Raw genomic sequence first — 72,089 nt, forward strand, 5'->3', positions numbered from 1 at the left:
AGGGAGGGGCCAGGCACCCTAAATTCCCTGAATACTGCGGTTACAGTTAAGAAAACCAAGCATGCATTACTCAGGAGTAAGCTCGGTACAGCAACCGTGACATACTTTGAATGGCTGCATCGCGCCCATCAGAAGGTTTCCTCAGAAGCGACACCCATTGCCACCAACCAAGCTTACTCCCAGGTAAAGGATCATGACCAGCCAGCCTAGATGTGTGGGAGGGGTTCCTTTCCATTCCCCCCCACCCAAGAATGCGGGCACACACATCAATGACATCACACAGTATCGGGCTGCGTGTTTGCATGAGCACGTACTGCTGGCCTCTGCAATTGATTTGCTGCTACTGTTCCTTTCCCATTTCACCACAATAAGCCATAGCAACGCGTGGCCGGGCGTCGCTAGTAACAACAACAACAACAACAACAACAACAACAACAACAACAACATTAGTAGTAGTAGTAGTAGTAATAATAATAATAATACTGATGGTACATTGGTGAATAAACAGCTGTTGGTTGTATTGTAGAAGGCTTTCACTGCTGGAATCACTGGAGTGTTGTGGCTGTATGGCCATGTTCCCGTAGCATTTTCTCCTGACATTTCACCTGGACAGATCCTCTGAAGATGCCAACCACAGATGTAGGTGAAATGTCAGGAGAAAATGCTACTGGAACACAGCCATACATCCCAGAAACCCCACAACATTCCATACAGCTGTATGTATCTTCACCTTTGGTTTCAAACTGGAGTGCTGTTTTGGAGAGCATCCACATTTTGTCTTCTAATTGTCCAGTTTCCAGATTTTTCCTGTTCTTAGCATGCTTTTGCTTGAACCAGTGTGGTACAAGTGGCATGGGATCGGCTGTTGCTTATAGAATGGAAGGCTGTGAATTGTGAATGTGTTGCAGGCAGGTTTGTTATTTCTGGAAACATCCTACCTCACAGGAAGAGAGGTGAATGATGCTGCATTTGGTTTCCTTGTAGAGAGAAAAGCAGGATATAAAAATCTCAATAAATAAAGCTGTGTTGCTGTGATCTTTTTGGAAATAATTAAGACACTGGATGGGAAAGTTCACATTTTTGACATTTGTGCCTATATCAGAACCATTTTCCTTTGGTCCGCTCCTTACAGCCACCTTCTTTCACTGTACCACCAGGAGGCTTTTTGAGAGCTTAAAAAAAACTGAGAATTGGTATAATTCTATGACAACTGTTCTTTTGTAAACCCCCGAAACCCCATTAGTGATACAGCAAGGAAAAATGCAGTAAAAATTGTGGCTGTTGGAGGAGAGTGTGTGTTCTCCATTGCCGATGAGAACAGGTTGACAACCGCAGAGGCAATTAATGCAAATTAGGGTATCTTTACTGGGTGAATACAGCCCCGATTAGGTATCAGTGTGCCAGTTAACCTTGCTAACTACATTAATGCAGAGGTGTAACTAGGGGAAATGGAACCTGGTGCGAAATCTGAGTTTTGCCCCCCCCCCCCACCCGTGTGGATGGGCTCCCCAAGACCAAAGGCCGCCCTCCCTCACTATGACCAAAGAACAATTTTTGCACTGTGTCATCTCAAAGTCACAATCACATTATAGAACATGCCGCAACTCACAAATCTCAACACATGCCCCAACTCACAAATCTGGGTTCCCTAGTTGAAACAACATTGAAAGTGATGCTGTTTGGGGGTGGGGGGTGGGGTGGAGGAATCCACCCTGAAACAGCATCACTTTTAATGTTGGTTGTTGTGTGTTTTCCAAGCTGCGTGATGCTGTTTCCCAAGCTGAAACAGCATCACTTTAAAGGGAGAATCTGGGCTCCCTAGTTTAAACAACATTGAAAATGATGCTGTTTCAGGGTAGATTCCCACCCCACAAACAGCATCATTTTCAATGTTGGTTGTTGTGTATTTTCCAAGCTGCGTGACCGTGGTCTGGTAGATCTTGTTCCTAATGTTTCACCTGCATCTGTGGCTGGCATCTTCAGAGGTGTATCACAGAGAGAAGTCTGTTATACACTGTGTCCAGACTTCTCTTATTACAGACTCCTCTCTGTGATACGCCTCTGAAGATGCCAGCCACAGATGCAGGCGAAACATTAGGAACAAGTTTTACCAGACCACCAACACATGGCCAGAACACCCACAACAACCAGTTGAATCCATCTGTGAAAGCCTTCGACAATACTTTCAATTTTTTTAAAATCTAGGGAGCCCAGATTCTCCCTTTAAATCCACTCAGAAGGGACCAGAATCTGGGGAAAAATTGAGTGTGCCTGTCAGGGGAGCAATGTTTAAGCAGTACCAAAATTTCAGGCTACTTTCAGGAGACTATCCTGATGATACCACCCAGGTTTAGTGAAGTTTGGTTCAGGGGGTCCAAAGTTATGGACCCCCAAAAGGGGTGCTCCCATTCCCCATTGTTTCCAATGGGAGCTAATAGTAGATGGGGCTTCCCTTTGGGGGTCCATAACTTTGGACCCCATAAACCAAACTTCACCAAACCTGGCTGGTATCAGCAAGAGACTATCCTGATGATACCACCCAGGTTTGGTGAAGGTTGGTTCAGGGGGTCCAAAGTTATGGACCCTAAAAGGGAAGCCCCATCTACTATTAGCTCCCATTGGAAACAATGGGGAATGGAGGCACCCCTTTTGGGGGTCCACCACTTTGGACCCCCTGAACCAAACTTCACCAAACCTGGATGATATCATCAGGAGTGTCACCTGATGATAACCTTAAATTTTGGTGCCGCTAGTCTAAAAACTGCCCCCCTGCAGGCCAACAAAGTAAAAACACTAAAATATTTTAAATGCATTTTTGAGGTTTTGGCGCCCCCTTCAGGCGTGCGCCCGGTGCATCACGCACCCCCTAGACCCCTGGTGGCTATGCCACTGCATTAATGAGACAGGTAAGTGTGGAATTCCATTCCTTCATGTTATTTCGCAGGTCCCAAAGGGGAAATGATGTTACTTAAGCAAGGCTAGGCTTTTTAAAATAGGCGTTGATTATCCCATAGTTACTACTGCACCATATGGTTTTTTTGGACAAGGATTTTCACAGCACAAACATGATAGAAGGAGGATGAGCATGATAGAAGGATTATCCTGGACCAATTTAAGTGGAATCAGCTGATATGTAAAGAGATCAAGACAAATATCCAGGGTTGTTCAGTGTATGAGTCATTCAGCCCCAGCAAAGAATGTTGTGCAGCATAACCCCAATCTATTTACAGTATGCATTATTTTATTTATTTTTCAATGGAATCAGACAGGACTTCTCAAGTGTTCCCACAATGAACTCTTCACTTGCAAGGCACAGCTTGCATCTGTGAAATAAAAGCTAGCCTGGATGAAAAGGAATTGACATCTCATTTCAGTGGAGTTTTGCTAATCCAAAATAAAGTTTACACCCCACCCTTCAGCCCCAATATGAAAATCCAAACCATTGATAAAGATGCCCTTCTTTCCTGCTTTTTATTAACGTTCATTCTATAAAACATAGTCGGTGCCTTCAGAAATTTCTTCTGAACAGGTTTCTTTTTGCATGTGCTTCTTTCCATTATGGCTCAAATACAATAAAAATCTCAGACATTAACATGCTGCTTTAGAATGAAATGTACAACTGAACTATACAGAACATGCTGAGCCTGTTATAGAATAGCTACAGCATGCAATGGTGAACCCATGGCAGAGGACCAGGAAATGCCAGTCAGCACCTCCTAGACACCAAAGTGAGAAGGACAGGAAAGAGAGGGAGAGGCTTCAAGGGTGAAGCTTGAACTGGGGTGGGGTCAGAAATGCAAGGACTCCTTCAGTGTAAGCCTTTGGAGGAAAGGACTGTGACATTCTTACTATTAGCATGGAGAACAATTGTAATACCCAATTAGTACTTTACATTAGATATATGGAGAATTTTATTTTCTCACAATGGAGAGTGAACATGGACTCCTGAAAGACTATAAGCAAGGGACAGGCAAGGAGCCACCTTGATATAGCAGAGGACTATAGCCTCACTACCTACCTCTCCTTCCATCTTTGCTGTCCCTCTCTGCTGTTTTTGTACCTTCCTCTAATAACATGCTTCTTTGTCTTTAACAGTCCCAAATAGCCATTTTCCCCCTCCTGGCAGCCTTTACTGGGCTTCATTCTTAACACCATTTCACTCTTTCCCTGTCCCCGCTCTGCTCCTGCGCAGTTTCCAAAGCCCCGTCCCTTCGAGGCACCCTCAGAGCATTCTTCTTTCATCATGACTTCTAGGCTTTCTGCTTCCTAGCCTGTGACTGGAGAAGAGATTGGGCAGCTAATCACGTCTATCTCTTCCAATCCTGCAGTAGAAAGAGGGCTTTTTCATTAGCTTCTCTTCGCTCCCTTGAATTGCCTGGGAGCTACACTTGAGGCACAGGCTAATCTTTTCTTGCTACAAACTTCCAGCATTTCATTCACAAGATAATCCTAATGGTCATCCTGTTAAGAGTAAGCAAACATGCAGGGATAACAGGCGCTATCAAGCACAGAACTTTGAAGAAGCATCTTCTTCCCCACATGGACTTGGAATATGTTTTCCTTCTAGTGTTGTAGGTTTTTTCATACTTAAATCCCCTCAAAAACATTTTTCTGGTCTTTCATCATTAACTATTTTCTACCTTTTAGGCTGCAAACAGACCCGAAATTATATTCTTGCTTCAGGGCAGGGGAGCGCTTGGATTTGTGCCTCACAAAAAGGCCTGGAAGTGAAATCCAAAATGCATGGGCTTTACTAAAATGGTTGTACTGGAAGCTTGTTTCATACAAAGAATCTTTTGTTTGCAATGCTCATCTTGAGGATCTGTGCAGAGTACACATTTCAAACTTCTTCTTAACACAGAGTTTTACTCAGAAGGACTGGACAAGTCCCCGCCTCTGCCCACATTATTATTCCTCCTCCCCTTCTTTCTCTTGTCTGTTACAGTCTGTTTCTCGCGGTCTTGCTGAAGTGTTTGGGTTTTATTTACTTATTGCATTTTTACTCCGCCTGTCTCCAAGGCTGTTTGCAAGCAAATTACAACACTCACTATTTTGAAATGTGGATAATAAAAAATAATAATCTACAGCTGATTAAAAAACAGAATACTCCTACACATACCTTGACATCAAATGCCTGTGTGAACAGAAAAGACTGACAACATTTTCAAGAGGTTTGAAGGTTCAAGATGAAGATGGGCCTTTACTAGGAAGCCATTCTACAACCCCAGGAAGGGTCAAGTCGGAGAAAACCAATTTGCTTGCTGTGGGTGACTGTATTTAATACAGCAAGAGCACATTCAACGTGGCATCTCCATGAAATTGCAGAAGCTTCATGGCTTAGTCGTGGGAAGAGGATTTATATATTAATACTGGCAGTATGAATTTTGTCCACAAGCATACAGGCAGCGAGCACAGGTGCCAGGATATCGTTGTCATATATTCTTTCCCAGTACTCTATGTCCCTGTGTCCCTTATATATTGATTTTCTTTATTTATAACCCACATTTCTCCCCAATAGAGACCCAAAGAGGCCTACAACATTCTCCATTTTATCCTCACAAAAACACGGTGAAGTAGTTTGGTTGAGAGTATGTGACTAGTGCAAGACCACCTAGCAAGCTTCCACGGTAGAATGGGGATTCAAACTCAGGCCTCCCAGATTCTAGTCTGGCACTCTAACATCTAGAATTTGCTAATAGGAGGTAAGCAGTTATTTTCCAGTTAAATCTTACTCCTCTTCATGGCTTCTTCATACACAGCTTTTTACAATAATGAGTCTTAGAGGTTATAGAGGCATGAATGGCAATGGCCTTCTTACCAAAGACAACCATTTTGCTCATGCATTGTCACCACTCAAGTATTCTGGTTCTTTGATGAACCACTGACAGCCAGAATGGTGTAGTGGACTAGGATCTAAATTTAGATCCCCACTCGGTCTTAAAGCTTACTGTATGACCTTTGACCAGTCATTTTCTCTCAGGTTAATTTACCTCACAGGGTTATTGTGAGGACAAAACCAGGAAAGCAGAATAGCATATATAGTCCTGAGCTGCTTGGAGAAAGAGTGGAAAGAAATGTGACAGAATCCAGCAGTACTACCATACTGAAAATCCACACACCTAGAGATAGTTGCACTCAATCAATACCAGGAAGTCTACTTTATGTAATTAAGACCTACCAATCAATATTAAATGTGCCTTGTTTGAATTAACATTCCATTTGGCTAGATCTCATTCAGTTGAGAACTAAGGCCAAATATAGATTTAGAACTGCTGGGACAGGAATAGACAAAAAAAGGTCACCTATATATAGATAATACTGTACCTTCAGATGCTGAATGGTCTTACCTACTAAATGCATGCATCCATTGAACAGAAAAAAAATCTAGCTGAAGGATTTCACAAGAAAGATCGCATGACCTACCTACTTCCTTTGTTTTTCAGACAAGGATGAACAGTTATTGCAAGTCAGCTCCATGCATTTAACTTGATTTAATACCATGGACTTCAATATCAAGAGCCCAAATAAAGAACCAAGTGGTATTTAATTGAACTCCAACTTAATTTACTTGTGTATGTGTCTGTACAACAAAAGGCAGAGCAAAGGCTCTTGTCTTAGGTGAAGATTCCAATGATGCATACAAGGCCGTTTTTACATACAAATTCTAAACACTACAAGGTGAAATGTTTACAGTATTTTTATTAGTCATTCTATACGTTTGCCACCATGTGGTAAGATCTACAGTACCCCGGGAAGTCATCCAGAATGTGATATATAGACAGCGTGGTATAGTGGTTAAGAGTGGTAGACTGTAATCTGGAGAATCAGGTTTGATTCCCCACTCTTCCCCATGAGTGGCGGACTCTTATCTGGTGACTAGATTTGTTTCCCCATTCCTACATGTGAAGTCTACTGGATGACCTTGGAGTAGTCACAGTTCTTGCAGAACTCTCTCAGCCCTACCTACCTCACAAGGTGTTTGTGGTGGGGAGCGGAAGGGAAGGAGTTTATAAGCTGATTTGAGACTTCTTACATGAGAGAAAGGTGGGGTATAAATCCAACTCTTCTTCTTGATGACTTTTCCATTTCATAATGCTCACTTTAAAGCTACCTGGTGTAACATTGTACAGCATGTTACTAGAAACAAAATTAAAACTAGAAGGTCCTTGAGGACATTTCTAATCACTATAACAAACAACACACAAAACTCTTTTTCATTATCTTATTTAGAACAGATATGCATCTCAAGATGGAAGTGATACTAAATGGTGCCTCTCCCAACATTTCGTTGATATAAGATGAAGCCGTAGGGAAAGCCTGGTACACAAGTTGCTGGCTGATAGGCTATGCGAACCTGGAAGAGAACATGGATCAAAGTTGGCTTCATGTGGCATGTAATGACCCAAGGGTGAATTATAATCATTTGATACTGGCATAAAGATTATCCTCAGCGTTCCTAACAAATTCTGTTTGCCACCACTGTTCAAATCTCTATCCTGTCTCCCAATGGAAAGGCTTCCAATGAACTGAACCTTCTCCTCTGCTTTTCACTTTGTGCCCTGGAGTCAGACAGGGCCTTGGATCCAACACATGACTGAACTTCACAGGTCACAGGCCTAGCACACAAGCACATTGCTTTGAAAACACCCTGCAGACAACATTTTAAAGAAAAAGAAAAGAAAATACCCCTTACACCTTTTTTCTTTCCAAAAGTCTCAGACTTCAGGCTATTTAGACTGTGCTATCTTTCATGCCAAAGGGCATTTTTTAAAAACTTGTTAGTAGGTCACCATCTATAGTTCACTGGAAAAAGGAATGTGCCTACACAGTATCTCGGAGCACATTTATCTGTGCAAAGAGAGTATCTCATAAACATGGTGTGCTGTATTTCATAGGGAAGTACCCAGTCCAAGAGGATTGTCCATCAGGTGATGAGAGACGAGCTTTTGTACAAAGACCTTTCCTATACATGGCCACCTTTAGATAGGTAAGCAATCAGTGCGACAATCACTCCAACATATACTCCTGTGCCAATAGTGATGGAGAGGGCAGCAAGGAACAGAGCTCGTCGGGAAGCTGAACTGGCCAAGTGGAAGTCCCCTTTGGAGACTGCTTTGCTGGTCTGGAAAGAAAACAAAACAGTGTTTAAGCTGAGATCTGTTTTCAAGCCCTGCTTTCTGTGCTCCCACCTTCAAAGCTAAGAGGCGTGGCCTTTTCACTGTTGCCACTACACCTTTGGAACACCCTCACCCTTAATGTTCACCTGCGGTCTACTTTGCTCTCCTTTAAGTGCCAGGACAAAACATTTCCCTTAACCCAGGTTTTAAATGAGGAATTCTATCTTTTTAGATCTGATCCTAGCTTGAGGACTGTTTTATTATTTCACCTTGTTCCATGTTATGAGTTGTTAGGTTTTAGGCTGCTTTTACTGGCATGATTTTTGTGAGTTTAGTTGTTTTATGTCTGTCTGTCTGTCTGTCTGTCTGTCTGTCTGTCTGTCTGTCTGTCCTGCCAATCTTCCAAAGGACTCAGGGCGGTTCACATATAAAAGCATATAAAACAATACAATACATAATGTAAAAATGTTACCATTATAAACTTTAAAACAGATTACAAAAGAATTGTTTTATTGATATTTATTGTATTGGTATTTGTTCTTATTACCTTTACTATGCTTTGTTCTGTTTTATTATTGTGAACCACCTGAAGCAGGTATGGAGAGAAAGCATACACATTTTCCAAATACTTAGATCAATATTTAGGTAAGCAGTTGATATCACAAAACATTCCTAACCAATGCCAGCTTTTCTTTTTTAAGTGAAGAAGACATACTCTTATCTAAAAATTGGTGGTGGAAATGAATCTGATAATTCATGAATTAGATCATCAGTCCTTCTGTAATAGATAGAGATTTTGACAAAACTGCTGTAAATTTCCCCATATTCCTTGGGATAGGATTGGGACATAAATGTAGTAAATAAGCAAACAGACAAGGCAGAAGAGGCTTATCAAATGCTATTTAAAACGATATTAGATAAGACAGTTAATTGGAATGAACTGCTAGGAGCTCTAAGAATAAGATGCCAGGACAGGAGATGACTGTCACTGTGATACTCTGAGTTTTCAATTGTATCTAGCTACTCATTGTCAGCTACAGAATGTCAGATCTTAGTTTGAGCCAACATTGCAGTTATCGTGCTTTATACTTATCTGTTCATTCAGGGACTATATTTGGTTGCTTCACCAGGATATTTCTTTGGAGATGAGCTGACCCAAATTCACTGGAATACTCATTATGAGAATGTATATCCTGTCATTATGTTACTAATAATATGTGTTCTTGTCCTCTTTATCCCTTTCTTCGCAACTTAGCTTCCCTTCAGGTATATCTATACAGGATTTCTCCAGAATGAATCTATGTTAATTAAGCACATACTGTCTGAGCAAGCTATGTCGCACATTATACTTGTTGTTCTGGGAAATTTTTCTTGAGCTGAAGTAGTGACCTGAGGGTAAAACCCATTCCTTTGCAGGAGCAGAATTAGTCATCTGGCTTGATCTCACAATTCTGCAGAATTACGCCCCTCCTTCATTCCTAAAGTGCTGTCAGGGGCTATCCTGGAGCTTTCTCAATGGAGGAGGAGGACTCCTTATAAGAGGGAGACTCTTCTAATCGTGCAAAGAAGGAGAATGCCACTCCTTGGAAAATGCCACTTGAGTTTTGGCAGGATCAAGGACCTAACTCTCTCTGTCTCTTTATAATTTTCCCACTGAGATTCAGCCATTGCTAGTTCAACAACTCTCCAGAGTGGTTGTATTAACATGCTGTCCTGGGCAGCACCTTGAAGGTACACTGAGGGAAGACTTCAGTTCATCCTTGGCTGTTTACGAAAGGCCACATACCTTCATTCCCAGGTAGAAAACAGGACTGATGCTATTCACTCACTACCACACACAACAACTTAATAATATTGAAGTATGAATTACTTTGGATCTGTCCATAGTGAATCTTACTAACTATCTTATCTATTTCTCCCTAGTGACATTAAGGCAAAACCCAGAAAGACCTAGGTATTCTGGATGGCCTTTGATATAGCCTGAGTCATTTTCTACAGCGCTGATTCCTGCTGCTCACCTGATGTCAATTTTATACTAGGATTTTTTGGTTATGTAGATTTTATGGCTTCTAATCTTGTTTTATAGTTGCTTATTTATTTATTTAGATAATTTTCTCTCCAACAGGGGCCTACATGAATGTAGCAGATTATTCTCTCCTCGTCCTATACAACAACCTGTGAAGCAGGTTAGGCTGAAAGAAGACAGTAATTGGCCCAAGATCATGTAGTAAGCTTCCATTTGCCTTACCCCCATGCCCCGACTGGTGAGGTGGTCCAAAGATATGCTCCATCACACAATCAATCCACACTGTGCCATGGAGAGAAACACATCTCTCTGAAGGTGCCAACCATAGATGCAGGCAAAACATTAGGAGCAAAAACTACCAGGCCACACTGCACAGAAAATCCACAACAGACAGTTGATTCCAGCCGTGAAGGCCTTCGACAATACTTTCATGGTGGAGTTGGGATTTCAATCTTAATCTCTCATTTCCTAGTCTGATAATCTGATCACTATACCATGTTGGCTCCTAATCTGTTTTATATTTTGGAATTTACTGTTATATGTGCTAATGTTGTATTGTATTCTAAGATTGTAAGCTGCCATTATGTGTTTTTGGAAATGGAAAGATTGAGGCATGTGTTACCTAAATACATTATATTCTTCAAAAGGACCACAGCTGCGTGTGAGTATTACTGGCAAATGTAGGTTTAAAGGTAAAGTTTCCCCTTCAGTTGTATTCAACCCTGGGGTACCACTGTGAGCAGTGATTTTATAGGCAAGCCATTTTTGTGGGGTAGTTTGCCATTGCTTTCCCTGGCCATTCTTTACCCCCTAGCTATGAGCTAGGACAGTACTCATTTACTGACCAAGAATGGATGGATGGCTGAGTTGACCATGAGCCAGCTGCCAGTATATCTGACCCACAAGGGGCTCGAACTCCTGACCGTGTGCGTGGCAGTGCAAGCACTTAACCACTACGCCACGTGGCTCCTAAATGTAGGTTTAATGTTTTTCAAATCTTTTTCTGACCATTCCAATATTGCAGTTCACTTGGACATTCATTGTTGCCAGGGTTGAGTACGTTATTTATTGTTGCCAGGGTTGAGTACATTATTGTTTATTGTTTATTGTTCTTTTCTTTAAAAATTCCTATCTTAAAAGGGAGTTTAGTAAATATCAGAATTCTGCCTCTCAGCCAGGATTTCTAGGCTTCCTAAACTGACCTTTATTTGTATATTTATTGAAAGCTGTTGGAAGCCTAACCTGAAAAGTCATAGACCATGGAGTTTTTGCATCCTGTTCATTCTTAATTAAAACCTGGGAGCTGACTTCTGCTGGGTAAGTTTGATTACAATGTAACTTGACAGAAATCAGTAGAAATCCACTGGTGTGATCACGCAGTAATAGAATGAATACTGCCTTCACATTTCCAATCTTTTAAACTTATTTCATTTCCCTTTACAGAAACTATTTATAGTACTAGGAAAATGCAGTTGATATAATCTATCTGGACTTCAGCAAAGCATCTGATAAAGTACCACACAGGAAATTACTATTTAATTTGAATAAAGATGGTAAGGAACTAGTTAAAAGGACTCAAAGAAAAGGCTATGCAAAAAAAGACAAATGTCAGATTGGAGAGTGCTAATGAGAGGACTTTCTGAGTAACTGGTCTTGGGATTAATTTTGTTAGTTGGGGACCCAGGGAAGAAAAGCAGATATTGCTGTTGAAATTTGTGAATGATACCAAGTGATGAAGTCTTGAAAATGCAGGCAAGAACTGGGCAGTTATGCAGGATGAAATCGAGGAGCAACGTTGAACAAGTACATTTGGACCGTATATCAAATGTTTTTGCTGTCAGCTTCAAGACAAGGAATAAGAGAGAGGAAAGAAGATCCCAAGGGCTTTTTTGCATGGTCAAAATATTCTGGGGTAAGCACGGAAAATATCCCTGTGCAGCTGAGAATTCTGCACGGTTCCCGAAGCTGCACAGGATCTGCCCTGGTATTGCACCGCTATTTTCCCTTTGCCTCATGACTTTCAAAAACTGCCAAAGAGGTAGTACTTTTAAAAATGCTCCTGTGTGTCCCCGCTGACCTTGCTGCTGTGCAAACACCACTGGAGCAGATAGTCTATTTCAGAACTTGAGTCCTTGGAAACAGCCAGGAGCCATGCGAAAGGAGAAACCGTGACAAATCAGCTGCAGTATGTAAGATCCTGGTTCTACCCTGAGATATTTTGACTGTGCAAATATAGCCAAGGTGGTGTGAAATGTGATTTACGGGCACTTTTATATGCTATGTTCATGAAAAGGATGCCTGTGAGAAGTGGTGGGATTGAAATAATTTAACAACAGGTTGTTTACAAGCACCATTTTAACAACCGGTTCTACCGAAGTGGTGTGAACCTGCTGAATCCCACCACTGCCTGTGAGTCATCCATGGCCTTTGTGCACTTGTAGTTTGTGGCATGGCAATGCAGTAGGGTTTCCCTGTGTTTCCTTGTTTACATGTGAGGAAGTACCTCTCTGGTTCCCGTAGCTGCCATTTTGCCTGTCTCCTGCTTTTCCAGCTTCCGGCGAGGATGAAGGTAAGGGGAGGGGGGTTTCCCCGGGTTCAACCCCCCCATTACATGTCTGAAGCTCCGTCCCCGTTTGTGGGGTTTTTGTAATTTTTAGTGTTTTTTCAGTTTTTGACCTGCAGGAGGGGCAGTTTTTAGGCTAGCAGCACCTAAATGTCAGGGATTTTTGGGGAGACTCTCCTGATGATACCACCCAGGTTTGGTGAGGTTTGGTTAAGGGGATCCAAAGTTATGGACTCCCAAAGGGGGTGCCCCATCCCCTATTGTTTCCAATGGGAGCTAATAGAAGATGTTTTAACTGGGGACCCCAGATTCTCCTTTTACGGTGGATTTAAAAGGAGAATCTGGGCTCCCTAGTTTAAACACATTGAAAGTGATGCTGTTTGGGGGTGGATTCCAGCATCACAGCGACCGCCCATGGGGGGTGGGGGGTGTGCAAAACTCAGATGTTGCATCGGGCTCCATTTCCCTAGCTACGCCTCTTCTCGGAGGGGAGGGCAGAAAGGACTGCTGGCTGCCGGCTGAGAGCATAGCCGGTGGGGGGTGGGTGGGCAGGGGAGTCTGGTGTCCCTGACCTTGGAGAGCTGCTTTTATAAGCACTGATCCGGAAGTTGAAACTGGTCCAAAATGCGGCGGCTCGTTTGCTTGTTTGCCATTAGAGATCATATCTTGCCTGCGTTGCGCTGCCTGTATTGGCTCCCAGTTGAGTTCCGAGTCATCTTCAAGGTGTTAGTGGTAACCTTTAAGGCCTTATGCGGCTTGGGACCCTCCTACCTACGGGACCGTCTGACCCCATATGTCCCAGTTCGGCCTCTGCGGTCGGTAGAGGCCAATCTCCTGGTGGTTCCAGGTGCCTCAATGATGCGGCTAGCCTCCACTAGGGTCAGGGCCTTTATGGCCCTGGCCCCTGCCTGGTGGAACACTCTTCCTCCAACTGTCTGGGCCCTGTGGGACCTTGGTGAGTTCTGCAGGGCCTGTAAGACTGAGTTTTATCACCAGGCTTTTGGGGAGGCTAGCCGCTGATGGTGCCCCCCTCCTTTAACCTATGTGGTCCCTATTACATCTATGGGGTCTTCCATTCCCCTCTCAGGAGAGGTTTTTAAAACTGTTGGACGCTGTATATTGTACACTGTATTTTAAACAGGTTCGGTTATTTTAATGTTATAGAGCCATGTTTATATTTATATTTGAGATTATGATTGTCCAATTACAACTGTGCTCTTCCTGTTATGTTATGTCATTTTATGTTGTACACCACCCAGAGCCCTCCGGGGGTGGGCAGTATATAAAATTTAACAACAACAACAACAACAACAACAACAACAACAACAACAACAACAACAACAACAACAACTTCAGGAAAAGTGAGCAGATACTAACGAAAACATGAGATGTATATCTTTAGTATACTGTAGCAGATGGAATTAGCATGCCACAGTGAATGAGAAAGATGCACTTGCCAAAATTTCCTCCTTTGTACAGCTATTAAAGTACAGGAACTCTGCATTCCTTGGTCATCCTAAATATGGCAGCTCAAGTGTTTCTATTTGTTGGACCATGACCTATGTTGAACTGAGGCCCCACATGACTCTCCTCTACCAGTATGTATTCACAAACAAAGGTATGGACTCATATCACATCTGAAATCTTCTTAAAGTCATGGGACAAGTATATTCTGCTTCTAATTATTCTGCATCCTCCAAAAGAACATGGACAGTGCATCTGCGTTCTTCTAAGATAGAATACAGGGAGCCTTTCCCCACTTACGATTTCCTGCGTGCCACTCCCAGCATGAGCGATTTCCGGCGCAGGGTTGTAGTCAGAAGGTGTCATTTCTTCCAGCGTCAGAAATGACGCGCACTGAAGGGACGTTGGAGCGCAGAGTCGGGGTGGCTGCGTTGTCGCCACCCGGACTCGTGGGGAGCACCGCTGAACCACGCGCTATTGGGGGGCAGTAGCGCGCAGCAAACGGTAAGTGGGGAAAGGGCCAGGGTCAATCCTACCATTAGACAGAATGAGAGAAGCCATCTCCAATGGCAGATTTTGGGCAGCAAACTGTCAATAATTTCATTTGTTATATGCAGTGGTGGGATTCAGCAGGTTCGCACCACTTTGGCAGAACTGGTTGTTAAAATTGAGCTTGTAAACAACAAGTTAAATTATTTGAATCCCACCACTGGAACCGGTTGTTAAACTATTTAAATCCCACCACTGGTTATATGTTTAGAAACTATGAGGCATGGGACATCAGTAACCTCCTACACTACGTCTTGTTAGCAGGGATACCAGTGTTGGAGGTCCTTCATTGTAACATACTTATCATAATGCTTAATCCTGTTGTGTAGGTCCTATAGGCCACATCTGCAAATAATTCCAAAAACCAAAAAGAGAACTGTACACTGAAGAGGACACTGACAAATGAATATGCTTACCCCTTGAGAAAAATAGAAGGCAGCGATTCCCAGAGGCCAGAAACAGCAAAGCATTGAGAAAATGGCCAAGCCCAGGTGGTCTCGAGGTGGGAGCATCAGAAAATGATCTTCACTCTCACTGTCACTTGAGGAGTCACTCTGGAAAGCAAATTAATTTTGTGATGGTGAACAATAGCTCTCCCAGCAGAACGGTAATCAGCTCACACTTCCCATACTTGGTGTTGCTACAAGAACAACATACTTATTCAGAGAAACAGCACACATGACGCTGATGATCTCTGTGAGGAGGAAACCATCCCCCACTGAGCAATATAATGCAAGCCTCAGCAGGAGTTGCCCGTATCATCAGAGACCTATAGAGATCTACACTACTTATCTGCTTGGGAACATCAGCTAGTCTGAATCATTCAGTGGGGATTGGATGAGGCACCACATCTGTCACCTTTCTCTCATTCACATCTAAAATATTTGATATGTCAGGCAATTGATGTTTCATTTTATTTTATGATTTTACATTTTATGTTTTTATTACTATTGATTGTTTCCTGATTGCTTACTAGACCTATATGACAATCATTAAGTGCTGTACCTTATGATTCTTGACAAATGTATTTTCTTTTATGTACACTGAGAGCATATGCACCGGAGACAAATTCCTTGTGTGTCCAATCACACTTGGCCAATAAAGATTCTATTCTATTCTATTCTATTCTATTCTATTCTATTCTATTCTATTCTATTCTATTCATACCTAAGTCTGCTGATTGAAAAAGGGCATCAATCCAGACACCATTTAGTTAAAAGTGATCTGGCCCTTATTTTATATACCGGGACTTCAAGGAATCTATTTGGGAGGAGGGCACACTGTATTTCAGTTATTAGCACACTGTTCGTACTCTTCCATACATCTCTAGTGCTAATCTGCTGTGTCTTAACATAATTAACTAACTCAGATTCAATTTAGAAAAAAGTCGACTGAGGGGAGACATGATAAAGGTTTATAAAGTTATGCATGGGAGGCAGAACTTTTTCTCCCACTCCCAAAATACTAGAATTCAATGGCATTCAATACAGTTAATGGGCAACTGATTCAGGAAGGGCAAAAAGAAGTACTGAATGATTAAGATGTGGAATTCACTGCCAGAGGACATAGTGATTACCACAAGCATAGATGGCTTTAAAAGTGGAACAGGCTGGTTAATGAGGATAAATCTAACAGTGGCTACTAAAGGGAACTTCCACATTCCACAATGTTGGCCCTTCAGAGTAACTGGTGGGCCAGTATGTGAGACGGGCTGGCCTGATCCAGCAAAACTCTTCTTACAGTATGTCTATGATGTTAGTCATATCTAAAAAGCAAAACTGGAAAAAAATGCAAATGGCAGATGTAAATCTAAACAAATAATCAGAACAGTAAATGAATTCTAGAGATATATTGATATATGGACGAGTTAATAAGCTTAGAGGAAGCCTTAAGGAAGCGGGTGTCCAAATTATATTAGCTCAATAAATATTTAAGCTGCTGTCTTCAAATCACTGATTCCGGAGGGAACTCATGATTTTTCTGATGGGCTTTTGTGTAGTGAGAACTCTGGGAATTTGAGTCAGAAGATTATCATGTAGGAAAAATGACAAGTGTTTGATTTGGACTATAATTACTATCATGACTTTATTTATTAGGAAGGAAGTCCCAGACATACAGCCTTCTCTTATTAAATAACGCAGTTTGAAATTGCAAAACACAACAACAGTTGTAAATCTCCCAATCATTTTTGTCAGCACTGGGCCATCAGAGTAAAACAATTGGCATCCTACTCAATTTTTTCTCCTCCAAGTACTTCTGTTACATTGTCTGCTTATAATATTTGTAGAACATCTATTTCTAGTGTGGCATTTAAGCAGAATTGTTTCACCCTCCTACACTTCCTCTCATTAAGTATCTTACAGTATTTTCCTCTCTCTCTCATTTGACCTCTGTCTTTCCAACTATACTTTCATATACCCTTTCATACTTCTTGACAGAATCATGGAAGGGGAGGGCGGGGGGAGAGAGAGAAGATTTTCAGAGCTTCTAACACCATATCCTCTAATACTTTTGGATGTGAGGTGAGAATCCAGATATTCTGGATGCTTATTTTTCTCTCAAGCTAAATTCTCAGCTTACTAATTGGAGATCTGGGATTTTCCTAGAAAATTATTTTCCTGTGTTTTGGTGAAATGGGACTATTTTTCATCTTCAGCACTGTACCTTGTCTGCATTAAGGTCTGAATTGATAAACTACTGGATAAACTGGGTTACAGAATGATCCTGGATATTAGTTTAAAACAAGCGAGTAAAAACTCCTATTTATTTTGTATGCCTACCTACAGATAGCTCAGGACATTTTATTCCTAAAACATCATACTGAGAGTTATTCCAAAAGTATCAGACCTCACAGTATCTCTCAGGCTAGGGAAGTTATATACATCATTTACCTCAGAGGGTAGAACAAGTTTTTTTCATAAATCTACACCCCAAATATAAGCATGCTTACTCAGATATAAGTCCCAAGCGTGCATTAGGATTGTAGCCTATGAAACATACTTCATATTCCTGGAATTCTTCTTCCTCCACTTCATAGGACACTGTCTGGATTTTGATGTCATTCTCCATAAGGGATCGTCCTTGTGTTTCCTGCCCATCAGAAGGTTCAATGGAGGGCTCTTTGTTTTCCATGAAGGTTGTCTCACAACTCTCAACTTTGTTGTCCTTGACTTTGACACTGGTCTCATCTTTCACCAGGATAAAATTTGGACCATACAATGCTTCAACAGCCAGCTGTAGAGAACTGGCATCTAGCAGCTGGTGAGTCCTTGCATTGCCAGAGTTTTGGAAGATATAAGAATACAGTTTGCCTGGACAACGATGGCTAGCATAGTCCTGGTGGCTGTGCTGGTGGAAAGTATAACTGCCATGGAGGTGTCCATTGTTCTTGGCTAACAGAGGGTTCTGGAGCTCATTCAGACTTTCCATTCTACTAAAAACTCTATGCAAGATGCCTCCAAGATAGATGACTGTTAGAAGTCCTGAAGAACAGAAAAGAGAAAGAGTGAGGGTGGATACTCAGCCGATTAAATAGTTTCAAAACTTGATTAAGTGGCAGTGACAACATTATGTTAGCCAATCCAGGAACTGAATCCATCATATATGTTCCAAAACATATCAGACCATTAGAACATAAGAACATAATAAGGCTGACACCGGATCCGGGCCAGAGTCCATCTAGTCCAGCGCTCTGCGCACTTCGCGATGGCCCACCAGGAATTGCCGCCGGAAGCTCACGTACGCAGGATATTGGCAATGGCCTTCATATGCTGCAGCAAGGAGGCACCTGGTCTGCTAAGGCATTAACAGTGATCAAGGAGGATCAAGATTGGTAGCCATAGATTGACTTCTCCTCCATAAATCTGTCCAAGCCCTTTTTAAAGCTATCCAGGTTAGTGGCCATCACCACCTCCTGTGGCAGCATATTCCAAACACCAATCACACGTTGCGTGAAGAAGTGTTTCCTTTTATTAGTCATTCTTCCCCCCAGCATTTTCAATGAACCCTGGTTCTATATTGTGAAGAGAAAAAATGTCTCTGTCAGCATTTTCACCATGCATAATTTATATGAACTTCAATCGCATATCCCCCCACTCAGGCGTCTCCTCTCCAAACTAAGGAGTCCCAAACGCTGCGGCCTCTCCTCGCAGGAAAGGTGCTCCAATCCTTCAATCATCACCGTTGCCCTTCTCTGCACTTTTTCTATCTCTTCGATATCCCTTTTTTGAGATGTGGCGACCAGAACTGAACACAATTACTCCAAAGTCGCGGTCTACCGCACCACGTATTTATATAAGAGGCATGACAAATCTTTGCAGTTTTATCAATTCCTTTCCTAGTGATCATCTGGCATAGAGGTTGCCTTTTTTTCACCGCTGCCATGCATTGATTTGACATTCCCATGGAACTATCAACTAAGACGCATACCAAATCCCTTTCCTGGTCTGTGACTGATAGCACCTTGACCCATAATAATGAAGTTTGGATTTTTTTACGCCCCTACGTGCATCTAGCTACATTGAACTGCATTTTGCCATTTCTTAGCCCACTCACCTAATTTATCAAGGTCCGCTTGGAGCTCGCCGCCAATCAGCACAATGAGTTCTTACCACCCTACGCGAATTGGTATCATCTGCTGCAAACTTGGCCACCACACTACCCGCCCCTACTTCCAGGTCAGTTATGAATAAGTTAAAGAGCACTGTGGTCACAAAACGGATCCTTGGGGGACACCACTCCCTACATCTCTCCATTGTGAGAACCATTTATACCCACCCTTTTGTTTCCTGTTTCTCCAACCAGTTTTTAATCCATGGGAGGACTTCCCCTCTTATTCCTTCATTGCTGAGTTTTCTCAAGCTTGCAGTCTCTGGTGAGGAACTTTGTCAAAATCCAAGTAGACAATGTCCACTGGTTACCCACACTTATCCACATGTCATAATTTTACACCCTCAAAAGAACAGTAAGTTTGTGTAGACAAGGACTTGCCTCTACAAAAGCCATGCTGACTCTTCCTCAGCAGGTCTTGCTTTTCTACACATGTTTATCGATTTTATCATTAATGATGGATTCTACTAATTTACCAGGAACAGATGTCAAACTGACTGGCCTGTAATTTCCCGGGTCCCCAGAACCCTTTCTTAAAGGTGGTGGCGTGGTGTTGACCATCTTCCAGTCTTCAGGGATGGAACCTGATTTCAGGGATAAGTTGCATATTAATGTGAGAACATCAGCAATTTCATGCTTGAGCTCTTTAAAAGGCACTCTTACGATGAATGCAATCTGGGTGAGGTTGGTGGCATTTGGTTTAGCATCAATGGCTGCCAGAACGCTGTCATACGTCTGCCACTAACCCGGCTGGTTCGCAGGAGTCACCTCCTCACAAACTTGGTTCAGGTGCGGGAATTTTTTCACCTCACGGATGCAAAGAATTAATTCAGCTTCTCTTACCCGTCTCCCTGTCGCAGCTTTTTGGCACGCCTTTGTTCCTTCATGTCGTCTAACGGACCTACCGCCCTATGCTGGCTTCCTGCTTTTGATGTGCTTGAAGAACTTTGTTTGTTGCTGATCTTGATGTAGCCATAAGTTCCTCATAATCCTTTTTTGCCTCTTACTTACGGCTAACTTTGCTTCTCTTTTGCCTTACCATTTTGTGTTCTCTCTGGTATTCTTCATCGGATTAAGTTGGACTTCCATTTTCTCAAAGACATCTTTTTTTCCCTAATGTTAACCTCCCGCGGTAACCATGGGTGGCTTTCTTTGCTGGATTAGGCGCTGCCTTTCCTAACCTGCCGGAACACATTCCAGCTGAAGACTGTGTTGTTTTAATAACCTCCAAGCATCTTGCACCTTGGACATTTTTACGACTCTCTTGATTTTCCTTTTCAGCTTCCTGCGCACTATCCCCCTGTCTTTGTTTCCCTTTCAGAAGGCAAATGTAGCTACATTAGTTGTCACTTGTTAGCATCCACGCGGTACTGCGGTCAAATGGCGGCGTGATTTATGCTGTTTCTCGGCTCAACAACGCTGACTTCCCGCTGGAGGTCCTGGGTCCCACGCGGGGTGGGAATCTAGGATCACATCTCCCCTGGTTGGTTCTACAACCATTACAGTGCTACAGTGCTGGGAACAAGACTGAGATCCTTTTCACATAAGTGCTGGCTGGTTGATATAACAAGAGGTCTGCAGAACTCTAAGGATTGATGTATTGTCGAAGGCTTTCACGGCCGGAATCACTTGGGTGCTGTGTGGTTTCCGGGCTGTATGGCCGTGTTCTAGCAGCATTCTCTCCTGACGTTTCGCCTGCATCTGTGGCTGGCATCTTCAGAGGATCATCTGAAGATGCCACAGATGCAGGCGAAACGTCAGGAGAGAATGCTGCTAGAACACGGCCATACAGCCCGGAAACCACACAGCACCCAACTCTAAGGATTGGTTTGGTCTCATGCCATCTGAGTAGGGTGAAGGTCTCCTGAGGGGAAATTGAGGGCTGGATCCAATTTTATGCCAAAAGAGCAACACAATAAATAAATCTATACGGTATAACTCCCTGTCTCTTGTGAAGGTCTATAGCTGGAAATAAGACACTTAAATGAGGATTATGACATGCTTAGTGAGAAGCACTTTGCATGTCTCAAGGAAGCATTAGGAATAGAAAAGGCAGAAAGCTGAGCTTCCTCTTATTCCTCCTCTATATGTAATGTTGGAAAATGAATTCCCACAGTGAGACTATGTAAGCTGTTCATGCATCCCCAGCTTCTGCATTTCTGCCATATATATTCCTTTTCAAATATCACAACAGAGGTGCAGTAAGAGGGAGTGTAGTTCAATTCTGTGTTAGTTCTCACACTTATTCAGAACATCAAAAGCCTCACCAGGGTTTCAACAAGCCGTAAGTGTTTTTTTGTACGAATCCTTGCAGATATGTTATGGGCAGCCCAATCCAGCTGGTGGGGGAATGGGCTGTGGGAATAGCGCTGGGCTCCCCGGAAGCATCTGCCCCTGAGTAATGTTGGTGTCCACTTGAACACCTGCACAGGATAAGGGTGAGCTGGGGCATTCCTGGCATGGAGCCAACTGTAGTCGGCTTCTACTGGTGTTCCAGTCTAGGAATGCCACTGCTGGAGCCCACAAACTTAAGCTGCACTTTTGTGCAGCATAAGACTGTTTGGACTGTGGGGTAATTTGAGCGGAAGGATTACCCTCCTTTGTGCCACCCAAACCCCTGTGGAAGCACCCTGGCACTGTCTTCACTGTGGTGTCCCTGGCTGCCTCTGCAGTCCCCCCATTTGGATTGCACTGTTAGTCCTGTAAAAAAAAAAACCTCTTGCGTGCCAGGCATGAAACTGCTGCTAGGAAAATATAGATGTACAATGTACTGTAATGAAACCTTTGTTAAAATGCTAAAGATTTCAGCTGAATGCCATATTGTACCTTAGTAACTTAGGGTTGGGAAAGGCTTTTTGTAAAAAAGAGCCCTTCACTAGAAATGGAAACATAGCACATGTCACTGTAGACATATCCTATTTTGATGGGAAGTAACAACATTTGGCTGAACTAATGGGAACGAGAGCATGTACTTCCCTGCGATGGCCAAAATATGGTCTGAAAACTGCCTCTCTTTGAGTCTTCGTGTCAGCCTTATTGTGGCAGGTAGTGAGATCAGGCCAGGAACATTATGATGAGATGAGAAGGTCAAAGCCATCATGTTGGCTAGAATGTGTTGAGCACTGCCCTTTCTCCTTGGCAGTCTGCGAAAGAGGGAACAGAATCTGATGTAAATGCTTAGCACATTCTTTATGCTGGGTCATAACTTCCTACAGTAAGTAGCAGATGGTGCTGGCACAGATCTGAAGTTGGCATCCTCTCTCAAGAACCTTCCTAGCATCATAAACAAGCAAGACACATATTGAATCACAGCCTTTTCATTTGCGACTGGTTCCAGTAATATTGTATATTTTGCATACTAAAGAAGAGTTATACAATTCTTCCGTAGCTAGACTGAAACTTGCACAGAGAAAGTGGGAATTATGAGAATGTGGCAAAAAATGGTGAAAAAGGCTGACTGATGTGGAAATATAATTTTCAGAGGCCTCATACATATGAATTCCATTTTTATAGCAGGGGTGCATTTCATATCAAATCTCTGTCTGTATTATAGGAAACCAGCAGCCCATATTGTTTGCTCCTGCCATAGACTACAATCTGGTTTCCCTGACATCACATAGCTGTCACGTGATATTAGGAATATAACATAAGGCCATAAGAAAAACTGCTGGATCTGACCAGTGGTCCAACTAGTTCAGTGTCCTTTGCCAGCTGGTTGCCCTGGAGGACTAGCAAAGAGGTTCTGCCATTACCTCTTAGCAATGGAAGTTTGATGGTGAATGGTGCAAAGAAATAGTATGAGTTTGAACAAATCATCAATTTTCTAGAATATTCCAATGGTCCAATGGCTGGAATAAAACTGAGGAGAGCAAGGTTCAGATCCCTCGTGATTGCATGATTTTGAGTTAGTCATTCTCTCTCAGTCAATCCTACCTCACAGGTCTCTTTTTGAGGTGAAATAGAGCAGAGGGAAGCCATGTGTGTCCATATATATATATACACAGACACAGCATTCAATGTGCAGGGATATCACACTGCTACACCATGGTATCCATTTTCAGAAGGAAGGGGAGACATACAAGTAACTAATTTTATGTAAATGTAAATTCCATATTGGTAAAACAATTGCTCAAATGAAATCACTTACATAGGGGATATGAATCCAATGAAAAATGGATTTGTGGTAATATCTCTTGTCAAACATATTTTATATTTTAGCAAAGTCTTAGAGAGCGGATTTCGTGACAATTTTCTGCCAGTGTTATTTTAAATTGAGATGGATGGAAAATGGTTGTGTGAACTGGAGCCTGCCTGAAGGGCTGGTAAAAAAAAAAACAATGTTCAGGGCTATCAGAAGAGTTATGTTGGGCACAGCATGTTTCCCCACTCTTTCTGCTTTTATTGGAGAACTTTGTTAATTATTTTGAAGGAAGAACAATGCACAAATTAATGATCATTATTTAGATGGCAGTATATTACACTGAGTAACACAGAAACTATCCCAATGGATGAAGAAAATTAAAACAGATGATTTTGACTTAAAATGAGGGCATCTAAAAATAAAGCATTAACGAAGATTTTTGCACTGCAATTTATGCAGTGGTTGCCATGCTGCCTCCATTTTTCCTTATTGCTCCACCGTACTGAGATCTGCTTGCCTCTGTGTTTTGCAAATAAACAAATCTGTGACCGCCACAGAATGAAAGAAAGCCAGGGAGCCAGCAGAGGGAACAGAAGCATACTCGACTCAGTCATGCTAACTGCAGCTGAATAGGCATCCTAAGGATTAATCTGAAAATCCATACTTCAGTCAGAAATCGTGGGGAAAAGCTGTTGTGAGGCAATGGCGTGTCAAAGGACCAGCACACATCCTCATGGCAGCTAGATGTATTCTCCTCAGACTACACTCCAAAATCTCCAGGAATTTCCCAACCTATAGCTGGTAGCTCTGCTTCCACCCCATGCACCATTTACTGAAGCTGAAATGGCCCCTAGGAACTATTTGCCCCATAGATGACTACAGGTGTATTGATGAGCTACATGTAAGCTCTCCCCATTTCTTCTTCTTGGGACTTGGAAGTATCACTCACAAGTCCATTATGCTTATTCCAAGGCTGCCTGCTTCACAATGGGGACTCCCCACATTTATCTGGCTACCCATGAGGAAGTCCCCACTGCTTGCTTCGATCCAAGGTGCCATCCCCCCTCCCCCACACACATACTTCCAGGTCATTTAAATTGGCTTCAGTGATTGCCGCCTTTTTTGGACCATTTTAATGTTTAAAAACAGTTTTAATGTTTGATTGATGCTGTAATGGAATGCTGATATATAAAAAAGCCACACAATCGATTCCTTAGAAGTGCCTCTGGAGAAGTGGGTAGAACTGCTCCTCTGTGGGTGGAATTGCACCTCTGTGAGCAGGAGAAGATGGCAAACGTGAAGTCAGTGAGATGGAAGATGGGGTTTAGTTTTCCCAATGTGGGTAAGGAAAGCCTCGCACTTTCCCTGCTCTTCAGAACCAAGGGGCTTCTAGGATCGCCAGTGCAGTGAGTTTGGGATAAGGGAAAATGTGTCTGCAATGAAAACTCTGTCCTAAAGGAAGTACACTCACCGTGGAGCAGACCAGAAGTGCATAACAGGACACAGTCTTGTTGAGTGGCTAAGGATAACTGTCAGAGCAGTTTGTTGTCTTAGTAGCAAAGCCGATGTTTTGCATCTAGAAAGTAATGGATTTGATCTCCAGTTAAAGGTTTTCAATATTAGAACCTGGCATTTCCTCACTGAGCTTCTGGGAAACCACCGCATAGATAGCTCATTGGGCTAACCCTTACATAATTTGTCTGGAAAGGCAAGACTTTGTTGGATGATTAGAAGGCTGTCCAATACTGACTAGCACATCTTTGTGTCATCAAGGCAAAAACATTGTCATTAAATGCTGGCAAAATTGGACTGAACAATGTGCTAATCAGTTGAAAGAACAATCTTGTATTGGCAGGTGGTGCACTGGAGATAGCTGAGGTCTTTTTCCTCACTGACTACTGTAAATCTGTGGAAGAATGATTCCTTTTTAAGGTTGTCCCCTGTGGCAGAAATGGTTCCAAACTGCAATACTCAATCATACAATTGTTTCTACCCCCAAGTGTTATTCTCTTGAAAATGGTGTTGTAAAAGGAGAAGGTCAAAGTTTTGAAATTATTAATGATTTTGAGAAAATGAACATACCCACAAAAGTAGTTTATGAACATCTGGCCGGAGCCATCATGTAACAGAGAACACAGCTGACTTAAGCAAAAAAAATGGGCATGTTTTAAGAAGGATGGCTAAGATGGTATGGAGAAGCTCTAGAATGAATCTCTTCCCAGTGAGAGAGCAAAAGAGAAAAATCCTGGCAAATTTATGCAACACCAGTTTGCTTTCTGGCCATGTTACAAGGGGTTCTTTCATGATGCAGATGCATTGCATCTTCTCCCCTCAAAACTTATGATGTCAACATGAGGACTCCCAAATCATCTTGGGGACCTCCTCCGAACATTCAGTCTGGCATTAAAGCACTGGGATGAAGACAAGTACAGACATGAAAATGGAGTGGTGGTGATAGCGGTGTCTCCATGTATTTTGTAAATGATAGAAGCAGCCATGTAGGATCCTGATTCAGATTAGGACCATAGCGCAGGGAATGAGGAAGTATAATCCTTCATAAATACAGTCCTGCTGGATTAGATCAGTGGTCCATCAAGTCCACCATTCTATTTCAGAAGACGATCAACCAGTTGCCCCAGAGGCCTGCAAACAGGGTACAAAGACCCAGGTCTTCCCCTGATGTTGCCTCCTAGCACCAGTTTGAGAAGATGAGTGCCTGTGAACATCACTGGGAAAATCCCATCACAAGTCTTCCCCAGTTTCATCTGATTTCACAAAAGGTTAACTTCCTGGAGAAAAAAAAATGTCCAGTCTCTTTAATTGTGCTTAAGGGGGATGTAATTTGCCAGTGCATGTTATTAATTTCCATGCTGTGGAATGCTTAAAACTGCCCATTCCCACACTTTTAGCCTCTTAATATTAAAGGGACAGGACATTTTTCTTCAGGCCTGTTGGCAACTTTCGCTAAGACTGGGAGAGATTCCTGTTCAGCAACACTCTTGGATAAGACCTGGATAACAAGAAACCCAAGAGGATGAAAACTGAATAAATGAGACATGAGGCCCTCTCTGAACAAGCCTCATAAATATGCAGGAAAACTGTTCAGTGCAGTGACAGCAACATAGCCTCATTATTAGTGTTAGTTTGCAGCTGGAGCTGTATCTGGAAGCGAGGAGCCCCTGATGCTGATGTCAAGATCCCATCAGGTGTGGACTCATTCTAAGTTCAGCATTTGCATGAATGCTAGCAAATTTTCAAAATTCATCAGGCAGCGCTCTATTCCCAATGCACAGAAACATGTGGCGTGTGAGAGGGACAAGAGTGGCCGTGGATCATGAATATTTAAGAATTCCAAAATCAGTTTAGGTATCTGAAGAAGTGAGTTGTAACTCATACCCTACCAGAAAATATATTAGTTTTCAACGTGCTACTGGACTCTGGCTCTTTTCTACTGCTACAAACAGACTTTACACAGGTTGTGGTGGGTTTTCTGGGCTGCGTGGCCGTGGTCTGGTGGATCTTGTTCCTAACGTTTCGCCTGCATCTGTGGCTGGCATCTTCAGAGGTGTATCACAGAGGGAAGTCTGTTACATACTGTGTCCTTTACACAGCTGCCCACCATGACAAAATCAATTTGTTCATCATACATATGTGGGGTAAAAATAAAATCACAACAGCAACAATAATAATTAAGGCAAAGTGTTCTCATGCTTGCTATATTTGCAAAAGTTTGTGGACTTTGTGATAAAGTGTGGGCATAAAACCAAAATTCTGGAGATAGGGAGAATGACATTCTGTTTGGGTAACACCTGCAACACTGCTGCTTGTCAAGAATATAATTTAAAGAAGGGAAGAGTCACCAGGGAGGAAACTTACATCTGGAAAAAATAAAGCCCAAGACATCACACATGGATCTGCAAAGCAGACTGGACATTTCTTGTGCCAAAGTGTATTTTGTTTAAATTGGAGTTTTATTACCCAGTATGAGGCTTTTGAGATTTAAGAAACCAAACTGAATTCAAAGTGAGGCCACTCAGAAGCAGATAAAATTGTTAAAAGCAGCCATGATGCACTCTCATTTAAAATCTATTCTTGTGAACTGTCAGAGGATATTGATGTTCTTTCCCACAGTTCATCACTACAATACTTGCTGAACTGAAAAAGAGCAAAATTCATAGGGGAGACACCGAAACTGATGGAACTGAGCAGTGATGGCAGTTGGGTGGGACACCTGGACAAAGTACTACTGTCCATCATCTTATTGTGAACTTGCAAGCATTCACTCTCCAGTCTCTCTAGGGTCACAAAAGGGCTAATAACGTTCCCTGCCTACTGAAGATGAGTGAAGTATGTTATTCTGTCAAAGAATTGAAATTACAGGTGGTTGACTCTGTAAATATTTGGCTCAGTGGGCAGCCTTGGATTCCAATTTGATATCTGACTTACTCACAGCTGGATATAATATGCCATGCTAATGGTAGATTAAGTAGCTTTCCTAGGAATCAATCAAAGAACTATTGCCTTCTCTGATAATACATTCAGTTCCTTCTTCTACACTGCTTGTTTCATGAAGCTGCAGCATACCAAGTTAGACCACTGGTCTATCTAGGACTCTGGATTTCATAGGAGGCCTTTTACATCACGCTAGCAGATCCTTTTAATTGGAAGAGGCCAAGGATTGAACCTTCTATAATCAAAGCAGATGCCGTACAACCGAGCCACTGCTTATGCCCTGCATACACCAAAGTCTATCCACGTGACATTCTGGGCAATGTACAAGACTGGACATTCCACTTGTGATGCTATGGTCTGTGGGCATTTTGCTGGACTTATGGCAACTGGAGAAACTGACAGAGGAACATTGTCAAGACAGAAATGCAGCAGTTAAAGGGGAAATGTGTCTTTGTTTCAACTAAACAAAACATGTCACAAGAATATACCCACACTAATGGCTTGACCTGAGAACTTGGTATGCAAAAAATTCTTGCTGTAATTGAAATTGGGTTCCTGTTGTTCTGTCATTATCATAGCATATGATATTTTTCTGGTGGTATGCTAGGTGATTTTTAAACAAAAAGAATGGTTGCCACCTGTCTCCTAGAGATTCTACATGCAAAGAAGGACCTTTAATAGTGTACAGAAAAGGAAAGTTGCAGGTTTTTTTATGCAGCAAAGAAAAAACTTGCAAGCTGAGTATCTTCCCACAGAGGGAGACGTTTTTGAATAGGTGCTCCTTGTGAACACAACAGTGATGCTTACTGGGTTTTTCTCAATCATCTTCTACTACAATAGAGCAGAGGAAAGCCATGACCAGCTGTTTGGAGAATCGAGGCTTGAAGAACGGAATACCACCCAAAGCCCATTAGTTGGTGCTATTGGCTAGTGCATGGCACCCAGAAGCACCATGTTGGGGATCACTGACCAAAAGACCACTTGAGCATTATCACATGTAAGTAAAAACTGATGGGGAGATGTCTGTCTTAGGCCCCTTCCACACATGCAGAATAATGCACTTTCAATCCACTTTCAATGTACTCTGCAGCTGTGCGGATTAGCAAAATCTACTTGCAAACAGTTGTGAGAGTGGATTGAAAGTGCATTATTCTGCATTTGCAGAAGGGGGTCTTACTCATACACCAGCTGCAATTTTCAGACTATTTATCTAGCTTCTGTAAGATAAAAGCCTTTTAAAATTATAAGAAAAATACATCATGTTTGCTGTCCCCCACAGTTGCTGTGTCCCCCCCGCAACAGAGTCTCACCCAACTTAGTTCAGAGGCACCCCATCAAAGAAGAAGACTTTAGCGATACAAAAGAGGAAAGAATTAGCACCAGCCCTTGGCTGTTACAGAAACAAGCGATGCCGCTGTGAGCTCAGCTGAGACCAAAATGTGTGCTAGAGAGTAGACTTCACACAGCCTGTGATGGAGAGGAGCTAATTCATCTGTCTGAAGCAACCAGTTCAATAGAGCTAGGAAGATGTCATTTGTTCTGTTCTTCTAATAGCAGCAGAGTCAGCTGCCCCAGTGATGGGCTTCTGTATCTGACAGAGGCTAAATTGCTTTGAGAATTGGGATGCCATGTGCTGATATTTAGAGGTTTGCCAGTCAAATTGGCCAATTTCCAGATGGAATTCAAATCTTTATTCTCACTGATAAAAATGTTTCTTGGCAAAGGCAAATTACTTACTGCCAAGACATCTTTCCTAATGGTTAAAAAATAATAATCAAAACTAGGTGCAAGAGCCTTGGTGGAAGCCTGATTGTGCAGCTGCCCGGAGCTCAAGGTCTACTGGTGGAGAGCAGCCAAATGTTCCAGGCCAAAAGATTTCTTAAGATTTTCATAGATCTTCCAGCCAATGAAAACAAACAATACATTTAATACTGCAAAAATGATGGGCTTTGTCTCCAGGCTTGTGATTGGCATGGACTTGAGTTAGAAGGTAGGTAGGAAAGAACTGGGCAAAGAAGATTAATCAAACCTAGACCAGCCCTGCTACGGCTGTGGCCCCTTTACTTACTTTTGCCACCCATCTGCCATGAAGTGCACTCACGATCCTGTTTGCTACAGCAGGTGGGAGACAAAGGTAAATGAAGGTACAACAGAATTACAACTGTCAAGATTTTCTAGGTACCCAGTCATTTTAATGTGTGTTTTGTATTCAGGCCTCCGTGGTGGTGGAAAGTGCCTTCAAGTTGCAACCAACTTATGGTGACCCAGATCCAAGATCCATTCAGAAGTGGCTTGCCGCTGCCTGCCTCTGCTCCGTGACCCTGGACTTCTTTGGTTGCCTCCCACCCAAATACTACCAAGATCTGACGAGATTGGGCTAGCCTGAACTAGGTCAGGGCAAAAAATTTTTGTTGTCAAGTCACAACTGACTTAGGAGGATCCTGTAGGGCTTTCAAGGCAAGAGACTAACAGAGGTGGTTTGTCATTGCCTGCCTCTGCATAGCAACCCTAGACTTCCTTGGTAGACTCGCATCCAAATACTAAGCAGAGTTGCCCTTGCTTGGCTTGTGAGATCTGATAAGATCCAGCTAGACTAGGTGATCTGGATCAGGGCTTGGGTTTCCATACCCAAATACATTTGTATCTTAATTCGGGTGAATAAACCACGGACTTTTAGTTCAGATCGACCACAGTTGATTTTAATGGTTTTAAAATGTGATTTTATCACATATGTTTTAAATTGTCAGTAGTCTTGGTGACCCTTGTGAGGGCAGAAAGATGGGATATACATTTTGTAAAAGAAAGTAAAAATAAGGTGATGTGTTATGTACAGGGTACAGAAAGTGAACAGAGAAAACATTTTCCTACTTCTCCCATAACATTAGATGTTAGAAGTGTCAAATGTAGCTGATGGTCATTTGAGTCAGGAGAAACAAAAAGTACTTCTTTACTCAATTATAAATGAAATTGTGCAATTTGCTTCCAGTGGAAATAGTGATAGCCATTAGCATAAATGGCTTTAAAAGAGAATTACATAGATTCACAGAGGATAGTTACCATCAGTAGCTACTAGCCATGATGACTAAAGAGAACCTCCACAATCAGTGGTAGTAAACCTCTGAATACCAGTGCTAAGGAGCACATCAAGGAAAGCCTCAGCCTCTATCCCCTGTTGTTGGCCTTTCAAATAATTGGTCAGCCATTATAAGATGGACTAGATGGACCAACAGGGCTTTTCTTATGGTCACATTGAATTTCCCTTACCATTTCTTCTTGGTTGAGGGCAATGGAAACAGTAGAATTGCCCTCTTCTCACTTCTCATTTCCTCAGACTGGAAAGGCAACACCAGGGATTAGCAAGACAACAACTCTAGAAATCCAATCATTTAAACCACTGTTGTGGCTGCTCTATCGTAGAGTTCAATTGGAAGGAAATTGGAGGACAGCTCTTATTTCATCTCCAATCCCCAAAACTTCGTTGTTCAATCAAGCCATGGCAAATGCATCAGCAGTTCTCAGGTCTGTGTTGCATCTGGTTTCTAGAACTCCTGTGCCTGCTTGATTTAAAAGTTGGGGTTGAAATGCGCAAAGAAAGAAAGAAAGAGGACTCTATCTTTCTCCCTCTTCAAACACACTACGGCACATGGCATTTTCCAGTTTTACGTGCCTCTGCCATTGCCCACAATGGATGATGGAGACCTGGCAACCAAAGATAACCCAGAATGCAGATTTCAAAATTAGTTTAGTGGATAAAGCTACAAACCAAAGATTATTATAAATGGATTATTGGGTATCATCATGGAAAAGCTGGAAATTATCAGCTCAGCAGACTGTCTTCAACAAGAGTACAAACAATATACTGCATTATAGAAATTATATGGATCAACTCTGTTTTTGTTTGGTCACTAGATGTCTCTCTTGTTCTATAGTTATCTTGTTGTTTCCCAAAGTAGCTCTGAGATAATTTTGTGTGGGAGGGTTAGAATTCAAATCTCCCTGACTCAACCAAATATTGACAGTAGACGACGTAAAACCTTCTCCATGAGAGCTCTCTCAGTAAATGCCTTGCTTATTAACAGCACAGTTTCTCAATGAATAGTCCCTTTGTTGTGTGTTATAATGTGCATAATTATGTAGGGCTTTGTATTGTGAATAGTCTTAAAACTTTTTTTCCCTACAGTGGTACACAGTGATATATATGGGCTTAATCTAAACAATCCTCAAGATTAGAAATATGGTGTGGGCTCATGTGCATTCCGCATGCACAAGTGGTACTCCATGAGCACATTCTGCTAGACCTGGGCAGAGTAGACCTGATATAGCATTTCATGGATATTAATCTCATTTCAACTTATTTTTATATCCTCTCTCATACACTTGACATCTCTAAGCCCAGTAAGGCTGTCAGTTTCCTGCTGTTGGCAAGGAATTCCCTGACTCCTGCTTTCCCCTGCTACTCTATGAGAAGGCAGGAGAAAAATAATAGGGGACAACCACTGTTGAGGATGGTGTGGTGCCTTTTCTGGGGGAAATCCAGAAGTAATGTCAGTTCTCTCTAGGAATAATCAGAAATGCTATGTTTCTCCAGAAGTGATATCACACCATCATCAACAGCATCCTCTCCTGTTTCCTTCCTCTCCTCCTGGATGCCCGCTTGTTGCCAATGATCTCCAACATGTCACCTACCACTAATGGGTTTCCTGCCATTCCTATATCTCAGATAAGGTTGCCAAGTCACCCCTGTGGGGGGTGTGGGGAGGCAGATACCAGATCCAAGTTGGATCTGGAATCTGGATAATTGGATATGGAGCTGGCAGAAGTACAACACTGTTAAGCTAGGTAATAGTAACCCCTAACCTCTAGCACCCTATGCCAACCATGTTGTGGTGGCAACCACTATGTATTCTCAAAATTCCAACAGTGCCCACAAGATCACCAAAATTGCAAACCCCTGCCCCAAGCAATTCCTTGTTCCACCTAAACCTAAAAACTCCTTCTCTGAGGATACAGAGATGGATACTGTGTACACATTTGTAGTTTGTCTATTTCTACCTGAAAAAAATGGGTGTAGCCCAACCATGTGCCAGAAGAACAATATGTGTTTTTAAAATTTCTTTAGAAAAGGTATGTGCCACCTGTCCAGAGACCTATTGAAGGCGATACCATAAGGGATTAGGGTAAAAGACCTGGTTCTGGAGGATACACTGCAACACTGGCATTTTTTTTAAAAAAATAGACTTGATGAGACATTGCTCCAGCAGTGGTTTCATGATACAGAGGAACACATGCTAGCAAGAACATTTATTATTTAAAAATGGAAGGGAGAAAAAAAGCAAAGCTACAAGTCCCTGAAATGAAGGTAGGGCAACATGAAGGCATAGCCTTGATGTTTATCAGACTTCAAAAAATTAAGGTTGGCTGAATATATATAATTGGGGTGTATGTTTATTTATATCTATCCAGGTCTGTCCCTATATATTTCAGGCAATACCCAATCAATGTCAGTGAAACTTGCATGGTCTCATTTCACAAGGCAATCATAATAGCAATGTAAGCTTTATTTTGGAGTTAAAAATTAGATTTTCCCTGGTACAAAATGCTGCACTTTCAGTGCTCAGAAAAATGTCAATACACCAGAAGTGCTACTTCAACAGAACATGATGGAGTATACACAACAGAAAGAACAATTGCAAATTTATTGGATCAAAACTGATAAATGCAAAAGGTTCTAACTTTGTTAAGTGTAAGTTCATCCCAGAGACCTCACAATTAAATCAAGAGGCAGAATACTTGAAGCGTTCATTTCACAGGCACTGCAGTCTGCTTATAAACCAAGCCTGTTCAACTTCCAACCAATTAACCATTTATGTAGTGTATATATTATTTACTCGGGGACTTTTATCCACTTTTCTCCATTCAATGTGGACTCAAAATGGCTTAGAATACCAGAAAAATTACTGCAACACACAGAGCTGCCTCATGCTGAATCAGAGCACCCGTCCATCAAAATCAGTATTGTCTACACAAACTGGCAGCAGAGATCTTTTACATCTCATACTGCCTGGTTCTTTTAAACTGGAAATGCCAGGGATTGAACCTTTCTGCAAGCCCAGAAGATGTTTCACCACTGCACCATGGCTCTACCCGCAAATAATATTGGCTCTCACACTGCAAAGTTTAATGATGCACATCATCAACCATTGCTAGTCCTGTTCACCATATTGTGCCTCTTTTTTCCCCTTTGTTTAAGTTGCTGGAAACAGGGCAGGTCCTGCCTAGCAGGCAGACCAGGCAGAGTTCACTGGCTCTCTCAAATCAAACTGGAAATCATGGGCTGCAGGTTACTCTTAGCACTGTGAGCTCTTATTTTGTATGGCTCAGGGTCCACCAGAGGTGGGATCCAACCAGTTCTCACCACTTCTCTAGAAGTGGTTACTAATTCTTTCTGAGTGCCGAGAAGGGGTTACTAAAGTAACCTCCCTGCCCAATAGGGACTGGCAGTGTGTGTGTGTGTGTGGCGGCACCACTGTTTGAATCCCACCACCATTGGAACCTGTTATTAAAATTTTTGGATCCCACCACTGGGGTCCACCCTTTCATGGGCAGAGCCAGTAGGGTCAGGGGGGTAAAAGGATGGAGCCCATGTGCTCAAACACACTACTCAAGGACCAAATGGCAAAGAAACGGGGTCAAAAATCAAGGATGCTAAAGAACACTAGTCATCTAAGGTGCATGGCTCCCCCTTTCTGTGGCTCACTGTCTTTCCACATCCCGCCCCCTCTAGCTGAGAAGTTACCTGTAGGGTAAAGGCAGTCAAGGACAGCTGCAGTATTTTAAGGTACAGAAACACCAATGTTGAAAATGAAAACTAATTGAAAATGAAAACTAATTGAAAGCCAAATGCCGAAAACATCTTTAAGGTGCAACTCAGCAAATTTCTTTGCCTTAAAAAAATAATAGTTCAAAATTCTTGTTTTCCCTCCATTATAGGGGAAAGGCTCACTTAGGAATCAGCCAGAAAGTGGGGGAGGACTACCATTCCAATGGAAAGTTAGTCACTTGGCAACCCTAGCAAGTCCACTCCAAGCAATCTTCTGTTCATTTAACTTCTTGAAACTTGTCACTTAAAAGGCAAGGGGTTGATTCTGTGTGCATAGTTTTGCAAAGGAATAATGGGATTGGGTCTTTTTTCCAAATCTGTACGTTTATTCCATCCACAGTAGCCTGCCTCCCACACCTACACCCATATTGATAATGGATGTTATATGTTGTTACCATCAGCATCATCTGAATCTGTTGGACCATTCTGGCTTTCTCACTGTCTCCTTCCTCTTCCCTCAATAAACAATGGATAGTAGGAAGAGAGAATTATCAGGCTGGGGGATTGCTGGGGTATTTGGTTTTAAAGAAGAAAAATATAATTATTTTAGTTTTGCTCTATATTATAATGGTTATTTGTGATTTTATAATGTAAGAAGAAGAAGAAGAGTTGGATTTATATGCCTCCTTTCTCTCCTGTAGGAGACTCAAAGGGGCTTACAATCTCCTTGCCCTTCCCCCCCTCCCCACAACAAACAGCCTGTGAGGTAGGTGGGGCTGAGGAAGCTCAGAAGAACTGTGACTAGCCCAAAGTCACCCAGCTGGCATGTGTTGGAGTGTACAGGCTAATCTGAATTCCCCAGATAAGCTTCCACAGCTCAAGCAGCAGAGCAGGGAATCAAACCAGCTTCCTCCAGATCAGAGTACACCTGCTCTTTACCACTACACCACTGCTGCTCCTGTATTGGTTTTATTCTACTTTGTAAGCCGCCCTGAGCCCATCTTCAGCCGGGAATTGGACAGGGTATGTATAAGTAAGTAAGTACTGTCCCAGTTCAAATATGCGTACTAGAAAATTTCTGAGTATGTCTTTAGCAGGAATGATTTTTAGAATGCTGATTTTCCCCTGCTTCATAGCAGATTCTATAGTTGCACAGATTTCTACTCAAATGCATACACTCCACAGAGCCTGAACCATTCCTGCTGTTCTGTAAATGAGCATTTTGAGTGCACAGGAACACCTGCTGCTTTGTCCTCAAATCAGAAGTGATCTGGTTCTCCCTGCAAGCCACCATACAGAAAAGAACATTCAGTTTCTAGTGCTATCACCTCTGTCAAATAAACCACCGAAATGCATCAAAAGATCTTACAAGATATCCTCTGGTGCTAGAACACATTTTTTTGCTCATTATATCATGAATATATTTACTGGGCTTCATAGATCATATTAGCAGGACAAAGAAGGCAGACTGACAACAAGACCTACATTGGCACACAGTCCTTGAACTGAAAGCCTCCTTCGGCAGTCACACGCGGTTGCTGGGGAAAGAGCAAGTTCCTTCCTGTCCCCACAGTCATATTTATGTTTGTTTCTTGATTAGCCAATCAGGAATGGCTGCTTCCCCAGAAAAGCACTACAGGCATCATCCCCAGAGCCTCACGGGAAGAACTGGAGAAGTCCACTTCACGGTCACTTGATAAGGAAAATCATTGCCTTGGTCCAGACATTGCTGTGGGTAACCCTAAATATTTATCACTCCCAGAACTGTTTTGGGATGATTTTTAACAGGACACAAACTATTGTGTTATGAGACAGCTCATCAATAGATGTTTCTGTGCTTGACTATAAAATATTTATAAACTAAAGAAGGTAACTTCACAGAAGATCCAAGCAACAGTAACACATAAAGAGAAATAAAGACATCTATGTCCAGCTTGATTTGGTGCCTGCACTCCTGAATGCTACAATTGTGGGTCAGGACCTAAAATGTGTTCCCATAGAAGTCCCACAGAAGAGTCATGGGGACAGGAGTGGGGAAGAGGAGGAACAGGGTATATTGAGGGAAGAGGCTCTGGAAAGTTTGGTGGCAAATTTGGGTTTTCCATTGAAGGAGACACAACATGAACATACAATTCAGCTTGTTACACAGTAACACCTGATCAATGTCACCTCATATGAAAGTTATGTTGGGTAGGGAGAAAGTAATGTGGAGAATTTGCAAGTGGGTCCAGAACTACACTAGGTCGACTATGCACAAGGTGCCTGCTATGCGATGGTGGTGAATGTCCACCTTGGCAAGATTCTTGTACAGATGTATTTCCTCAAGGCCTGCTTTCTCTTTCCATTCTCTCCACAGCAAGCGAGACCACTTCTAGCACAATTTTAATTTGCTTTGCTGCTAGAGCAGAGCAGATTTGCCAGTGAGCACAGCTTTGCCCTACACATCTTCCCTCCACACACAGCCAGCTTTCCCACTCCCTCACATATTCCTTCCCCCTCACCCCCACCCCTTCCATATTGCTGGCTGCTTCAAGACACAGAAAAGCTCACTCACAAGGGCTTAGCCAAAACACAGCAACCTGTAATTCTCATATCAATATATCAATATAATACTGAGTGCTTAGAAATATGAAGCCTCTCTGTCTCCTTGCAGCAGCAGCAGAGCAGCAGCAGGAGGAAGTGTGTGTGTGTGGAGTGGAGGGGGAGTGAATATCAGCACTAGGGCAGTCCCCTTCTTTAGTACCTGTGGTCCAGGAAATTGTTTTGCCTCTTTCATTTGGGTGGGGGGGGGGTGTATTGTGTTTGGAACAGTAATGTCTACATAAGTGCAGTTTAAAAGGCTAAGCCAGCAATCTTACCAAGTGTAATGAGATCTGTGCCCTTAAGAATCACTTCATGAGTGGAGTTAAGGTACCAGGCCTGGGAAAGTTCTCTACAGAAAAGTTCTGTGGCAGGAGCGTTTGCTTTCTCATGTGTAAATAGAGAAACACGAGGAGAGCCCACTACAAGCCCATTGCATAGAGAAAAGCCCTGAGGTAAGTGTTCCATGCATAATGGACCAAGGTTTAGAAATTGGTAAAACTTCAAAATCTGTCACAGAGAATTGTAATATATTGGCTGAAATTCAAAAGCAGTCTTTGCCTACTGATGTACCATGAGGATTGCCAACCTCCAGGTGGTGGTTGGAGATCTCCCACTATTATAACTGGTCTCCAGAGATCAGTTCACCAGGAGAAAATGGCCTCTTTGGAAAATGGATTGTATAGTATTATACCCCACTGAAGTCCCTCTTTTCCCCAAACTCTGTCCTCCTTGGGGTCCACCTCCAAAATCTCCAGGTATTTCCCAAACCAGAGCTGGCAACCCTACATGCCATGGCCTAACTACACATTATGTTTCCTGGGGGGGGAGGGGGGTTAAATGAAGAGGCATGTTCTGAAGTTCTGCACTTCCCAGGCATGCAGGGCCCCCAATCTGGATCAAGACAGTGGGGGCTTAGACCTTTCCTCCACACACTATTTTCCTAACCTGAAATGGTCTTGTGGGCTGCAATTTGCCCCACTTGGGTACATGTACATGTACACTGATAAACTACACATTACTTTTTCACAATGGGGCCACTCCAGGGCCACTTCAGGTCAGGAAAACATTGGGGGAGGGTCTACCCCCTCTATTTGCCATGGTCCTGATCCAAATCAACTCTGTGTGTGTCTGGGAAATATGGAATTTCAGAATACACCTCTCCAGTTGACCCAGAGGCACTGTGAGGATTTAAGCCTCTTTCTCTGAGCACCGTGGTCCCCATCCAAATTAGCCATTCACCTGAGAATCTAAGTTTCCATCAGGAACTCCCAGCACACATCGGCTTGACATATGACAGAGCATAGACTCTATGCATGTAGCTCCTAAGTTTACTCCCTAGGATCTCCAGTTACAGAATATCAGGTAGCTTGTATTGGGAAAGACTTTCCTCTGCTGCCAGTCAGAGTAGACAACATTGACTTACATGGACCAGTGGTCCGACCCAGCATAAGTCAGCTTCAATCATACAGGTGTATCATCCATGTTCTCTTGAACAGATAGCTTTGACCTCGGGAAGAATACAAGTATCTGTCAGTTTCACTTATATTTCTCCTACATTTGTCAACCTATTGGAATGAATTGAAACTGAGTTGCATTGCTCTGCTCTGCATTGCTCTGCCAAGATCTCTCTCCTTATAAAGTGCTTGTTGCTAAGGATGGGACAAGATAGGCCAGCTGCTCAAAGTGAATGCAGAACAGCTTGTGTTTGTGAACTGTATGCTGATTGCATGCATTAATGGCTATTGTTTGCAAACTTCCACCAGCTTTTCTGTAGCCACTTATCTATGCATTTCTATGATATATATTTGATATCTTGGAGAGCTCCAAGCATTAATTTTGTTCCAAGACTTCCTCCTTGCCCATCTGCTAAGTCCCAAATGCCTTCACTTCAGCTAACTATAACACATTCAAAGTATGTGGTTTTACCTTCAAGGATCTTCACAGCTCTGTCTCTTCCTGTTTATCTTTTCTTATCTCACTACCCAGCAAAGACCCACAGGGCACATCTAAATAGTTCTCGTTTCATGGATGAAAAATTCTGTTTCAGTGCTTCTGATCCACTCACATCAGGCATGTAGGCCATCAGCCAGAGCTGCTTGCCCAGTCGGCCACACACGAGAATGTACACGCTGTGCATGGCTGCTTCTTGGAAGAAACACAAGGCATTGCTCAAATGACAGGGGCTCCAGAAGGTGGACTCCCCAGCTACTCTTATGGGAGGCTCCAAGGGAGTGGCTGGGTATGATTGGGTCCTTGGCAACTTCTAAGAGCCTTTATGCTCAGGTTTAGCCTGAACACAATGGTCAAATAATAGGAAAGTGAGAGAGGTACAGCATAACTAGTCTGTGCAGAGGCTTCTGCTGTCAGTGGAGGACAGAGCAGGTGACAAGACACATATACACTGTGGTTCAATTACTATAATGGGCTCTGCATTGGGCGGCCCTTGAACACAACCCAGAAATTGCAGCCAATTTAGAATGTAGCCACTGAATCATTGTTAAGGGGCTAATTCATAGGGAGCAGATCTCACCCACCATAAAAAATTGGCAGGCAGTTTGCTTCCTAGACCAATTCAGGACACTAGTTATGACCATAGTTAGTAAACTGCTGTAGAAATTAGATAAGTTATATCGCTGCTGCCACTAGACTGATTGGTCTGGCATTGGCTGAAATTGTGATTTTAGTTAGTGTAAATATTAATACTAGAGACAGTAGCGAATCCGAGTCCACTACGGTGGAGAGTTTTCGCCGGGAATTGGTAGGAAGGGGATAGTGGGTAATGGGGGCCCCACTTAGGGGTCTGGGGATCCCGGTATTAATGGGACGGGGTAGATACGGTGGTAGGCGGTGGCCATATGAGAGAAGGTGGGGGAGAGGTAGATATGCTCGCTCGCCTTCTGACCTCCGACCTATCCCGAGGAACGTAGGTGGTAGGGTTCAGAGAGACCCCGCTTCGTCATTGGTGCTGATCAGTATTGCCAGGTCCATAAATAATAAGACCGCCAGTCATCCGGGATTTTCTCCGAGGGACTTGCAGATGGACCTGGCTTGTATCCTGCGGAGAACCTGAAGTCGCGAGGAAAAGGAGAGACCGTCATGTAGGCGAGGTCTGGCCGAGTTTAGCGATGTCTGCACCGATCACGAACACCCGGGCGGGCGAGGGGCGTGGCAATGTTCATCCGTAATGGCCACTCCCTTTTAGGGCTGCATCCCTGTCCACGGAGATCGATGTGTGGCCTGGAGTGTGTACGGCATTTGGAGTGGCTGGCCCAGGAAAGGTTGGCTGTTCTCCTGGTGTACCGTTAAGCCTAAGCGCGCGGGGAGATAGCCTGCCCAGCGGCTGCTGGAGAGTGTGGTGGCGGACTGGGCATTCTGCGGTTCCCCAGGCTTATTGTTCTGGGGGGACTTCAATGTCCATCGCCGACACCGCGCCTCATATGCATGACTCTTGGTTACCTAATTGTGTCATCCATGGCAGCACTGGAGGCCTCTCGCTTGTAGTAAATTCTGGCCCCACTCACGAGGCGGTTTACACCTGCGTTGGACAGTTGGATGCCAGTTGAGGGGGGGTTAATATGGTCATGTCCTCTATCGATAGAGTGCCATGCGATGCGAGCCATTATGCCCTGAAGGTTGGATGGGCCGTGCCACAACAACCCTGTTGTCTCACCAAAAGGCGATGGGCTGTATTATTTTTTGTCCGCCAGCGTGAGAACTTATCCTGGATCCTGTTGGATTCTATTGAATGCTCTGCTGGGACTCTGAACCCACCGGCACCCTCGATGAGCTAGTGGAAGACTGGAGATTCCCGTCTTTCCGATGCCATCCCGAGGTGTGATTGCTCCCCGGCGTCCTCTACGCCCGGCTCGCTATCTACAGCCCCCTGGTATACTGAGGAGCTCACGCGGTATGAGGCGGGAACCTTAGGCGACTAAAGAAGCGAGTGTGGCTAAGCTCGTGACGAGGCTACGAACATCTTATAGAGAGGCGTTTATATGAAGGCCTATGAGGTGGCGGCGAAGGAAGGGCGAAGAGACTTTTCTTCTCCTCACCTCCCTCGGCGTCTGCTATGCTCTGCCCATGCACAATTGTTTCGTGTGTGTTATTAGGTCCCCTGACCTCATTATCTGAGGGTCTACAAATTGTCAATTGGCTATTAGCTGTGAGAGGCATTTATGAGCTTTTGCAGATAAGAAAGTCATGTCGCTCCGCCATACGACCTACCTGCCACCTTAGAGACAATATAAAGCGAACTGGAGGCTCCCTTGCCGATCTTCTGGCCCTTGGCCCAGTTCTCCCTGCTCGGAGAGCAGCTGTCGACCAGGGCCCTGGCTGCTGTTTAAGACCTACTACCTGTCACTCTGGATCCGTGCCCCTCCTGGCTTATTAAAGCGTGCCAGGCGAACTACGACCCCACCTGTTGAGTATCATCAAGAGCTCCCTGTGAGCAAAGGGAGTTTTCCCTGGTGGGTTGAAAGAGGCAGTGGTCCGCCCACTCTTGAAAAAGAACCATCGTTAGATCCTGGTGATCTGGCCAATTACCGCCCGTTTGAATCTTTAGTTTCTGGGGAAGGTAATTGAGAGAGTGATGTTGGAGCAGCTTGGCGGGGTTTTCCTGGAGGGCGCATCGATTTTGATCCTTCAGTCTGGTTTCCGTGCTGGGCATGGGGCGGAGACTGTTCTCAAATCGCCGTCACAGAATCTGCTGCTCGCTTACAACTTGACCCGGAGGTCGGACTGCTGGTTTTGTTAGATCTAACTGGCAGCGTTTGATGTGAGTGCGATCCACGACCTTGCTTTGATCCACCGCTGGCAGCTTCGAGTGCGGGACACTGTCGCTTAAATGGATTACGCACTCGTTCCTCCGGGACCGGGCGCAGCAAAGTGTAGTGTTGGGGACCAAGCTTCCGGAGGTGCTCGCTTCATTGTGGGTGCAAGAGATTGCCTCGAAGGGGCGCTACTGTCCCCGCTATTATTTAACATCTATATCGACCCCTTGCTCAGTTGGTGCGGAGCTTTGGGCTGGCGATGTCATCCAGTATGCCGATGACGCAGCTCTATTCTGTTGTTATTACGATGAGCGGCCGCCCGCCCCTGCGGCTCTCCAGCACTGTCTGGTGGCCGTGGCTGGTTAGTTGAAAACAAGAGCAGGTTGAAACTGAATCCATCGAAGACGGAGATCACTCTGGCTGGGGCGTGAGGGAAGGTTAGAGTTTCCATGCCACGGTGCTGGGAGAATATATTGGCACCAGCCCCCCCCTGCTGTTCCAGCGACCTGGGGGGTCCCACCCTGGATTCGTCTTTCTTTCAATGGGGCCAGGTGGCCCCATGTAACCAGCGTTAAGCGTTTTACCCATCTCTTCGACAGGCCCGGCCCGGCTGGCCCCTTCCTCTCCCAAGCCCGACCTGGCCACTGTGGTCCATGCACAGCGGTCACCTCCGAGGCTGAAGCTATTGCAACACAAGCTCTGGCGGAGCCTTCCCTTGCGTCTGATTCGGAGATTAAAAATGGTCCAGAATGCAGCGGCGCATATGCTCACGGGAGGTGCCATGAGAGAGAGCATATTACGCCTGTGTATCGCCGCTTGCACTGGCAGTTACCAATGAATACCGAGAATCATTTTTCAAGGTGTTGGTGTTAACGCTTTAGGCCTTCGCAGCGGACCTGGGACTGCCTCGTACCTGCTTGGGACAACGTCTTACCCCATATGTCGCCCGAAATCGGTCTCGGCGCTCGGCAGAGGGGCCAATCTACTGGTGATCCCTGGCCCTCCATGATGCGGCTGGCCTCCCACCCGGGCCAGGGCGCTTTACAGCCTCTCTGTGCTACCTGAGTGGAACAGCTCTTCCTCCAACTGTCCGGGCCCCTCGCGGAGATCTCATTGAGTTCAGCGGGGCCTGTAAGACTGAGCTGTTCCACCGGGCTTTTAGCAGGGGGGCCTAGCGCGTTGAAAGGGCCCTCCCTCCCTCTCCCACCTCTTGTTTCTTGACATCATACAGATCCTACCACCATCCCTACTGGGATTTTCTGTGGGAATTGATGACAGGCGCCATCTGAGTTAGTTATTTGAGTTAGTTAATTGATGCTGCATTTTAATGGGGTAAGGTTTATTTTTATTATTAGAGCCATCTTAACTTGTATTTATATTGTTTTAATTTGATTGTGCTCTTTTATACTGTACACCGCCCTGAGCCCTTCGGGGAAGGGCGGTTTATAAACCTAATAAATAATAATAATAATAATAATAATAAAGCTTTTTATAGGCCAGAATCGACATCCCCGTAAGCTGCAGCCTACTGGCTCCCCCCACCCACTGCACTGAAGGCAGCTCGCTCGACATCATCCAGAGCCCAAACCTTTTCCCTTAGTTGAATGAACTATCTGAGGTGGTGAGAGGAGCGTAGCCTTTAGAAATCTTTAGGAGACACTGTAAGGCAATTTTATCTCACAGGGCTTTTCGTGGGGTATTTTTTGGATGGAAGTATAAACTGCGGGTATTTTTTGAATGGAAGGGGTTAGTTTTTTGTTGCTTTTAAATTGTTGTACAATTGTTACTTGTAAGCCACCTTCAGTTATTAGGAAAAGATATGCATATTTTATTCAAACAAACAAAAACAAACAAACAAGCAATTAAGTTAGTTAATTTTCAATGTCCTTAATATGCAAGAATTTAGGAGCAAAGATTATTGGTCGATTTCCCACTCACCATTAGATGCGCGCTCCTCACGGCAAATACCCAGGGGTCCTGCAGCACTCCCCACTACACCAGCAGTGACAATGCAGCGACAACGCAGTCACCCCAATTCTGCCGCTCCTCCCACCCCTCAGCGCACGTCATTTCGGATCCTGGCCGGAAGTACACCTTTTTGAAACCGCGCGCCAAACACGGAGCAGGGGTCCCCTCCACTTTCACTTTTGAAGTGGGGAAAAGCCCATTGACCATTAGAAAAAGAGAACATTTGAGGTAAAGAAGTAATGGGCAATCTATCTGACACTTGCAGATTACTGGACACAATGGGCACAATGCAGAGAAATTTAGGTGCTCCCAACCAGAGGTGTATTTGCCTAGGGACACAGGGTACCCTATGTCCCCGGGCATTCCCCATTTGGTCATGTAGGGGGCACATAAAAATTTCAGGCATGTTTGTGTTTTTTTTGTATTTTTAGTGTTTTTCCAGTTTTTGGCCTGCAGAGGGCACAGTTTTTAGGCTAGCAGCACCAACATTTCAGGGATTTTTTAAGGGGACCCTCCTGATGATACCACCCAGGATTGGTCAGGTTTGATTCAGGGGGTCCAAAGTTATGGACTCCCAAAAGGGATGCTCCCATTCCTCATTGTTTCCAATGGGAGCTAATAGGAGATGGGGGCTACACCTTTGAGGATCCATAACTTTGGACTGCCTGAACCAAACTTCACAAAACCTGGGTGGTAACAGCAGGAGAGTCTCCTAAAGATACCCTGAGATTGGTGCTTCTAGCTTAACAATTGCACCCTGACAGCAAGTACCCTCCAAATTTCCCCAGATTCTCCTTTTAAATCCACTCCCTTCAGCATGGACTTAAAGGGAGAATCTGAAGTCCCCAGTTTAAACATTGAACATGATGCTGTTTCAGGGTGGGGATAATCCACCCCAAAACAGTATCACTTTCAATGTTGTTTTAACTGGGGACCCCAGTTTCTCCCTTTAAGGTGGATTTAAAAGTAGAATCTGGGCCCCTTAGTTTAAGCAACATTGAAAGTGATGCTGTTTGGGGGTGGATTCCACTGGAGGTGTTTTGTGAGAGATGATGCTAATATTTGTTTTGTAAATGTTTTGCTGGGGGGTGATTTGTGAGAGATTTACATGCTTAATACCCACTTGCACTGGCTTGGAGCGGTTTCTCAGGCTAACAACCTACCTCATAGAGTTGGCGTGAGGACAAAATTAGGAAAGAGAGTTGGTGGGGAGAGAGCCCTGTATGTTTTGCTGGGATTGGGAGGTGTTTTGTGAGCTGGTGCAAAAAATCATTGTTTGGTCATGGTGAGGGAGGGTGGCTGCCCATATCACAGGGTGGGGAGCAAACTCAGGTTTTGTCCCCGGGGTTCAGTTTGCTTAGATACGCCTCTGGGCCTAACACTCATGATATGACACAGTTTATGCCTACCGTATATACTCATGTATAAGTCGAATTTTTCAGCACATTTTTAATGCTGAAAAAGCTCCCCTTGACTTATATGCGGGTCATTAAAATTTTTTGTGTGTTTTTACTTTGCCGGCCTGCAGGAGGCGCAGTTTTTATGCTAGCGACACCAAATTGTCAGGGTACCCTCAAAGGACACTCCTGATGATACCAGCCAAGTTTGGTAAAGTTTGGTTCAGGGGGTCCAAAGTTATGGACCCCCAAAGGAGGTGCCCCATTCCCCACTGTTTTCAATGGGAGCTATTAGTAAGATGGGGCTACCCTTTTGAGGAGTCCATAACTTTGGATCCTTTTTCTGAACGAAACTTCACCAAACCTGGCTGGTCTCATCGGAGAGAGTCTCCTTATGATACCAGCCAGGTTTGGTGAAGTTTGGGTCAGGGGATCCAAAGTTATTGATCCCCAAAAGGGTGCCCCCCATCCCCCATTGTTTACAATGGAGAAGCTAATGAAGTAGATTTTTTCATTTCCTCTGATAATATCCCTCTTAAAAAATCTAAGTTGAGTTTTCACATTTGGACATACAGATGATGATGAGGAATCCAGTTTTGAAGGATTTTAATAACTCTTTGTTTTAGCTTAGTTTGCTGACTTGAAGGCTAAGGTTTTTTTGTACTTTTAAAGTTATTGTTGATACCATATTGTTCTTGTTGACCCTCTTTTCCACTTACAGAGCCAGTTTACTGTTTTTCTTTGAAATAACTATTCAACAACATTTAACCTACTGATGCCTCAATTGATGTAATTTTATTGGTATCTATTTTTATTTTTGAAATTTACCAGCAGCTGCTGCATTTCCCAGATGTCAGATATGGATTTTTTAATGGAACTGGCATGCTGTGACTGGGCGTCACTGAATGTTGGTGCGACCTTATTATCAGACTTATACGTGAGTCAATAAGTTTTCCCAGCTTTTTGTGGTAAAATTAGATGCCTCGACTTATATGCGGGTCGACTTATACACGAGTATATACGGTACTCATTTAATTGAAACTTATGCTCTTTCTTGTGTTTGCATGTGTGTGTGAAGGGTGTACTGACCCTGGTGTGGCACTAAATTGTGTAACCTTTGCAGTGAAATGCTGCTGTTGGTACACACATTTAGGAGTGCCTAATTTACTTTGGATTGTGTTCGTGGAAACAAAAAAGGAGGTGATAATAATGGGAGATAACATGGATATTGAGGGATTCCTCACACAAGAAATCCAAATCATTTTACCAAATTCTACCATTTCACTTATAGAATGCATAAATAAGACAGCCTATCTTTCCTGATGCTTCCTTACCTCCCACACACATTAATAAAAAGGGTCAGAAGAGTGATGGTTTAAATGTATTTTTTAAAATGCATACACTTTGTTCATGCAAAAAGCATTTTTCCGTATGTGTAATCATGGTATCTTTCTTCTACTACCTCTTAATTCTGTTCTCTATTTATACGATACTTACTGTTCTGGCTTTACATCTTCCTGGCTTTTGAATGCTCCGTGACAGGACTATAGCTATCATTGTCTTGCAATACCTAGAATGCCTGGCTTCTTAGTAACAACAATAATATTGTATGTTTAAAGAACATACCAGCTACCATTTATTTTTAGTGTTGCTCTGCTGTCACTTAAAAAAAATAACCTGTATTTTGAAGACTGCATTTTTTTCATTCCTCTTTTTGAAATATGTTTTGAGGATACAAAAGGAGAGAGGATAATAGAGTTCTTAAAGGGAAAAACTCCTCGTTTGGTTAAAATTTCAAGAGAATATTTAACGACTGCCTACATTAATAGCTGGAATCTTAGAAAACTTGAATTCTTATCTATGGTGTTTGGACAAACAAGGAATATTTTTTCCAGTGTCTTAAAGTCGGGTTTTTTTTACTTTTGTTTAAGTCGCAGGAATGATCCCTACCACATAAAATCCTAATGTGAGAAGAGAATTTACAGGAGACAGCTTGTGACAAAGATGCAGTAGACTTCCTTGTGAGAAAGGATCCACGATTGCCATTGTGAAAAAGGAAGTATGATTGCCATTGACTCTGAAGTCTATGAGGGGCCCCCTCCAATTAAAAGGATTTTGCTGTCTGCTGCTGGTATACTGCTTTATTAGTGCATGATTTGGCCGTGAAGTTTCCACGAGTAAGCCTCCAGCTATGTAGCAGAACCTTCAGATTCCAATTAGTTCTGATCCCATTCAATTTCACTCCAGATGGATCCTTAAATTCTGTTTTGAGCAGAACACAGCTGCATTGATCGCCAATATAATGTAGTGATCAGCGTGTCAAACAAAGATCTGGGAGATCCTAATTCAAATTCTCAATTTACCATAGACAGTTGCTGGGTCAATGTACTGTTGAAGGCTTTCATGGCTGGAATCAGCTGGCTGCTGTGTGTTTGCCAGGCTATGTGGCTGTGGTCTGGTGGTTTTAGCTCCCACCATTTTGCCTGCATCTGTGGCTAGTATCTTCAGAGGCACATGCTAAAACCACCAGACCATAGCCACGCAGCCAGGACACCCACAACAACTTTGCTGGGCCTGAGCCAGTCACTCATTCTCAGCCTAACTTACCACACAGGATTCTTCGGAGGATAAAACAGAGAACAGGAGAACGATGTAAGCTGTTTTGGATCCCTAAAACCGGGGGAAAGAGGGGATATAAATGAAGTAAGTAAATAAATAAATCCCACTTTAAAAAGGTGGATCACGTTAGGAACACTGATAGCCTAAAATGGATAGCCAGGTCCTTCACAACCATCTTTCTCTCTCCTTTCTGTTCCATCTCCTTTCCAATGAAAAGGAAGCTGCTTTCAAGTAGTTCCAATGCAAAAAGAAGGGAGGTTGCTGAATCCCTGTAAGGGTGGGGGCTAGTGCGCTCACCCAGCCGTCTCGACCTTGGCAGATTCCTCGTACTGGGCTTACTGCCCGGAGTACTGACCTTGCTATGCTTATCATATATGTTTGAAGCTCACTTTTGCTTTCCTGTGTGAAACTTTGCTTGGGACTGTGCAAGGGGGAGGGGCAGTGACTTCGTCTGTAAAAACGACAGCTCTAGCCGAGGGGGGTCAGTTCTCGCATTGCGTGTATTGAGACCGTTGAAGTTTATGGAATAAATGAACTGATTTAAGTTGCTTTGTTTCAAGTCCTTCTGAAGTTCCTTACAATCCCCTTTCCAATTCTGACATATGCCAAGACATAATGTTTAATATGGAGAGGTTTGTGACAAGGAAATGTGTGCTGTTTTGCCAGGCACTGGCAAACAAGGAAGGAGAGGTTGGCGAGAGATGTCAGATATGGATTTTTTAATGGAACTGGCATGCTGTGACTGGGCGTCACTGAATGTTGGTGCAACCTTATTATCAGTGTTTTTGTCGTTCCTTCCTTTTCTCTTGCTTATTTTCTTTCCATGCTTTGTGGCTTCTGCAATGAAAGATAGAAGCTCTGGGAGAGAACAGTTGCAGCTTATTTCTAAGAAGTGCCCAACAAATTTTTAAGTGTTAAAAAAAAATTAAGTGACAAACACAAATCTGAAATGTGCTGTCTCAAACAATCTGACTTGAAAAACAGACTTGTTTAAGGACAGGTGTGGTTCTGGCACAGAGACAAACACTGAAAAGCTGACGGAGACCGTAAATAAGTTAGGGGCAAAGATAAACAGCAAGGAACTGAGGAGTGGGAGGTAGCCAGGTTGGCCTGATGTAGCTTCTTCATTAGAAGTCTGGAGATTGGAACAGGAGACATCTAATGAGATTCAGAGAAGATATTACAACAGGACAAGCGACAAATTTCACCGAGGACAGGGAAATGTATATACATCCACCTTTCCCAGGAATCTACCAAGACCAATATAAGTAACATTTTAAATGACACAGAGTTCAACTTCAAATTGGAGAACCAATTAATGAAAAATCTCGCAATTACCCAGACCTCAGTGTTACATGAGAAAAGGGAATGTTCCCCCAAACCTACTTCACTCATCAGATGTCAGGAGTCATACAACAAAGCCACAAAGCAACTAGAATGGAACTCTTTGGGAGGGCATTTTTATAGAGGGAACAGGGGAGTAGTAAAAGAGAATAGTCCAGCAGGGCAGTTTTTGTAAGGATAGTTTTAATTTTCTATGAAAAATGTAGGCACTTACCCCATCACACACACACACACACATGCTCATTCACACTGCATTGTTAATTGGATCTATTATACCATCTTTATTTAATTGTTCTCCAGTTTTATCTCATTGTTTGTTGCATGCGTTATACTGGTCTTTATTATATTGTTTTATAACTTTGTAATCCATCTTCAGTCTCAGTGAGATAGGCAGATGATAAATGAGGTAAACTCATAAACTGTGTGAATTGGTGGAGAAAAGAATGCGTGCATGGAAATTTAGCTGTCATGTTTTTGGTGAAATAGTCAAAGGGCATTCAGTTCAAAAAGGAGTATTTTGATTATGCTGAAATCTATCTATATTCTGGTTATTCATGTTTGGATAGTTCAGGTGACAAATAATATGTTCAAGAAAGGGCAGCTTCTAAGAAAACAGAATTGCTCAGGAAATATGAAGGACTCTGTTCTTTATGTATAACTTATTCTCATAATTCATGGCAGGTTAAGGGTTGTATTCAATGTATAGTGTGGATCCCCCCCAGTATTGTAATTTATAAGTAGCTTTTTAAATTATAATTAGTTTTGCACAGGTTATTTTGTTGATTGCATCTGATGGTTTGGTATGCTTTACCAGAGCAATGTATTTCTAAATGTTTAAAACTTACAATTAAAATAATAACATCTTCATAATCCTTCATACATGTTATCTATGTAACAACATCCAGAAAAGCGGCTGACTGAAGTTGTCATAATCCAAACCAGCAGCAGCAGCTCTGTTTTTGAATTTGTACCAATCGATGCACAGGAAGACGAAGGAACACAGGTTGGTTCTGCAGTGTTCCATCTCCAGGTACAGAAAAATCTAAATGCTACTTCTGTGATAGACATATCTCCCCCAGAGTGCCCCATGATCAAACAGAACCAAGATGAACCTACGATAAATCAGAATGCAGAATAGTATGACCTAATCCCAAGAGCAGAACCAATAATTTCCACTGTGTCGTTAGCAATTGACTTGGCACAGTTCAGGAGCCAGCATGGTCTAGTGCAGTGGTTCTCAACCTTCCTAATGCCGTGACCCTTTAATACAGCTCCTCGTGTTGTTGTGACCCCCAACCATAAAATTATTTGTGTCTCAATTCCTAAAACCATTGGAAATATGTGTTTTTTGATGGTCTTAGGCGACTCCTGTGAAAGGGTCGTTCGACCCCCAAAGGGGTCGCGACCCACAGGTTGAGAACCACTGGTCTAGTGGTTAGAATGATCTTAGGATCTGGGGGAACCAGCTTCAAATCCCCATTCTGCTATGGAAACTTGCAGAGTAACCTTGGACTGGTTGCATGTTTTCAGCTTGACCTAACTCACAGTGGTGATGTTGTAAGGAAAAAGAGGAAGAAACTAATATTATAATCCATTTTGAGTCCCATTAGAAGTGAGGTATAAATATCTAAAACTAACAGACAAGCCTATAGAGATAGTTGGGGCAGAATCAGGGCTGGAAGTTACGCGCATTTCTCATCATTTGTCTTGCAGATGGCTGTGTGAATTGACTCTGCAGTCTGTGACTCTTCATTAGTAATGGTTAATTTAATTTCGCCCATGCAATCCACCACTTGATGCTACCTTCCAAAGTTGATGTATCTACAAAATGTTTGACCTGTTCCTCGGATGCTGCAGTTTTGCCTTTTGGATAAGTAATGGATTGTCTTGACATGCTATTGGAAGAACTTCCTCACAAGATATATATTTTAACCACTACTTCACATTCAGCCCAGGTGAAAACCTTTTCAGAAATCACATTCTTATATACTCTCAAGCAACTATACCAAGGCTTGGATGTATCCTCTGTACTCAAGAGAGACATGCATGTTCTCCCAAAATTTAGCATTCTTAGCTTTCATAGTTCCTGGTTGCCTGCAGATCACTTGGAACCAGTTGCTGATGAATCATGGAATATCCAGGTACTTCTAATAGCCAAGTTGGGATGCTTTGCAGAAATCCCTGTCACTTCAGCTGTGATATTCTGCCTATTTGTTGGGCCTTCACATTCAACTGCTATGTTTCTTGTTGAAAATGTGGTCTTGAAAGAAAAAGAGTCAAATAAATGTGTGCACTCATGCTGAGTTTTTAAGAAAGCATAAAATACAGGTTTTATCGGGAGGTGTCTAATACACAAAGAGAATAGTCTGCCATCAGCAATGACAGAGCAGAACTTTTCATGTCTTTCAGATCTGAAATCTTTGTAGAAAGCTGCCTAGATCTCAAAAGCCAAAGGGATAAAGCAAAAACCTGACAATCAGAGATTTGTCTTGTAAAAGTGCTTGTAATTCATCTTTCTAGGGACATAGTCTCCCGGATGCTCAGATGACACACTGTAGAAGGGAGGGGAGCCTGTAGCAAGAAAGGCTGAAACAGGCTGGAAACAATAATCAGAGAGTTTGTAGAGTAATGTAATTTTTCAAAAGAAGTTAATTCAACAGTTTCTGAGGTCCAAACTAGTCACAATACTGACTTTTCTACTCCAAATCATCCCCTTTCCTTTGGTTGTGCTGCAAACACGTGTCTTGTGTTTGCAACCGTACTAAGGTGGAACAGAAGGAAATGGACTTTTGAAATAAGAAAGAGAAGAAAAAGAAAAGGGTTAAGTATCTATCTACTGCTTTTGGGTATTATGTGTATACATTTTCATGCAGGAAGGACCACATGATAGCTTATTTCCTGAAGTTACACAAATAACAGCATAATCCTGTACAGAATTACCCCAGTCAGTGGGTTTAGAATAATTCTACCTGGCACCTGTCTGACTGATGTACTTGTGCCAAGTACTCTTATGATGCACATCTTAATGCCAGTGCCTATTCTTTTCTCTATACCTGGTCTGTCTCCATTTAAGAAAAAAGGTCATGGAGGAAGTGACTGGGTTTTTTGGCAGGTGTCCAATATACAGGAAAGTTTTCTTCTCTATTGTTGTTGCTGTTGTCTTCTGAATTTATACAATGCAGCATGTTTCAATCCCATTTCTCTTCTACAGTCTTTTGTCCTGCACATACTCTCAGCCCCATCTCTGCTCACCTGGCTCTTAATAGTGCCCCCTCACTACATCTCCAACATCTTTCATGTGACTCCATCTATAGCTGGAGGTATGTGGAACTGCAGCAATTGGGTGTTCTGGCTACATGCCTCCCTTTCATCATTTCTAATCATTTTCAAAGGGAGAGATTCCATTTTGTTTTCTTTACCCCAGAAGCCTTTGGGGGCATCTGCAAGTCTGATTTGCGCCTGGCACCATGTAATCTGATTGTCTGCAAGACCTCATGGTCTCCATATTAAGACAGCTTTAGACAGCAAACTTGTAGTTCAATATACCCCAAGAATATTTTCTCCCCCTCCCCTTCCTTTTGTATTTAGCATCCAGCCTGATGAAGCTTTCTGGTGAACTCAAGGGCTTGTATTCACTATTTTGTGATGCATTGTTGATCCAAATCTGTGGAGTCTGTGCACTCCAACACAAGCCAGCTGGGTGACCTTGGGCTAGTCACAGTTCTTCTGAGATCTCTCAGCCCCACCCACCTCACAGGGTGTTTGTTGTGAGGGGAGAGGGAAAGGAGTTTGTAAGCCCCTTTGAGTCTCCTTACAGGAGAGAAAAGGGGGGGTATAAATCCAATTATTATTATTCTTCAAATAAAATGATATCACCCTAGAGTTGTTTTTCTGTGTTTTTCTCAGGGATCACCATGAGTTTATGACCCATATTTTGGCGAACCCTGAGATATGATTGTTTATATTCTGATATGCAAATAGCTCCTGATCCCCCTTAGTAGTATCCCAAAGCAAATCTTCTTCAGAATTGGAGAAACAAACAGCAATCCTAAGCAGGTCTACTCAGATTCCCATTCAGGTCGTCTCAATGATGCATACTCCCAGGAAAGTGTTCTTAGGGTTGCACTATTAGAGTACTTTGAACTTTTTAGCAAATCCAGAGCTGTCAGTAGATTCAGAGTATCTTGCTTCTAACCAGCCAGTAAAATATTATTGAAAATGGAAACAGGAGCTCTTTTTAAGAACATTTCATGCAAAAAAGGGGAGGGGCCTCTATGAATTGAATTCTGGATTTAAGCACATTCCTGCAGCACTCAAGAGATGATGATGCCTTAATACCACCCCCTTGTACAGGAAGGCACTTCTAACAAAACCTAATTTGAACTCTACATTTCAAACATGTTATTAATTAATGAATCAGTGTGTAGCAATAGGGCAATGAGTATGAGAAAGCAGGATGAAAGCACAGTTGGGAAACACAATATGACAGAATATTTTGTGGCAGGAAAATATTTCCAGATGGGTAGCTGTGTTCGTCTACAGCAGATAAATAAAACAGGAACCCAGTGACACCTTAAAGGCTGACAGCATTTATTCCAGCATAAGCTTTCATAAGAGCTCATTTTATCACATACAATAGAGTGTAAATCCATCCATGATTTATAGATGCAGCAGTGAGGTAAGGGTAGATGTCAATGGTCTTTGTAACACGCTCTCTCTCAGTTTCTGTTGGCCTGATAGGTTTATACTCCAATGTATCTGATGAAGTAAGTTCTGGCTCTCAAAAACTTAAATTGGAATACATTTGTTAGTTTCTAATGTGCCACTGGACTCCTGCTTTATTTTGCAGGAAAAAATATATTCCATCTCCAAAAAACAAAACAAAAATAAGGGGTGGGGGCTCTGGGAATACTGCAGGTCTTGTCTTTCATGAACTTCGATCCTTATAGCACAAAAATTATATTGCCTGGGACAGAATGAACACGGGCCACTGCTCAGTTGTACAGCACATATTTTGCATGTAGAAGGTCTGAGATGCAATCTCTGGCAGCTTCACTTTGAGGATATTGGATTGAAAAGCCAGGCAAGACCTCTTTGGGCCTGAGAGCATCAGGAGTTGTTGGAAGTCAGTGAGGACAATACTGGCCCAGGTAAGCCATTGACCTGACAACCTACTTTGTATGTAAAATTCAGTCAAAGAGCTTCCTGTGATGAGGCACATTGTGGTTTTAGAATCTGGTTGCCACACCAAGAAGGCAGCAATGCCACTTTACCTCCAGGTAGCTACACCACTACCTCTTGACAGTGGTTACTGAGCAGAGGTAAATGGGCACCTGCCCTTGAGATGACTGCAGTCTACATCCACAAGATAGCAACTCTCCAGGGAGTAAAACTGCCTCATATGCAGTATATGGCATGTAGCCACAGGCTCAGCTTGATATGATTCTTGACAAATGTATTTTCTTTTATGTACACTGAGAGCATATGCACCGGAGACAAATTCCTTGTGTGTCCAATCACACTTGGCCAATAAAGATTCTATTCTATTCTATTCTATTCTATTCTATATTCACCCCTCTGAACATTCATTAATTCCTTACATCCATCCATTCCACCACTTCTGCCATTTCTTATTTCCTCACAACAGCCCCATGAGGTAGGTTAAGCCCAAGCTCACCCAGTAGGCATCATGTCCCCAGCAGAGATCTGGTCCTGGGTTTCTCAAGCCGAATACTCTAACCTTGACATTACTCAACACTACTTGCCTCATCCCTGCGAGGCAAATATTCTGTGCTCCTGGAACCCAGAAGATCCTTGACCTTCATAGAATTGGTTGGGAGCAGGTAGTACATATTGCAGTTCTGCTGGAATTCCAGGGAAGGTGAACGTGCATAATGGTGACTTCTGTAACAAAGAGGCTTTTCACACCTGAACTGTGAAAGTGGCCTTCAGTCTCTTACACACTATTTGTGAGCAGGTGGGCATATTGCTCGTGACCAACAGTAAGAGGAACAGAGCCATTTTAAAAATACACATTCTAGACAATGCTAATTTTATATTCACATTAAGCAAAATCCAATGTAAACCCCACATGCGCAAGTGCCATAAACCACAACAACAGATGCAGGATATGAAACCCAAAATGTACTACTTTTAAGCATCGCTTGAGGGGGAAAACCTGCCATTCTGTCTGCCCCTTGGGTTCTGGAAGACTGAAGGATGGAAGGGGTATTGGGGAGGGGGACAGAAAGTGGCACAATTATTAAGATTGACAAGGGCACCAGTCTTGGGACTCTGCATTGCACAAACAGAGCAACAGCTAGTGCTGGAATTCCAGCAAACTGCGATGTGTACTATTTGTGGCTTTGCTCCGTGCATCTGACAAGAGAGCAGTGAAGGGCAGGTTTGCATCCCCCTCATATTTGATCCCTTGGTCACTGTATTGTGAGGAAACGGCTTCTTGCATGCAGTTACTAGAGTTATATAGGCAATAACTATAGGTTTTACTTTGGAGACAGATGGCATACACTTGCTGAATAAAACCAAATAATAACAGACTGATTTGGTGGACACAGCCATAGGTTTGGACTGTGAAGCTCTAGGTTCAAATTCTTGGTTCACATCCACGAAATCCAATGGGTGATTCATCACCTGTCTGCCTTGCTTAATCTCACAGGATTGTTGGGAAGATTAACTCCCACAATATCCTTGGAGAACCAACAAACCCTCTTATGTAGGAATACCCTCTATGGTTACTCTCATCTAATAAAGCTTTCCTGAAGTAAGCTCCATTGAATAAAATGCGACTTACTTCTGAGTAGACCTGCTTAGGATCACACGCTATGTAACCCTTGCTATGTAATACAAGGGAAGGGGGCTGTGATCCTAAGCAGGTTTGCGCTGAATGTTGTTGTGCGAAGATAAGAGGTGCGTGCCTCATTCTTGTAGAGCTGAGAGATTTCCCTAACGAAATGCCACTTGGGGAGAATGTCCAGTCTGTCTCCCCTTTCAGACTAATCCTTACGGAGTGCAGAGCCACAATCCTGTGCACGTTGAGCTTCCTTCAGAGTAAAGATGCACAGATTCCGGGTAGTGCTGTCCCCCTCCCCTCCCCGAAGGCCAGGGCGAGCGGTCTTCTTCTAGCATCAGCGCTCATTGAGGAAAATGCATCTGGGAGAAGTTAAAAACAGCGTCTGAAGAACCAACAACTGCGCGACGAGGAGAGTCGGGAGATGCTGCTGCGAAACGCGGGGCAACCGCTAGGAAAAGGCCAACTGAACCATCTCCAGCCGCGCATCCCGCCTTGTTTTCCCCGCCCCACTGCCCAGCTCCTCCCGGGGGCTCTCGAGACTGGGGAGCCCCCTAGGCTGGCTCAGCGCTACCTTACAAATCGGCTCCTCGCTCCCGCGCGCAGCATCTACCCCGGGACGCGCCACTAACCCATCCTGGGGGCTCCCAAGAGCCGTCCTGCGCCCAGGAGTCCTTCCCCGCCCCGCTTTCTTTGCCACTTCCAGCCCTCCCCACGCCACAGATCTGCGATTCGGGGCAAACGCCAAACTTTCAGGGTCCCGCTGCCTCCCCGGCCCCGGAGCGCGGCCGCCCAGGAGAGCGGGAGGCTGGAGCTCCTTACCTGAGCGAGCCTTCAGCCTCACCCTCCGAGCTGGAGCCAGACAGGCTGGAGGGAAGCGGGGTCGGGCATGATCCCGGGGCGCGGCAGCTCCTCGCCTCTTGCCACCTGCCTGGGCGGGCTGGACGCTTCAGGTAGGCAGCAGGCGGACTGGAGGCGATGCCGAGCCGAGGAGGAGGCAGCTTGGAGGCAGGCGGAGCCAGCGCGGAGGAAAGAGGCGCGCCTGAGCCGAGGTGCCCTGGAGAGGGGCTGCAGTAGAGCCTCCTTTCGCCTCGGGGCGAGACACCCCCCAGCCGCCGCTCGGAGCGCACCGTTTCCCTCGCCTTCAACAGTGGGGAATGCTCCGCTCAGCTGGAGCTCCGTCGTTCTCCCTTCGGCTCCTCCTGCCCCCTCCTCCCTGTCCAAATGATTCAGACATTTTCTCTCCAAATTGCCCCTCCCATTTCTTCAGTGGCCCCCTGAATCCCGTGGCCCCTGCTCATCGCCGGGAGCGGGGAGTGGAAGGAGATTCAAGGCACTACAGAGGTTCATGCTTTTAGCCCTGCGTTCTTAGCCTCATCGAAACCCACAAGCCGTTTGACTCAGACCAACCCAAGTATCACAACCACGGACTGAAAAATCCCCCCTCCTTTTTATTTTATTTTTTTGTTTGAACATCCAGCCAGAGAGACGGAGTCCTGGAGAAATGAAAAGCCTACCTAATGTGTTGGTGTTATTTTCAGTTTGGTTTAGTAAAATATATTACATGGGTTTTGTTAATGGGTTTCACTGTGGACCATTAGGACTACCTGCACCCCCCCCCCCCTTAGCCACTGTTTTCCCTGTTTGATTGGAAGATAATAGAAATTGTCTGAACCATTCCATCATATGTTGCGTATGGCAATTTTTTTAAGCTGATGAATCATTAGAAGCATTTTCACCAGAGGGGTGGGCAGTTTGAATTAGAGTTGTTAAGAGTGAGGGATTTTCTTGTTTATTCATTAGCTTGTGTTGTCTCATACCTCCTCCAGTATCCAAAAATACCTATACTGAGATTTTCATGGTATGCCAACTAGCAATAAAGCCCATCGTACAAAAAACTACAGTGGGCTGCAGAAAACTAATCCTCCCAGAGCAAGAGAGGTGGGACTGGGCATATCTACAAGAAATGGTGCCTGGAGCAAACACTGAAATCGAGCTCCCCACCCCCTAAACCTCCCAGCTTGGCCAAGAAGGGGCAGCCGGGTGCCTGTGAAGATGGGGAGACTTCTTCCATCTTCATAGCCCCCACTGCATAACTGGATCCCTGCTTTGCAGAGGGGTAGGAACCAGCAGGGTACCTGTGAAGGTAGGCTCCATAGGCTCCCCTTCCCCCCTTTGCAAAGCTGAATCCTGACTTTGTAAAGGGATGGTAGGCAGTAAAGGGCCTGTGAAGAAGGGGAGCCTGTTGTGTGCAAAAATCAAGTGGGAACCTGCAAGTAGGGACTTGAGAGGACATTGCCACCATTTTTCTTCTGTTCCCCCTTCTTCCATGCCTCTCATTCTACATCCTGCCACCCCTTTTCTCAATCTTTTCTATTTTTGTCCTGCTTCTCCACCTCTTTCTGCCCCCTACCCCAGCTCTCTCTTTCTGCCCTGCTATCCCAGCTGTTTTTAACTTTCTAGCCTACTACCCATCTCTCTCTTTCTCTGTGTTTCTGCCCCACTACCCCAGCTCTCTCTACCCACTTATTCCAGCTCTCTTGCTCTTTTCCTTCCCCAACTCTCTGTTCTCTCTGTTTTAGCTGATGAATCATTAGAATCATTTAGCCAACCCAACCCAACCTTTCATTCTTTTTCTGGCTACCTACCCTAGCTCGTTGTCTTTCTACTCCAATTCTCTCTTTCTCTCTCCCCACCCCCCACAGCCCCATTCTCACTGCTTTAGCCAGAGCCATTCTGGGTGCAGTGAGGCCTTCCCCCTCCCCAACCAGCCTGGGACAGGGTGGCCTGTCCAGTCTGGGCTAGTTGCATGGCCTTTTACTCATGGCCTTTTACTTTGGCTCAGGCAAGGAAAAGGACAGCCCTGCGAGGACCCCTACTGGAGAGTTGGCCCAGGAAAGGAATAGGAAAGTCTTGTGAGGACCCCAGAGCTTTAAGAAGCATTACCAGCTGAGTGAGAAGGAATCTGGGAGCTGTAGTCCTGCCAGCCCCTCTGTACATGAGAAATGGCACCTTCTGGACTACATCTCCCAGAGTACTTCACTTTTTCTGGTTTGTCATTGGGAACATGCTGATCAATTATATAGTAAGATACCATAAATTTAAAAGTCTGGTGATCTATTTACTATTTATTTAGAATAGTTATTTGCTCCAGGGACCTGGATGTAGTAGCAAAGAGAATATTTAGTCAATGAACACTCCTAATTATAACAGAATAAAACAGTATTTTTCAATGAAATATGGAGTTGTTTCACCAGTCAAGTATTCTTTTGGTATCTTGGGGAGATATCCAAACTACAGGTTACTTTAAAGACAATACTCTTCTCCCACTTCCAGCACCCCAGAAATGACTCCATGGATTTATACCCTGTCTACCTCTCCTGTAAGGAGACTCAAGGCAGCCTACAAATTCCTTTCCCTTTCTCTCCCCACAACAGATACTTGTGAGGTAGGTGGGGTTGAGAGTTGGAAGAACTGTGACTAGCCAACGGTCACCCAGCAGGTTTCATGTGTAGGAGCGAGGAAACAAATCCAGTTTACCAGATAAGAGAGTCTGCTGCTCACATGGAGGAGTGGGGAATCAAACCTGGTTCTTCAGATTAGAGTCCACCTAACCAGTACACCACACTGGCTCACTGGAATTCCAGAAGATTGGAATGTAATGAAAAAGAATCTCTTGGCACCGGTTTTATGCCTAATAAAGGTTTTGGATTTGGATTTGGTAGAAAAAGGACATAGCCACTCTTTAGTAGAGATGCTAGCTAATCTACTGCATGTGAAACGGGTATGTGTGAGTCAACAAGGAGTAGATAATTCACCCATCTTCACTGCATCTCTTTGCTGGTAAAAAAAAATCCCTAAACTCCCTTGCCTTCCCTCTGTCTAGTTCTTTTGTTTTTTGGGAGGGTTTTTTTTTTTGTAGTCTGAAGTATGTTATTTTACATGGTGTTGAACAATCACTTTCTTCCATACTGAAGAAAAAGTTTTCTTAAAAGAAAAATACCTTGGGAGAACATTCACGCAGAGGAAGGATGATTCAGTGCACTTGAAACATAAGAACTTCAAGACTAGTTTGCTGGAGCAAATCAACATTTATTTCATGCATTGTGAAAGGCTTATTTTTTCAGTATATTGTCTCAACATATGGACAGACATCTGAGGAAAATTACAGAGATTTAGGATGAAACAAATTAGTCAGCATGATTTTAAAAAAGGTTAAATACATTCTGGATGGATCTACGGCATGCTTTGCATGAAGAAGGTCCCAAGTTCACTCCTCAGAATTAAAGGATCAGGTGATAGTTGTTGTGAAAGACCTTTGCCTGAGACTGTGGAGAGCCATTGGCGGTCACAGTAGGTAGTACTGGCCTTTGCAGAACAATGGTTTGGCTCAGTATAAAGTTGCCTCATCTGTGATCAAATTGATGGAAGACTGGTTAACCAGTGACTAACAGTGCAATCCTATGCAGTAACTCCAATGTAAACTCATTGAAATGAACAGGCTTAGACTGTCTTTAGGACTGCACTATATGCCCGCTAAATGGAATCTCCCCCATTTCAGAGGAAATATACCTGAGGCAAACAGAGACCATCCACCACTATCATACCTTCTTTGGACTCTGGCAAAAATTGACATGTTGCTTCCAGTCATGGAAGCTGCATCAAGCTGATGCATAGGCACTACTAATAGACATATACTCCATTAATTTTCCACCTCTCTCTCTTCTTTAAAATCACTCTATAAATTCCATTTTTCCATGAAACTCCTACTGAGACTAAACCTTAGTAGGTGTAACGGGAATATTTGCATGGCCTTTCTGTGTCATCTCTTCCTGTTCCTTCCCTTTGCTTTGGTGTCTCTCTGGTGGTCTATTTTTTGATTGTAAGCTCATTGGGGCATAACTTAAATACTGAAATACATTTCTGTGGTGCCATTCTATTCCAAATGCCCAAGGAGGCTCACAAATAATGTAAAATACAATATTTTAAAAGAAAACCAACCCATGGGGAGGGGGTGGGGAGGGGAGGGGAGGAGGAGAGAGACTACAGATACATTAAACTGCCAGGAATGACCACCAAATTTTCTCAAAAACCTTTCTGGAACAAATCTGTTTTCAGAAGGCAACAGAAAGGGAGTTCTAAAGTTTAGGGACAACCACTGAAAAGGCCCTACCAGGAGGGTCTTTCAACAGAGCATTTAAAAGCATGGATCCCTGCAGCAAGATCTCTCCAGATGACTGCAGTGCTTTGGCAGGTTCATATGGCTGGAGATTACTCTTTTTGTACTTTCTGTCCAAGCTGTTTAAAGGCAAAACCTCTATACTAAATTGAACTTGTGCAGATGGCACAGCAATGGTTTTATATGCTCATTGTTAGTATTCTGAACAACACATTTTGTATCAATTGACATTTCTAGACCATTTTCAAAGGCAGACCCACACAGAGCAATCTAATCTGGATATTACCAATATGTAAGTGACAGCTGTCAGTCAGCTTTCTCAAGGAACAGCTACATCTGACAAACCAGCCTAACTAAATTCAGGGACAGCAAAGAGTCTAGCAGCACCCTCCAACTCTATATTTAGTCTTCTAAGAAGAGTATAATTCCATGCAGAAAAAGTTGCACTTCTATTCCAGAATCATTTTTATAGTTAAACCATATTACTTCTGTCTTCTCTGAGTTAAATTTCAGTTTGTTTTCCCTCATACAGCCTTTTACTGCCCCAAAATACTGATTCAGCATTTTCATCACCTCTCTGGGATAAGAGAAATAGGGATGATTATTGTTGTTGTTGTTGTTGTTGTTGTTGTAGATTTCACAGCTGCCAGATCTTTATCTGGTTGTTGGCCTTCATTACAATTCGAGCCTCACCCAGAAGCCTAGGAAGTTGTAGTGTATCGGCGTAGTATTCATGCGGATCCCAGCAGGGCTGCCTTCTGAATTTGACAGATGTTAATTTTGTCAATTTGAAGATGTTTCAAGTGCTGCCCTAGTGTTTTCGGGATGTTTTCGATGATGATGATGATGATGATGATGATGATGATGATGATGATGATGATGATGATTATCGACGTCGTCGTCATCATCACTATTACTATTACTATTACTATTACTATTAAATTTTGTTTATTATCACAACTGCCAGTTCTTTAACTGGTTGTTGCTGGCCTTTCATTACAACACGAGCCTCACCGAGAGGCCTAGGATGTTGTAATGTATCTGGACAGTATTCATGCAGATCCCAGCAGGACTCCCTTCTGAATCTGACAGATGTTGATTTTGTTAATTTGAAGATGTTTTAGGTGCTGCCCTAGTGTTTTCAGAATGGCGCCCAGGGTGCCGATTACCATTGGGACAACCTCAACTGGTTTGTGCCATAGTTGTTGAATCTTGATTTTCAAATCGTGGTATTTAGCGACCTTCTCATGCTTTTTTCAATGATGTTACTGTCACCAGTTATTGCTATGTTGATGGTCACTTTCTTGTCCTCAATCACTGTGACGTCTGGTGTATTATGTGCCAACACTTTGTCCATTTGGTTTTGAAAGTCCCGCAAGATCTTGACTTTCTCATTTTCCGTGACTTTCTCTGAACAACGTTCCCACCAGTTTTTAGCTGACCTAATGTTGTATTTTTTGCCTAAATTCCAGTGGATCATTTTGGCCACCGAGTTGTGCCTCTATTTGTATTCAGTCTGGGTGATCTTTGTGTAGCAGATATCTACATGATCTGTAGTTTCATGAGCTTCCTTGCACAGTTTTCACTTCACATCATCTGAGGATTTTTCAATTCTGGCCTTGATCATATTTGTTCTAATGGCCTACTCTTGAGCAGCTAAAATAAATTATTCCATTTCCTTTTTCAGAGTTCCAGTTGTTAACCACAGCCAGATCTTTTCATTGCCCAACTTGTCCTTGATCTTCTTCTGAAATTGTCTGTGCAATGCTTTGTTGTGCCAGCTTTCACTCCTCATTTTAATCACACTTTTTCTGTACTGTTTGGTTATCTGGGCTTTCAGTAAATGCCTGTATGGCACTTCAAGCAATACCTGCTCTTGATTTTCATTCACATAATCAGCCAGTGCATGTGTCTCCTCCTCCACTGTTTGCTTTACTTGAAGTAACCCTCTGCCACCAGATCTCCAGGGAACATATAGCCTATTAGTATCACTAAATGGGTGTAAGGCATAGTGCATTGTTATAAGCTTCCGAGTTTTTCTATCCAGTGCATCCAAATCAGCCTGTGTCCAGTTGATGATTCCAGTGGCATACCTGATGATGTGTATGGCCCAGTTGTTGCTGGCCTTTGATGGGAGAAACCTCACCTCATAGCATGTTTTCCTGTTGCACAACGAGCAGAGTTAGGCTGACCAGATGTCCCGTTTTTGGTGGGACCGTCCCGCCTTTAAACAATTTGTCCCGCGTCCCGCGGGTTCTTCAAATTGTCCTGATTTTGGGGAGGCTGCCGCACTGCCTTCTGGGGCGCAAGGCAGTGCGGCAGCCTCCCGCACGCCCAGCCGCAGGAGCACACTGCCTTCTGGGGCTTGCCGTTTGCTGCCCTGTGACAGGGCGGGAAACGGCAAGCCCCAGAAGGCAGTGTGCTCCTGCAGCTGCGCGCGCATGCGCACGCGGCCGCCTCCCCTGTCCCGGATCACAAAGGTGACCATCTGGTCACCTTAAGCAGAGTGCACTGGTGGCTAAACACAGTGTAAGCTTACCTGCACATGTGTGTGTGCGTAAGCTTGCGAGTGAGCTTTGGCACAAAGAAAAGTTGGATTCATTTGTAGTTTCTAATCTAATAAAAAGAGTATTTATTAGTGAACGGAGCCCTTCAGGGATCGGGCGGTATATAAACTGAAGAAATAAATAAAATAAATAAATAAAAACTCCATTCTGGATAGAAAGGTAGGTAGATAGGTTCACTAATCTAATCTATTCTAGCTGGATGGAGACAGATGCACTGAGCACCTATCCTCCTTCTAGGCATGTTGGAGTAAGATGGAGTAAGTGTGCAAGAAGAAGGCCGAAGGAAGTTTCCCTGAGAGTATCAGTCTAACATCAAAGGGATAGAGCCAGCATGCTAGAGTAAAGGTGTCAATCCCTAGGTTGTTAGCCTCTGGCTAACTGGTAAAACCCCCTCTGTGGGTAGAGGCAGGAAACAGCGTAAAGTCCTTCTCTTCCAATAGTCTTGATGGTATTCCCATCATTTAATTTAATTTCAAAATTTCCCTACCCTCTGGGTGAATTCTCTGTTGACCACAGTCTTCACTTGCCTGTGTTTGGTGTTATCCAGCTGCAAAATGCTCAGGTCTTTATTGCCACAGTGGCACATATAACACCTGTGCTTTGTCAGCTGCACTGGCTTCGGGTCAAGTACTGGATCAGGTTCAAGGAGCAGGTGTTGATCTTTGAAGTGCTAAATGGTCTGGGACTCTTGTTTTTCTGGAACCAGCCCTCTCGTTATGCCCTCCAAAGAACATAGTGTTCTGTAAATAGGTCCACAGCAGGAATCTTGACCATTATTACCAGAAATAAAACCTTGAGTAGGTCTACCAGAATCCCCCAAGGTCATAGAACAGGGGTCTGCAACCTGTGGCTCTCCAATTGGCCATGCTGGCAGGGGCTGATGGGAATTGTAGTCCATGAACATCTGGAGAGCCGCAGGTTGCAGACCCCTGTCATAGAATATTGGAAGTCTCAGAGCCAAATACATGCCTCTTTAGTGGCTTGGTGTCTAGCATTTCCTGTATGTTCGGTGGAATCAAGGTCTAGTTTCAAATATCATCAGACTAGGCTTGGAAAGCATGAAGGCTATTTAAGCCCCTATTCAGAGCCAGCAGCTGTTGCTTTGATATGTTTCTCCAGATCTTTGGCCAGGCTTTAGGTCCACAGCCTGAAGCTGTTTTCTGTGGAGTCAGGCCATAGTTCCCTCTGCCTTAGTACTGTCTACTTCAACTGGTATGAGGTAATCCAGGATCTCAGGTAAAAATGTTCTTTCCCAGTACCTGTGACATGAAATCCTTTAACTTCACCATAACAGGGACTGAACTTTGGACCTTCAACATGAAAACATATGCAGAGTGTTCTCCAGGATTTCAAGATTCAGACCCACTGACTGCTCTGCTCCTCACTATTCGCTCATCCTGAAGGCCACCATAACCATTATATGACATTTCTCTGTTGCTTCCAGGGCCAACGTAAATATGCTGAAAGGCAGTTTCTCTTTTGAGAAGGTGAGATCTCATTAGGATAACCAATTTCTGTAAGAGGTTCAAGCAACGGGTTTATGTTTCAGTCCTTATAGCTAGACCACACAATCCCAAAAATATTTAGCTCTTTAGTTGGCTAGCAAAGGTTTAAAACTTGCTGTAATGACCTAGAAACCCTAGCCCCATTCAATCCATTGCCTTTTACATTCAAAATGGATTTTTAAGGACAAAGGCTGAGCTGTTAGACAAGAGAGAGTGAGAGGTGATGTTGAGAGATATGCTTGTCCACAGGTGACAAGCGGTTTTTGCCCATCATAATTTTCCTGCATTAAGGTTTTAGATGAATGACGGCCTGTTTTATTTCGCTCACAGAGACACTGCTGGAGAGATCAGCTGTATTGTGCTAGGTACAGTGAAGTAGAAGACAAAGGAGCAGAATCTTTTCAAGTCCTTTGGGACAGCTACCTGTCTGTTTCTAACACTAGCAATGAGATAATTTCATAGGAATTAGATAATGAAGGTTCTGGCCGGTGCTGTTCACAAAGAGAATGTACTGCAATCCAAGATGATGTGAATGTCTTGTCAGAGCAGTTTACAAACTGGAAATTCTGTTTTGTGGTCCAGGCCAGGGAAGAAGACCACAATCATAGGCTCATTCCGCACATGCAGAATAATGCACTATCAAACTGCTTTCAGAGCTCTTTGAAGCTGTGCGGAATGGCAAAATCCACTTGCAAACAGTTGTGAAAGTGGTTTGAAAACGCATTATTTTGCGTGTGCGGAAGGGGCCTTAGTTTCCTTTTTTAAAGTGCCTTATTTGATCCAGTACTGAACAATATTTGGCTTTAGAACCACAGGTTGCAGATCTCTGCAGTAACTACTTATCTCCTTGCAGAGGTGGTTTGCCAGGCCAGGAAGTCATAGTCAAAGCAGGAGAATGTAGGTGGGGCTATGATGATCCTTCCCTGAACTATTTTACTGCTGTGTCTTAGGAATCTGAACTTCAGAGATATAATAGTGGAGCCCAGATGCTCAATAACAGCAGTATATGGAGATGAAAGTATTATTACACTTTCCCCCCAATATTCAGAGCAATGAGATTCAGTGATAATCTTATTCCAATCAGCTGTGTGAACATGTAAGATAAAGACTCTCCCAGTTCCACTGCAAACAACTAATTATCTAGGCTGGGATTCAACTGGCACGTGGCCTGAGAAATCGTGTTGCCCATTCTCACATCTGTGATTTGCTTTAGTTATCAAACTGCTTGCAGCAAAGCTCAAGCAGCCAGTGCTAATTAAATGTAAACATGCAAGTCCAGCAGCAGTGGACAAACCTTACTGTAAAAGCCAAGAAGTTATGGCAAGACCTTGGGAAGAGCTGTTGCAAAACAAACAAACCCACCTTTACTAGGGAAGCTGAAAGGACTTCTTGCTTTCAAAGTTAGTTTCCTCAAGAAGAAGAAGAGTTTGGATTGATACCCCACCTTTCTCTCCTTTAAGGAGACTCAAGGTGGCTTACAAGCTTCTTTCCCTTCCTCTCCCCACAACAGACACCTTGTGAGGTAGGTGGGACTGAGAGAGTTCCGAAGAACTGTGACTAGCCCAAGGTCACCCAGCAGGAATGTAGGCGTGTGGAAACACATCTGGTTTACCACATAAGCCTCTGTCACTCAGGTGGAGGAGTGTGGAATCAAACCCGGTTCTCCAGATTAGAATCCACCTGCTCTTAACCACTACACCACACTGGCTCTCTGAGTTGGAATTGTACTCAATAAAAACTCACTTCCCAAGCTGTTTGGACACCACAGAATAGATGACTTCCCCATTCAGATGAACTACCCCTCAAATAACAGTGGCTAATTCACTTAAAAGCATCCTTTCAGTACAACAGCTGGGAAGAGGAGTCTGGACAGAGAAGCAATCCAAATGATAGCACTGCCAAAAGGGAATCATCTTAGCCCACACAGTATTCCAGTCAAAAGCTGCTAGCAATCTGTTTTCATCAATTAAATGTGGCTACAGCCTCCTTCATGTGGACCACACACATCTGCCTAATTAGGATGCAACTGCTGCAGTTATCCAGAAAAAGGGGGAAAGGAGACCAACCCTATCAAACCTCTGTAGCATTCTCTAAGCAGCAGGATCACTGGCCTTTGTTCCCAGATTTAGTAGCAATATACAATATTCACAGTGAAAACCAACTGGATACACCTACACAAGAGCCGCCCTGTGCATCCAATGTTAATGATCCATTCCACACAGCACAAATAAAATGTTTTCACAATGGGAAAAAAATGCTTTGGGGTGGGATTCCACCCAGTTTTCCCCTCAAAACATTTTACTTTTCCCCCAAACAGATCATTTTGACAATGCTAAACTAGCAATTTCCCCTCGAGATGTTTTCAAAACATTCCTTGCTCGTGGTGTGGAGAGCAGGAAATGTTCCTGCCTGATTTAGAAACTCTAACTTCCATTTTTGTTGTGCCCACCAGTTTCTACCACTTGAGATCCTCCATGCTGTCCGCCATTTGCTGTGTTTCTCAGAGGTGGAGCAAGGGGGAACTGTGTCTGGGGTGCGTGTTCGTCCTGTGCCCTGAAATGCCCCTGCCCCGCCCCATAATGCCCCCGCCACAGCCCCATCACGTCCTCACAAGGCATGCACCTGGGGCATCGCGCCCCACCCGTCCCCCTGGGCTCTATGCCACTGATGTTTCCCATGGAGGTTTCCCCTATTTGCAGTGCAGCCTCCTGCCATTTCAATGTGTAATGTACATGAATAAAGTTAGTTTTGCCTTCTGATTCCACGCATGTGTAATTTTTTCCTTTTTGTTGTTGTTTCCAATGAAGTGTCTTCAACACCACAATGGGAGGCAAAGCCACACACACCCAGAGAAAGCCAAGTGCAGTGAAGAAGAGGGGTGACTTGACATATTGGGATAGAAGAATGAGAGACAGAATAACACCAACACTGTCTTGGTCTGGGCTACCAAAGCAATGTTACTTTATTCTGAGCAGCTAATCAGATCCTCACTAGCAGATCAGAAGCAGTGCTGGTCAAGAGCCCTGCCCAGCCTCACTCACTATCTGGAAACACTGGGCCCCAGTTACAATGTCAGTGGATACCATGCTGCCCATGGGCACCCCATTGGGAATCACTGACTTAGAACATGGGAAACAGTCCCAGGGAAAAGCAAATAGTTTGTGGGCCAGGTTTTTTTTTTTTTTGGATAAATATTGCACATTACTATGTGTGGACTGTGGTCCCTGTTCACGTGACTTTCTGTATCTTCTATGTCTTGAATTCTATGGGTACTATACTCATGTGGGTTCTATACTCTTTTCCACCAAAAGATGACAGTAGAATTGTATATTAATCCACCATTTCATGGACCCTCTCTGTTCTAGAATGGTCCACTTGAGTCCTGGTGCCTGCCTAGTTCTTTCAGTGAAAAACAGTATATAGTCCATGATATTTTAGGTGGCTGGCAGATGATGATGCACAGTGTTGCTTACAGACCAGATGTTGCAAACTCCTACCCTGTTGCAAGACAAGAACAAGGTGTGTGTGTGTGTACTTTTCAGGGGAACAGGACATAGCTCAGTGGTAGAGCTCATATTTGGCATGCAGAAGGTTCAGTCTCCAGCTAAAGAACTTTGCATGCTGGGGAAAGATCCTTTTCTGTCTGAAAGCAGACAGTCCTAAACTAGAGACATCAAAGGTTTGTGTCACAATCTAGCTTCTTGAATGTGTGTATTTGTTAAGGTAGTCAGATTCCTTCTGACCACTGGCAGGAAGGGGGGTGGGCTGTTTGTGTGTTTGAGGTACAAACAGAATTTTAGTGTAGAAGCAGCTTCAGTTGGTTTTTCCCAGGTTCACTTTTTAACCGAGGATGGACTATCTAAATGTGGCCGTGGACTCACTGTGATCTTTGAAGTTTCGAAAGCAGAGGGGAAAGGAGCAAGCTTTTTTTGTACTTGGTTACCAAATGACTTCAGACAATCAAAATTAAACCTCGTGCTGAGAAGAGAAGATGAAACTAACACAAATGTAGGTTGGAAACATTCTTAATCAAAGGAACAACAAAGGAGAAGTTGTCTCCTTGCAAAAATACCACACAGATTTACTATTATTATTTGCCCTGTCGGACCTCATTTGGAACCTCTGAGAATGACTGAAAGTGACTCATAGAAGAGACTATGTGAGTGCTACCCTGATAGCACTTTGATGCAGGAAAATATCTGAAAAGGGCATAGGAAGCTGGAGGAAAAACCTCAATCTCATTATCTTAATTCTATATAATATGCTGCATTGTTATGTGATGGGCTTCATACACCATCACTCCCTTCTTGGCTCCATTCAGGTAAATCTAAGCTTTGTATGTCTATAAAGGACAGGAATGAAAAAGGAGAGCTAACATTCTGCAGTTTCCCTGAGGTAGGTGGCAGGCACTACATTTGACAGGGAGAACAGCATTGCCAGCACCTTCTAAACTTTGCATTCTTTATCTAATAGACATAGCAACATATAAATACACCATGACACATTTATTAACACTGTGTTACTGGCAACCCTCCAAAACGATCACTTTGAACCCGGTGCTTGAACTTCTACCAAGAATTAACAAGTGGATCGACCCCTTAGCTCTGGGATTTAGTGCTAGCAGTGAGGAAAAATACTGTAGAAGCCACAAATAATCAAAAGGAGTTATCAAAGAAATAACTCTGTTCTCTCGTGTTCTTGAAATGAGGCTGGCCAATCTTGAAAAAGGAAATAATGCATACTCCCCCTCAAAAAAAAAAGTTCAGCTTGATGGACAAAAACCAAAGAGTTTGAATTTTTTTATTTAAAACACATTAAAATTGGCACAGTTTTAATGGGCATGATCCAACGAAAATTATCATCTTGTGAGAGATTTAAATGCCTGCTAAACTCTCACACTACATTAAATGGAGCTTAAATGTGTTTACCCGTTAGATCCTGTCCCGTATGTTTAAAATTATAGGTTGCCAACCTCCAGGTGGGACCTAAAGATTTCTTGGAATCTCCAGGCAACACAAGTCAGGTCCCTTGAAAGACATGGAAGCATTGAAAGGTGGACGCTGCGGCACCACATCCCTGCTGAGCTCCCTCACCTCTGCAAACCCCAACCTTCTCAGGCTCCACCCCCAGATCTCTTTAAATTTCCCTATCTGGAGTTGGCCGTCCAAATGTAGATAATTTTCTAAACTATGATAATTGATTAAGGCCTTTTATGGTGAAGTTCTAAAGCTACAGTCAGTGAAATACAGCACACAGAATGCCTGATGTTGGCTGGAGTTCAAATCGTTGCTTATTCAAGAAACTCATTGGGTGATATTAGGTCAAACATCTGAAGATGAGGAGGTGCAAGCCTGGCCAATTCCCCCACTCCCAGCAGGAAACACACGGTTTGAAATCCGACCTCCTGGTTTTGTTCTTGGCAAGTATTATATTAATTGTTTCCTAAATGACCTTAAGAAAAGCAGGAACATAAAATGTTGTGAGAGTTGTGCTTCCTAGTTCAAAACATACTACTTTGCAAGAGGTCTTCTCTCATGCTACTTAAAACACATCTTGCAAAACCTAAGGTTCTAGATCAAAGAAAAACTCCCCCCTGAAACCCCCTCTGGGTTTTTTTTCTTTTTACACATTATGGCATGCATTGCTAAAATTGTCAGGACAGCATAAACCCCATGGTTTTACAAGTTTTTTGCTTTTTAACTAGCAAATTATGTCTGAGTTAGAATATGAAGAGTGGAATTATGCAACTTTAAATTAGTAGTGGCCACATGAAGTCTTTTAATGGCTTTACTTGTATTGGACAATGAGCTGCATTAATGCAAATGTTAAAATACCTTACTTTACATTCATGGCAGGTTGATAGTAGTGGGGGAAAGTGGGTGAGGACATAAATATGAAAGACTTCACAAGTCTCACTCTCTTGAATTTTCAAGAATGTTCAAGAATGTAACAAAGGATCCCTTCTTTAATGATTCCTTACTCTATTATCTCTCCTATTATTTTTTGGGCTTGCTCATCTATTTATTTCTGGCGTCCTGCTGATTGCAGGACACCAAGGACTTTACAGAATGCCTGGTCTATAAAAACAGATGTAGGACAGCAGCAGAAGGTAGATGGGTTTAAATTTGAAAGTGGGAAGCTGGCATATTAGTTACTGTCACCTAGCATAACTCTGAACATATGAAACATATGAGTCCATCCAGCTCTGTATGGCCTATTATGAGTGGCTCTCCAGGGTCTCAGTCAGGAAAATAAAAGTCTTCCCAATTCTTGCAAGATCCTTTATCTGGAGATGGCTGAGACTAGGACTTGGGATTTTCTGCACATAATAAGCCAGTGCTTTGCCACCAAGCCACTCGGAGGTCTCTTGAAGGACCCAAAGAACAGCTGCACATTTGCAACTCCTTGAAAGAAGAACAGAACAGAGCATGACCAATAAATACTTCATTCATTGGACATAATTTCTCATGCCATGCAGTGGCTCACAGCTGCCCAACTTGTGAGGAATATTAAAGACTAGCATCCAGGACAACCTGTGGCAGACCTCACCAGTTTGAGAACAGACCTAACCCCCCCTCCCCACACACACACACATGTTTTAATAACTGCA

The 72,089-nt window shown here is 43.3% G+C and overlaps 1 protein-coding gene across 2 annotated transcripts; it reads right to left on the reverse strand.

Annotated features, from left to right (window-relative positions):
* Nucleotides 1–6,962: 6,962 nt before the first annotated feature.
* Nucleotides 6,963–57,536, reverse strand: SYNDIG1L (synapse differentiation inducing 1 like). 2 transcript variants are annotated; one of them, XM_048483271.1, is made up of 4 exons: nt 57,051–57,536; nt 17,720–18,201; nt 15,136–15,273; nt 6,963–8,122 (listed from the first exon to the last, which is right to left on the reverse strand). In XM_048483271.1, the coding sequence occupies exons 2-4, from the start codon at nt 18,146–18,148 to the stop codon at nt 7,964–7,966; spliced, it is 726 nt and encodes a 241-aa protein (XP_048339228.1). In that variant the 5' UTR covers nt 18,149–18,201; nt 57,051–57,536; the 3' UTR covers nt 6,963–7,963. The 2 variants fall into 2 exon arrangements, with proteins under 2 accessions (XP_048339228.1, XP_048339229.1); XM_048483272.1 differs by lacking the exon at nt 57,051–57,536 and adding an exon at nt 38,747–38,806.
* Between the last annotated feature and the right edge of the window lie 14,553 nt (nt 57,537–72,089).

This window comes from Sphaerodactylus townsendi, linkage group LG02, assembly GCF_021028975.2.
Source record: "Sphaerodactylus townsendi isolate TG3544 linkage group LG02, MPM_Stown_v2.3, whole genome shotgun sequence".
Taxonomy (NCBI): domain Eukaryota; kingdom Metazoa; phylum Chordata; class Lepidosauria; order Squamata; family Sphaerodactylidae; genus Sphaerodactylus; species Sphaerodactylus townsendi.

Excerpts from the sequence above, each read along its gene's own strand:
- SYNDIG1L (XM_048483271.1), bottom strand. The coding sequence starts at position 18,148 with ATGGAAAGTCTGAATGAGCTCCAGAACCCTCTGTTAGCCAAGAACAAT. Across the intron at positions 15,274-17,719 it reads AAGAATTCCAGGAATATGAA|AGTGACTCCTCAAGTGACAG; the intron begins GTATGTTTCATA and ends TTTGCTTTCCAG. Across the intron at positions 8,123-15,135 it reads CCTTCTATTTTTCTCAAGGG|ACCAGCAAAGCAGTCTCCAA; the intron begins GTAAGCATATTC and ends TTTTCTTTCCAG.